Here is a 72,089-nt window from a genome sequence, read left to right on the forward strand (position 1 = left end):
CAGAACACTTTCTTGATCTGCTGCCCATGATCCTGGCCTTGTCACCAATAGTACTGTAATACTACTCTCCCATCCAGTCACATGGCTCTGATGTCACATTCTTGCTGTTCAGTGGGCCCTTTTGGGTCTGGAAAGACCAAAAACCACTCAAGAAGACATGTTAGATGCCCTGTATTTTTGAGATACAAAAGCCAAAGCATAGCCTTGAACATTAGCACATGAACAAGCTGGAATTGATACATCTTATTCCTAGATACAACCAGATGGGACTTTTAAATTAACTGGCCATCTGCAAGTGCGTAGGAAAACTACAGATTTTCTAGTGACACAATATCCCAAGAGAGGAAGAGAATCAAACTGATTGTACTTCAGTTTTCTTGACAACAAAGCCAGAACTATTGAAGGATTGATTGCAGCACAACCATAACAATCACTTTGCAATCAACCTTAAACAAACTGTTACCAATTGTCTTTTCTGTCACAGGAAATAGTATATCAAACAGCACTGCAACCGACACAGTAGATTTTTATTTGTGCAAGTCTCTTCCACAATCCTAAAAAAGTTTAATCAAGCCTCATCCACACTTTATAGAGGTATTGTTGACCTATATGTATTAGAAGGGAAAAAATGCAGTATCATTGCATGAGTGTATACCCTGCTCCAATTGTCTGTCATTTCAGACTATCAATACAGAAAGATTTTTTAAAATTAACCATTACTCAGAGCATTTTGTATATTATATGTTCATAAAATACAGTATCTTCCCTAGCCTTTGGATATTGTTTGAGTAATAATAAACCATGCCATAGTTTGCCTTTGACTTAGACTAAAAGCAGATTCCATGGTGTAAAAACAATGTATGCAGATAGCATGAGAACTGTAATAATGCAACAGGGCATCGGAAAAGATGGAAGGAAAGTATCAGACATGATATATCAAGTGATACAGAAAATGGAATTACGAACGCTGAAAACAATGCAGTAAGTAAGTAACAGGTTAAGTAAGAGCAGGATAATACAACAGATAGATAATATATTGCAGAATGGTATAGACTACTGTTCTCTTTGTAAAAGCACGTTCATGAACCATTCCATTATGCTGTTGCCCTACTACCTTGATAAAAATGGATTCCTCAACAACTGTTTTACATAGTTTGCAGAATGACAGGAGCATTGGAGCCTTTGTGTCCTCCTTAGACAAGCCATTCCAGAAGGTAACTGCAACAGAGAATGGACATGTTCAGGCAACTATCGATCATACCTAGTTGCAGGGTGGCATCTTCAGAAGGCTGCTCAGATGAGCAAAGTTGTTGTGATGCCTAACAGGGAAAGCAGTCCTGTAGATATGAGGTTCCAAGGCCACACAGGGCCTTATATGTGATAAAGAGAACTTTATCAGTTCCACATGGAGGTTTTGCTTTGATTTTGTGCCTAAACCAAAGTAGGTATTTTTGGAGCATCCAAATGACATCATCCCCTATTTCTCCACTTCCTGGGTCTCCCCCTGCCCTTTACTAAACTCTTGCTCAAATCTGGGTTGAGAAGATCTTTATGGAAATATCAGTGTGCACACCTTATGGGTGGGAAGGGGAGGATGTGAAGTTTGAAAGAGAACGAGCGCCACAGTTACCAACGCCACGTTGGGAAATTCCTGGAGATTTAGGGGGAGGAACCTGAGGAGAGGGCAAGATTTGGAGAAGGATGAGAGCTCAGTAGGGTAGAAGGACATAAAGTTCACTCTCCAAAGCAGCCATTTTCTCCTCTAGGCCTCTAGGACACACCTGGAGGTTGGCAGCCCTCAACAGGGAGAGAGCGAACATCTCGTGCACTGAGCGGAGAGATTTAATTGGCTGTGCTAGGGGGCCTGAACATCCGGGCGCTAGGATCTGGGGTAAACCTAAAGAGATCGGCTAGTGCGTGTATGCGCGCGCAATCTCTGGCGGGTACATGGGCGGGGGCGAGGAGGAGGGAAAAGATACTACGGCGCGCGGACGCTAGCTGCCTGTGCGCATGCGTGGTCGCGGGCGCTCGCGCCTTTCGTCTGTTGAACTGCTGTGAAGAGTTTCCCTGAGGCGGGTGGAGCCGTCGTGTGTGTCCCGCGGTAAACAACTGGCTGGAGGCGGCGCCGTTGCGCTGCCTTCACTACTCCGCTGGGACTCCCCCAGCTCTCCCTGACGTTGTGATTGGGCGGAAAATGGCGCTGCGCGGATGGAAATCCTAATGACAGTCTCCAAAATCGCCTCCATCTGTACCATGGTGAGCCTCTCTCTTCTCAGCCGCCCTACCACGCCGGCGTGTGGCGAGGCTGGGGCTGCGCCGTCGGAGGCGGCGGGTGCGTGGGTGGGTGTGTCTCACGCTTGGCTCCGAAGGAGCGTACGGAAAGGTAGGCAGGATAGGGGCAGTGGTGTCTCTGCCCCGGAGAGACATGTCTGAATGTAGCGATTACGTGTAAACAGCAGGGGTGGAAGCCCTGCAGCCTGAGCCAAGGCATGTAAAGTAAAAGCCCCATGTAAGGTCATTAGAGTTTGCTTCCTCAGGTATATTTGCAACCCCCAGATCGTCATTATTGTTGTTAGCAGTGCAAAAATCCATTGCTGATTGTTGCAAAAGATAAAAAAAAGCTCAGCGAATGAAGCGATGGGCTTGCGAGTGGTCGTCACATGGTTGTGGAGAAGGTGTATGTGAACAGATTGTGGCTTTTTAAAAAATCTTGAGAAGTATGTGGGTGGGAGAGATTTAGGAGATGAGCCTTGAGAAATGTATGCTCAAGGGGAAAACTGGAATGGTAAGTGTGTACGTGCTGTAGAGCAGCATAGAGTTTAGTGCAACGAAAGGGCTCCCTTTCTTTTGCAAGGATACACATTCCAGTGGGGTTACCTTTTTGGCCTATTGTAACAAAGCAACACAGAGTCCTGTGGTGCCCTGTTTTGGTACGCAGGAAAATCCAAAAACAAAAAAACATGTAATATTGTATTCATTGTGCTGTGTTATTTTGGTCTTGACTATGCCTCTTGTCTGTGTTAGCCTAAAGACCAATAACTATGTTGTGGTGTATGTGTTTTGTGGGTTAGGGCCTGTTTATTTGTTTATTTAGTTTATTGAGACTGAAGGCAAATTAAAAAGTGTAAATTAATGCAGTCAACAGGACAGGACATCCAATAAACATTGCAATTGGATTTGGATTGCAGAAATCTGAAACAAAGCATAAGTATTAACATGACGTGAACGATACAGAGATTGCACAGTGGGATCATTCCTACAGCTACAGACAGTATGTGTTATGCACAGCAGCACAGTCCCTATCTCATTACCTTTCTAAACTATTTCATTACTGTATAGCCCTATTACTTGTGTAAAAAAGCCATCCTGAATAATTCAGTTTTGTATAGTTTCCCAACAGCCAGGAGAGTGAGATTCTTTAGGGAGATTGGATATCATGTTCCCAACTTCTGCTATCCAGACTTATTTTCTATAAAAGTTGCTGTAATTACTTTGAAAGGACACACAAGTTCGTAACTGATGTTATCAACTTTAAAGGATGTATCTTTTATATGTCGCAAGGCACTTTGATTTATGGTTTAACAGTGTAAGAATCTAACAAATGAGATTCTTTAATACAGAAAGTCACTTGAGTAAAACAAAAAATGCCCCAGCAAGAAGGAGGTTCTTCTGAAATTTTTTCCATCTCATCTTACTGTTTTACTTAGCGTAAGGAAAAACTGGAGCTCAATGAAAACTACTTTCAAGGGCTCTTTCTTTGCTTTAAAAAACAAGCCATGGTTTTGCAGAAGACTGTGAATGTCTCCTTATTAAGTTGGTTTATGATGCATCTATCTTGTTGCCCTGCCAGTATGGAAAAACTGAGAGATCAAAAGTTATACTGATGTGTTTTTGACTGAGTGAAAGACTATCAGCCAGCAGCATCTCCTTTTTTCTCTTAAAGACACACAAACACACCTCAGTAATAACACATCACTCTCTTACTCAGTTTGCCATACCTATGATCATTTCCCACAAAATTTCCTTTCTTTTTTACCTCCACTTCTTTATTTTTTTCTTCTCTCTGCCTCTCAGAACACGACTGTCTCCTTCCCTTTTCCTTAGCTTCAGCTGTTTCTGTAGTTTACACACTGCCCATTTTCTTATTTTAAAGAGAGTGGGTTAGCAAGGAAGCCTTGAGGTTTCTATGCCCTCATTTCTTAGGAGATTTCTCAAGGCCCTTTTCAAGATGGACATATAAGAGTAATATGCTAGTAAGACACAGATGGTTTCTGATTTACTTTATCCCTGACAGACTCTTGATTTACACAGGTATGTTGTTTTATTCATTAACTGCATGGTTTGAGCACTGGAAATTATTCCCTTACGCATAAGATGCAATTGGTGATCTGTAAACCTCTGAAGGTCATTGACACCCTTGATTACCCTTTAAAGCAGCTTTAGATTCAGTATAATCACTTTAGTAGAATATAATGTACTTAATATGCTTACATCTGTTCATGTCCTAAGACATAAGTATTGCACTGTTGCTTCTCATCAGACATTAGCCTTAATTTATGAAGTTTAGGTAAACAAAATTATATCATTGTACTTTCCCGGTCTTCACTGGAAAAGAAGGGACCTTTGTGGGCATTTTCTCCTTTTACATTTAGAAATTAGGTTGTTTTTTTCAGTTATCCCTTTTGGGGATCAACAGGAATTACTTTCCCCTTAGCACCCTAGTAGACCTAGTCTGGTCAGACAGTAGTACATCATCATACAGATGTAATGGCATATTAGGAAACTTGATGCTTCCCAGCCTTACTGTAGTGGAGGAAAAGCTGTTGTTGCTTAAAGGAAGGTGTGTACTGTGTATGTAGAGGTGCAAACAAGATTCAAAGAAGAAAAAAGTTTGAAAGTCATTTAGAATGAGCATTTTGGAGGATTATTCTTACACAGACCAGAAAAGCTGCCTTTGACAAAGCAAAAGGAAATAACAGCTTCTATTCACTAGATGTTTTCTGAAATGATCAGTGGCTTGTAATATGAGAAACCATTAATCTTGTAAAGAATTTATGGATTAAATAGAGCTGTGAAACATAGAAGTAATTCTGAAGCAATCTTACTGAAACATCATCCCAGCAACAGTAAATAATTGTATTATTGCAGTGTCTACATGGTTCACAAAGTCTGCTTTCAGAGTTTTTAGGTGTGAATTGCCACTACAGATTTAGTTACCAGTTGGACCTAATGCGTCAGTAGAACCAAGAAAGACAACTAAACACATTTCCAGGAAAGATGGGTTTAAGAAAAGTGTGGTTTGTTGGAAACAGATTAATCTTTTCTTGTAATTTTTGAAACATCCTTCAGACACAGATTCAAGGCATTAGGATATAAAAGTAATCTGATTTTTTCTTGCGCTATGAAATTCTTTAGGATGGAATTCATTGGAATAGTTCAGTAAAACAATTATTGCTAATTGGTAAATAATCGGTATTGTTACTGCATTGAATGCTAGCAATATAACTTTCTTAGGAGCAGTTCAATAGTAGCGCACTGTTTATTTGGTCTTAATAATGGGATAATAACTTGGGTTCCATTACCTGGACACAACCACTTCTCTTAGCTGAGCATGAAACCTTCCTCTGAAAGAAAGTTCTTTGTGTCAGAGAAGGGAGCTGCACTTAGCTGAGCAGAGTGGTAGGATCTGACCCAATTACTTCTTTATTTTTAAAACAGCTTTCCTCTTCCTGTTTTAAAAAAAATTAACAGTACCAGAACGCTGCCCATTTCAGCACAAAATGTACTGGTATATTAAAAAGGTGGTTGTTTCAAGATTGAATAGGGCTTGTAAAGTGGCTGTAGTTACACTTGGGAACAACCATTTAATGTACAATTCATCTTTTTAAACATTTTTTTGAGCAACAGGAGAGCTCCAACTACTGACTTGTGCTCCAGTTTATTCCCCAAAAAGCTAACCTGCAGGATACCTAGGGGTCATATTGTCCTACATGTTTATCATGTACATGAAGCCCTTAGGAGAAGTTTTCATCTCACACTGATGGGTAGAGATGGGCACGAAATGAAACCATGGAACAAAATTCCATACGGAATGGCTGGTTCATTTGCACTGAATCACGTGTTCCGTGGGAACACGTGTTTACGGAACAAACAAATTTTTGCAGCCGTTCTGTGGCCGGGTTCGGAGTTTCACAGACCCTGTGCCCAGGGTGGATTTGATTTAAATTAAACTGATTTAAATCACTATTTAAATCACGATTTAAATCACTAGTCATTAAGGCTTGATTTAAATCATAGTTTTCTACATAAAGACTAATTCTTGCTGGTATAACTTTAATATGCAAGTAGATGCCTGCCTTACCGATAGGTAAAGGAACTTCATTAAAGTATTCCCAAACTGGGTCTCTTTTACGGCCTGCTGCCATTATAGGTTTTTTCCTCCAAGGAAAGAATGTGATAAACCTCAGGTCATACACACAAAAGATCCAAAGACTTGTGCAGTATTGTGCTCAAAAAGTTTCACTTTCATTTTGTACTGCTTGCCCCTCCCTCCTCACACTTAGTTTCTTCTTGTGCCGATCTATTTCACTCCAAACAATCAGAAAAATATTGTTTCTATTCACTGAACTTCTTGAAACTTAGCACTGAAGGGGTTGATTCTGTATTCATAGGTTTGTAGAACAATAGGATTACGGTCTTTTTCTCAACTCTGTTCATGTTATAACATTTTTGCTGTGAAGAAGAGGCATGTGATCTCTGCTGAGCTGACACAAATTCAGTTTTGAGAACTGCAAAACCAAGCATCTGTGATAATATCTTGTAGGCAGAGAAACTGCCCAATAATCTTACAAAAACCTCTGGAAGAGCATGACATTGTGAATGGATTAATGGAATTTATTTACCAAAAAAATTAAACATATACAGCCTTATTCTACATAATTAAAAACTAATCTTTATTTCATGATGGAATAACCTTTGGATGGTAATATATTTTCCTCAAAAAGCATTTTATTTATAAAAAATCTGATTTAAATAAAAAAAATCCGATTTAAATTAAAAAAAATCCGATTTTTTTTTAAAAAAATCATTGATTTTTATCCACTCTGCCTGTGCCAGTTTCAGCCCATCGGCTGAACCCAGCACGGGGTCTGTGAAACTGACAGCCCCTGCGCAGGAGAAAGGGGCTGTCAGTTTCACAGACCCTGTGCAGGGTTCAGCCAATGGGCTGAAACCGGCACGGGGGTCTGTGAAAGTGGCATCCCGTTTCTCCTGCTGCCCGGGCTGTCTTACAGACCCACAGCGTGGGGTCTGTGAAACGGACAGCCCGGACAGCAGGAGAAATGGGCTGTCATTTCACAGACCCCCTTGCTGGAACTGCTCTGGCAGTGGAAGAAAGAGGCTGTCATTTCACAGACCCCGCGCCAGTTCCAGCACATGGTCTGCGAAACTGGCAGCCCGTTTCTCCTGCTGCCCAGGCTGTCAGTTTCACAGACCCCGTGCTGGAAACGGCACGGGGTCTCTGAAACTGAAAGCCTCTTTCTCCTGCTGCCCAGGCTGTCAGTTTGTCAGTTTCACAGACCCCACGCTGGAACAGTCCGGGGTCTGTAAAACTGACAGCCCCGGCAGCAGAAGAAAAGGGCTCTGTTTCAAACGCCCCATACTGTTTTCAGCAGCCGGTGCAGGGTGATTGAAATGCCACAGAACAACGAACCATGAACTAGGAAAAGGTCGGAAGTTCGTGGTTCGATGTTCCGTGGAATGCTACGAATCGTGAATCATGTGGTTCGTTGTTGTTTTTTCGTTCCGTGCCCATCTCTACTGATGGGTCGTGTTGGTTTCTGAACATGTGCCTGGAGAAAATAATGGACTGGAGGAGAGCTAACAGTCAAGATAAAAGAGAATTTGATGAGCTGTCTGATACAGCTTTATGAAGGCTCAGATTCACTGTTTTGTAATATTTATGGATCGAGCTTTGTATGCCTAGTGATTATATGAAATGCCTTACTAACTTCTTAATACTAATTTTAGTTTGTACATTTTGGACCATACACTAAATTATGGCTCTAGAGACCATAGAATTGTTGAGAGAGCGCAGAAGAAGGTAGATGTGAGCATGCTCCATGTTCTTAATCACCAAGTGCTGTTTTGTTAATCCGATTTCAAGATAGGCTGAAACATCATTATTTAGCATTCAGTGTCCACTACCCTCCAGTTTTAATTAAGGAGATCTGAGATCTGCCATGTGCACAACATAATTGTTTAATGTTTGGCTGTCATATGTTGTGGTAACTATGGAAATAATTGATTTTTTTCCAGCAACCCCTTTTTGTTGGTGTGTTAGGAATACAGTACGATAACAGAGAGAACTATGGAGAGAAAACATGTGTTTTGAGCACATGATGAGTTCATGAAGAACTAATTCTCTGTACAAGCCTCAAATCTTATGCATTAAATTATTCCACTGTCATCCAAAAATTGCTTCTGAAAGTACCAAATGAAATACAATATCCAGTGGGGGGGGTTTGCCGGGGGGGGGCACTCAGATGGTTAAGAGATAATAATGTTTTGTCTTCCAGTATCCTAGTAGCTTAGACTATTTTGCAGAAATCAGTTATCCAATCATGTTAAATTAACCATCCCTAACCCAATGCAACAGTTCATACAATGCCACCAAGTAATTTTTTACACTATAAAGCTAAATAAAATGAAAATGTTTGGCTTTATCTGTAAGGGCAGTGGGTCTATGCCAGAGTCTTTCCTGGTAGCCTCTTATTTTATATAACTTGAGGCTGTCGCTGACTTAGGACATTACATTTTTCATCCCTTAAGTGATATATTCCCTAAGGTATTTTGTTGACTATCCATCACTCTTCCTCCCCCTTAAGTTTCCTCATAACATCTGATCATGTTTTATTAGACTTTTGGTTAAAGCTTCAAGCAAAATACCTGTTACAAGTGACTGACTTACATAAAGATGAACTGATGAATTACAATTAAATATATTTGCATTGTACCAACACTTCAAGATAGGTGCTTTTAAAACTTACAGCTTAATAAATAAGAGAGCCAGTGTGGTGTTGTGACGAGAGTGAAGGACTAGGATCTGAGCAACCCAGGTTTTATACCTTGCTCTGCCATGGAAGCTTGCTGGGTGACCTTGGGCTAATCACATACTCTCAGCCTAACCTACCTCACAGGATTGTTGTAAGGACAAAATGGAAGAGAGAAAAATGATGTAAGCTGTCTTGGGTCCCCACTGAAGAGAAAAGCAGGATATAAATGAAGTAAAATAAAAAATAAAATAAAAATAAAAACTGTTGCAAAATGTTAGAAGAAAAGACCATCTCCATTTTTTTTCTTTTTTATAATGTCAGACAAATTAACAGGTTAAATTTGTCTTCCAATTGAGTTGATTAAATATTTAGTTGATTAATATAACAAAAGTTAGGCGTACTAGAGAATAGTTTCAGGTGGGTAGCTGTGTGGTTTTGCAGCTGGACAGCAGCATTTGAGTCTGTTGGCTCCTTAGAGACCAGCAAGATTTTCAGAGTGTAACTTTTCAAGAGTCAGAGCTCTGAAGAAGGGACCTCTGACTCCGAAAAACTTATTCTGAAAATCTAGTTGGTCTCTAAGGTGCCACTGGTCTCCGTTGGTTATGCACCTGTTAAAAGCTATACATGCACCCTAGGCTTTTAGACCTTTGTTAGTTTGTACTGTCACCACCACTAAGCTACTTTCTCCCTTAATTGGTCAGATATACTTCAGCATCTGTCTTGAGAAAAAATAATTGACAGACTCTCTCAGAAATAAATAACAAATCTTTTAAAAAAGATTTTATCTGACATACACAAAACAAACTAGCAAGGAAATTTTATAATTGAAAAATACAAAATAGAGAGAATAACAATAAAAGCACAGTTTTCTTTCTACCTCTTTAGATGACTCCCTCCTGCAAATGGATCACCTTTTCCACAGCAGGCCAATGGAAGAAAGCATGGCAAAGGAGTGACAAAGGCTTGTTCTTTTTAAGAGCATATTTCAGGGAATCTCTCAGAAGCAGGGAGTTTCTCTGGGCCCAGCTAGAAAGTAGGGTGCTCATTTGAATGTCTCACCAAAGGAGAATTTGTCTAATAAACTATTTTCCCAGGAACATGGAGATCTTTGCCCTCAGGATCTCTACTGTGGTGAGCAAAGAAAGCAGGTGGGGTGCAGAGCAAATTAATGTGTAATTGATCAGAGGAAATTCTCCACAGATTCTCCTCCTGGGTTGACTTTTGCTAGGGCACTATGACTGAAGGACCAGCATGACAATGGTACATTGCTCTCAGTTCCATTTTAAAGATGCTCTTCCCAGTATAATAACTTGCGGTTCAGTTGAAGACAGCACTTAGCACATTTTCTTTCCAAAACACAGGGTTGTACCAAAGAATGGCTTATGTAGGAATACTGCTGTGATTCCACAGATTCAGTGCATTCAAGAGGGTGAACTGAAACCACAGTCTGGTATCCAGTTTTACATTGTCTAGTGTGCTGGATATTCTTGCTGGAACATTTGATAAAATATAATTTTATGGTATTACTCCAAAAAAAAGTGGTGTTATGAGCCATCAAACCTCAAAAATGCACTTTTCCCAAAAGGTTTCCACAATTTTGGCCACTAGTGTAGTTGGTCTTTAAGGTGCTATTGGACCCAAATCTTGCTCAGTGTATTAATGACTCTCAACACCAAAGCCTTGAATGATTTCTCCCAAGGGGTTTAATTAAACAGTATGAGGGGATAAAACTGATAAGTACCACACTGGTGGCAAATCTTTTGAGTCCAATTGGCTATTTGAGAGCTGTGATGTTCTCAAAGCAAATTCCTTTGTCTTAAAGGTAATTGCCAGGAGGAAAGACTTCCTTGCCATGGTCAACTTTGTGAGTGCTTGTATGGAACATGTGGGAGACTTTGGTCATGGTGAGACGGTTCTCTATTGAAGGCACAAGAGGTAATGTCATCTCCGCTTTGGTAACATGGGGGTCAGATTGCAGTGGTCATCCTCTGGAGACTTAATGGATCCAGTTGGTTTCCAGAATGCTGTTGTGGATTTGGAGAACCTCATTGTTTACTCTACTAAGGTCCTGGTTGGATCTTGGATTATAAAAATAATTAATGGTAGTTTCCCCTTGTTGTTCTGCTATGTATTAGAATCTCTGCTATTTGGTTTACTGAGCAAGTGATGGAGCTTAGGAGTGGGGACAGCTTGAGAATTGTTGGGGGAAATTTGTGTGAGAGACAAAGCATGACCTAGAGCTTAATTTGAAAGCCTATGAGGTGCACTTACAGTGGCAAAGAAGACTTTTTTCTCTGCTGCCTTTACATCTGTTGAATCTCATCCAAAGCTGCACTTAACTGAATACTGGAGTCTGTAGTGAAAGCAGCTGATTAAGAAATAAACTCATCTCCCGCCACTGAATGGTGTAAAGTTAACATCTAAACAAGAATTGACAAAAAGAAACATGTACTTGTATGCCATACAGCAAAATGTAGTCTGATGTAAAATGATAAGTAACTGTTGTACTTCTACTGACGCTTACTGAGAGATATTGCTGAAAATACTAGATGGCACAATGAATTTTCTCGATGCTGTGGCAACCTGGCACCTGGGATTTTCATGTCTTGATTGTTGATACAGTGCTAAGAGGAAATTGAAGTCCCTCTTGCCCAAGTAATAAATAGACCTTCAGCAAAGAATATACTTTTACTAAAGAAGTCTTATTTTTCAAAAGAATAAGCCAGTGAAATCTTTTCTGAGAAAAGATTGACTGAATGGTGGCGAAGCAGCTTCAGGTTGTCTTGAATCTGCCTTGAAATAGTTTCAATCTGGCTTTAGAGCTAGCTTTGGTACAGAGCTAGCATTAGTTGTTCTGGTGTATGATTTCCAGTTGGATGCAGAGAATGCTTCATTACGGAGTCCATTGGATCTTTCTGCAGTTTTTGAGACAGCAGACTACCTTGTTTTGCTGAACTGTTTAGAATAAGTATGAAGGATACAGTTCTCCAGTAATTTCCGTCATTCTTTTTTGGTTCGTCTCAACGTATCGGAGAGACCAAATTATTTTCTTGGGGGTTGAAATATAGGATGCCCCAGGTTTCTGTTATTTTTCCTATGTTGCTAAATGTTCATCAGATCACTTAATGATAGTCTGTAGTTGTCATGGGAATGGTTGAGAGACCATGCAGAGTCCCTGTTGAGGAGCCACCCCTTCTCCCACTTCCTCCAGCCCTGGAGCAGTCAAGGGACTGGGCTGGTTGATACTACTCTAGTTCAAGAGCTTGAACCCCAGGAAGCTCCCCAGGCAGCTCCCTCTTCACTCAGGTCATGCCCAGCTGTAAGGCCAAGTATAAGGCATGAAGGACCCCAGCAGGGTGAATAGAAAAAACTAAATGATTAACCAACTTCTGTAACAATTGACTTAAAAAGAAAAGTTATGAGAATGGAGACATAATACAGGGTAAGTTGGAAATACACAAGGACAATCTCCCACAGAATGATGCCAGCTGGAAAACAACAAAGTTCCCTAACACTGACGGAACACCTGCCCCCCTTTATGCCAGTTCATCCCTACTTTGGCATGTTGTCTACCCCTGACTGCAGTCTCACTGCAACCCAGCTTCAGGGAGTGAAAAAATACTTTCCTGTTCCGGATCTTTCAGTCTGTCTTGACTGCATTCTCAACAGCAATTGGCTCCCATTTTCCCCTCCATCTTCTCTGGTCTGCTCCTAAGATTTGGAGAATGCCTGGGAAATGTGTGCCTGTAGGCAAATTTGCAGCAAGGTCCATTGGTGAGGGCAAGGCTGTCTTTGAAGCCTACAAGTTATTCTACTCCTCAGCCTTGGGTCTAGGAAAGAGAAGGTAGTGTATGTCATAGGGACTCAGATTCATGACAGTTGCTTTGGAGTTGGCTGTCATCATAAATACTCTGATGATACCCAGCTCTGTATTAATTGACCTCCCAGAAGCAACTCTCTCCATTCTAGGCAGTTGCTTGGGTGTCATAGTCAGGTGGCTAAGAAGAAATAAACTGAAGCTGAATCCAGACAAAGAGGTAACGTTGGTAAAAAAAAGACTGATAGTTTGGAGGAAGCTGCTCTGCAGTCTTCAGATGGAATAGCTCTGTTCTTAGTGGCTTGTATGAAGAACTATGGGGTGCTTTTAGACCAGGCACTGTTGAGGCATAGCCAGAACAATGCTGTTACTAAAAGTGCCTTCCTTCAACTATGTCTGGCTCTGAGTATATAAGCTCCCCTTCTGATATTAACTATCTGGTGACACTGATCCCATGCTACTGTAACCCAGAGGATGGCTTACTACACTGTACTTTACATGGGGCTGCCCTTGGAAACAACCTGGTGATTGGTTCAGATACAGTTCAGTTTTATACGCTACATTATAAATTATGCATTTTATGTAGTTAAAGCACAAATAAAGTTGAGGTACTTCAGTTTTTCCACAAAATTTTGGTAGTTTTTTTTCCAGGAAGTTTTTTTTAATGGCTTCTGAATTTCCAGTCACAGATGGCACAACAACATTACTATTTTTTATATTGGTGATCAAGGTTCTGAACTGGCATGGGAACATTTGTATCACTAGCCTTATTTTTTAATGTCTTTATTTGATTTGGAGCAAGCTGCTTTGACCAATCTGCCTGCTTACTCAAACTGTGGTTATAGAATAGCTCTTAGCAAATGCTTGTAAATGCTGGACTTTATTTCTTTTTTTTCCAGGGCGCTAATGCCTCAGCTTTGGAGAAAGAGATTGGTCCAGAACAGTTTCCAGTCAATGAGCACTATTTTGGCTTAGTAAATGTAAGTTGTAAGTTATATATTATGCCTGCATTTAAATATTACGGGGAAGGGATTGGGCTGAATAGTTTATAGGAGAGAATTTGTTGAAATATTGCTTGCATGTGCCTATAGCTTTTCTGGTCCAGACATGAGGAAAAGTATAGTTACAGTCCTCAATTAAATATACTTTATGTTTAAACTAGTATGCACACTGTCAAGTTACCTAGCATTAAGGCACCAAAGTGCTTTCCAAACTCTGTTCCAGGGAACCCTGGGGTTCATCTGGAATTCAGCAGGGTCCTCAGAACACCAGTAATGGCAGGCTAGCTTTCCTGAAATATAGCTTGCCCATCTCAGTCTTCCCCTGCAATGAGCAACCACAGATGAGTGCTGGATATTTTTTAATCAAAAAGAGTCCAGTAGCACCTTTAAGACTAACCAATTTTATTTTATCTTAAAGGTGCTACTGGACTCTTTTTGATTTTGCTACTACAAACTAACACGGCTAACTCCTCTGGATATTTTTTAAGACATACTTGATGTTTATGTGAGACAATTGTGAGGCTGCATGACCGGCATGGAATTGATCACATTTTTATTCTGCCCTTCCAACATGCCCTTTCTTCCTTTTATTTACATGCAAACCATCATGAAGTTTGTTTGGGCTGAGAATGGCTGGGCTGAGGTCCCCCAGTGAGCTTTATAGCAGTGTGGGATTGTAAGCTTGTGTTTCCCATCCTATTCTCATATTCTAAACCACTTTTCCCCCACTTCCTTCAGTGTAAACTTTAGAGCATTCCTAGAGTTTTGTTACAATGTCCTGGGTTTTTGTGCTCATCTGCCAATGTGGGAAAGATTTCATGGTAGTATAAAATGTTGGAAAATCTCTGCTCTGCAGTTCAGCAACAACTAAAAGTAGAGTGACTATTTTTTAGCTGGAATGACTGTGGTTTGTTCTCTTGATGGCACTTGTGGCTTTAACAAAAGAGGCATTAAATCAATTGAAGTCCTAGCAAATGCATTGGTGTAGTTCACTGGAAACTAGATAGATTTTTAAATGCTTCGGGTGTTTATAGCTTAAGAAACTGATATTGAAATCCTGAGCAGAGTTACTCCAGTTTAAGCCCATTGAAATGAATGGGCTCTGCTTAGGATTTCACTGTTGAATAATGTTTTTGCCAAATATATTACTTCTGTATTCTTGGAATGATGTAAATGCGGTGTTTCAGCTCTCTTAAACATACTTAAGGTAATGGGTTTGTATGTTGAAAATCTCTTCCCCAGCAAGAATTTCCCATGTCAGCCTTAACCATAGGTTCAGGTTTACTTCTAACAAGCACCTGACCTAATCACAGGTCACATCTAAACCAGGATTGAATTTAGCCTTAGAAACCCTGCTTAAATGGGAACTTTGTTAGTATTAACCATGGTGAGCATTTATGTAGGTGAAGTATCATAGTGACATCTGACAGAGGAGCAAAGGGTTGCTGTCAAGGGTCGTCCCCCTCCTGCCCACCGTTCTAAGTGCTGATCACAGCCGCTCAGACTCCTAGGCGGGTGGACTACCCTTGTTGCTTGAGACTCAACAGTCTCTGGGTTCTTTTCTCTGGGGAATTTCGCACACAGTTGGTCAGATACTCAAGACACAAGACTTGTATATATTAGTTGGCTTATTAACTTAGAAGAGTGTATGCAAGGTGCAGCAACCACTCTATTAAGGCACAAGCAAATGGCATTAAAATAACAAACAGCTTGTCTAATCCTTACTAAGGCTTAACTGACTAAAAACATAAGCTTGCTAACTTGCATTTCTCTGAAGAGGCTTGTGGCTCATACAAACAAAGTCCATAAACCATGCCAGGCAGGTACATGCATCTCAGGCCTGACATGGAGCAAAGTCTCTCACGTGCTGATAGACTAAGGTAGCATAAGATGATCCAACCAAGTCCCAGTGAGAGTGTGAAGCGTGGTGGTTGGAGCAGATAGGAGCCATCTTTTCTATGATTGTCAGCCAATCAAAGGCACACTTGCAATCAGCGTTACTAGCCTGAGAACTGAGAAGGAGTACATGTGGAGCCAAGACTCCCTCGTCTCTCAAGGACACCTTCCCTAGGCAACAGCTCACAGGTGCAAATAATTAACTGAGATGCACATTCCACTCCCAGGGTGTCAGGCCAAAACTGGGCCTGTAAGAACTTAGGAGCCTGAACCAATGTAGGCAAATGGGCTTACTGTGGCTCTGCTAGACTGCTGCACTAAAGAGATCAGCAGCATTATATCTTCAGTGGACCTTTGTGTTATGTATTACAAACTGGAATATTCAGTGGAAGTAGTATGATATGATAAAGCGTTTTTCTGGTGTGTTTTCAAAAATAATGATGATGGTTTTGCTGATGCATAGTTATGCATCATGGAAAGAAACCCAATGGTTACCGGATGCTTCTAAATATAAAAAGTGTACAACAAAGAAGCCAGATGGCAGTAAATATGTGCCTGTACTGCTGTTTAATCTGCCACTAGTTGATGGGTAAGTTACACTTCAGTACTTCAAAAAATCAATAATAAATGTCTTTCAGCAAATTTCCTTTTGTGTTGTGCCAGTTGCTTAGTGGACAACATTTTCTTTTCAATCTGAGCTAATAGACCATTTCCTTATGTTCTAGTTTGGAAATACTTGCTACTGCAATTCAGTTCTTCAGGCACTCTATTTCTGTCGTCCCTTTCGAGAGAAAGTCTTGGCGTACAAGAGTCAGCCTAGGAAGAAAGAGAATCTACTTACCTGCTTAGCTGATCTCTTTCATAGCATAGCCACTCAGAAGAAAAAAGTTGGAGTGATACCTCCCAAAAAGTTCATCACAAGATTGCGGAAAGAGAATGGTAATGCTTTATTTTGCTATTTATTCTAATTAAATATTTGCATCTCTTAGTTTTACATGCTCAGAAGGGTTATACATGCATGTCTTCCCCTTCCCCTTTGTTCAGAAAAAGGGGTTCTTGGTAGTGTTGATGATTTTCACCTACCAGCTCTTAATCAGCAGTTAATTCTGTCTGTCAGTATGCCATCCCTGTTTGTCATAAATGAAAATAATTTCTTGATTTTTTTCTAATGGCTTAGATTTGTTTTATCATAGGAAGGGCCTTTATCTGAATGATGATCTGGTCTGGAAGGTGAGGTAATGGTGTTTATGTTAAATATTTTTAACTAGGCGCTCGGTTTCCTTGCCCACCCCATAGCTCACTACAATTGCAATATTATTTTATAAAAGCCGTGCCCCTGTGCATTCTGCAGGCTAATGCCACAAGCGGCATCTGGCCATATTTTTCTCCTATAGAAAGTATTTTCAGTGTATACCAGTTCTTTAAAAGAAATCATTAGGACATCTGAATGTAAAAACATGCAGCATTTGGATTTTTGTTAGTTTAAGAATCCAGCAAGTTGTACCCATATACTTTCCCTTGAGCAGCAATTTTGAAACTATTCCAAATATCTGATGATTTGATGCAGGCCTGCAACTCCCTCATCTGTAGTTCCCCCAGCTAATACAATGGGTGACTTCTTCTCCCAAGAAGCTATTTATTTTGCAAATCCTGCAATGTGTGATCTAAATCTTCAAATGCAGCTTTTGAGGCATGGTACACTCATCCCATACTCAGAATCTGTACTCTTGCTGCAGTTCAGCTTTACATGGTCCTCTACTAGTATTACTGGTTTGTTGATCAGCAGTTATTATCTGTGCTTATCCATTAGACAGACTAGTGCCACACTCAAGAGTGGCGAACAAAGTCCATGTTATTAATATCCCCACAGTACAGCTGGGGATGAAGGGAGTGGCTTACCCAAGGCCATCTGCTGAGCTCATAGCAGTACTGAGGTTTGAACCAGCAGAGAACTGATTGGCAGCCCAGCCACTTAACCACTATGCTACAGCCGCTCTTGTGTTTGACATACTTGATAGCAGTTGCAGCTGCCATCCACCATTTTTGCCTTCTGTGTAGCTGTGGCTTCACTAGACTTTGGTCTTTGCAAGCGCCTGTAAAACAGAAGCCTGGAAGAGTTTCAGTGGTTGTCAGGGCAACCATTGATTAAGGAAGTACACAGTCACACAGAAAGGAGTGATTTTTGAAGCCTTGCTCAGAGAAGGTAGGGTAACCGCCTTTGATTTTTAAAGGAGGGGGTATTTTCCACTTTCCCTGTCATTGCTGTCTCTACCTTCCTGGCTTCTAGCGAGTAAACCATGCAAATAGCAGAGATGTTCTGGAAATAACCTGGCCCGGGATGTTCCAATTCCCTTCATTTTTGGCACTGCAACTTCCATGGTCATCGTGAAGCTGGTGGCTACTTTTGAGATACCTGGCTTACTAAGTTGCAGAAAAAGTCATTTGGACTTTTAATCACCTTTTAGTTTCCAAACAAGGCAAATGGCTACTCCAGAAATGAAATCCGAAGAGCAATCAAACCCAGGATGAATCAAACAACCAAGGAAAAACAGTCACCTACAGGAAAAGTGTTTTTGCCATATATCAAAGGAATTACTGATCAGATGGGAAAGCTTATGGAAAAGCATAACCTTCAAGCAGTATTCAGACCCACCCGAAAAATACAACAGATGCTACGATCAGCAAAAGACAGCAGAGACCCCCTCACCTCTGCAGGAGTATACCGTATACCCTGCAGCTGTGGACAAGTTTACATCGGGACCACAAAGCGTAGCATCCAGACAAGAATAAAAGAACATGAAAGACACTGCAGACTTGGACAGCCTGAAAAATCAGCAGTGGCTGAACATAGCCTAACTCAAACAGGGCACAGTATCTTATTCCAGGACACCAAAATACTGGACAACACTTCCAACTACTTTGTCAGACTGCACAGGGAAGCCATTGAAATTCACAAGCATAAGCAAAACTTCAACAGGAAAGAAGAAACCTTAAGAATGAACAGAGCATGGGCTCCAGTTCTGAAAAACACCAGGCCAGCAAAACACTCCACACCCGACAATAGCCCTGCAGAGAAGATTAGCACATCAAGCACCAATCCATATGCAAAAGAACCTCCTCAGGATACAGTGAAGCCTCCCGCCATTAGCATTCCACACCCTGGGAAACTCTTACAGAATGACTCAGCTCAACCCCACCCCTCCTGAGTAGATACAAATGACCTACATCTTTTCCACACTGTGACACTGAGAGATCTCTGTCTTTTGGTGCTACACCTCTGAAGATGCCAGCCACAGCTGCTGGCGAAACGTCAGGAACTACAATGCCAAGACCACGGCAATACAGCCCGGAAAACCCCCAACAACCATCGTTCTCCGGCCGTGAAAGCCTTCGACAATACAATGCTTTGCATTATTATGGGATTGGTGGCCTAGTGTAGGGATCCGCAGCATGGTGCCTGGGGGATCCATGACACCTACAGACACCTTTCCTGGCACCCACCAAGCATTTTTAGAAAGCAGGCGGGAGCCAAGTGGGGCCTTTTGCCCAGCGGGGCTTCTGGTTGGCCAGTGGACATCTGGTTGGCTGTGCAAATTTTTAAAAATTTGTTTTGGCAGAAGCTGTCACCACAGCACAAGGATCTTCACTGTGTAACTGAAGGTGTATACAAGAAAATATTTTTAAACATGTTCATTTTGAAAAAGCATCCTGTTAAACAGTTTCTGCCTGAAATTTTGAAGTGTTAGTGTTATAGTTATGCATGTCCTCACTCCCTGACATTTTGTGGTTAGCTCTGACTCTTGTGCTTGTGCGCACCTTATTATGTCAGAATTCCAAAGGTGCTTCCAGGCTTAAAAAGGTTAGGGACCCCTGGCTTAGTGCAGTTGTGCTCCGCTAATTAAATCACATCTGATAGAGGTTGTGGTACGTGAGAGTTGGCACTTTTACTTCTGCTTAAGATACTTCGTCTTATTTAACAGACATTTGATTCCAGCCTTTCAAGATCAAAACTTCCATACTTGTTTTGCTTTCTTTTGTTAATACCCCAGTGGTTGGCAGATGATTTCTGCTTGTCTCAGTGTATTCTGCAGACAAGTTGTGTGTTTTCTGTCTGTAACACCTTAAACCAGAATAGCAGAGTGTCAGTTACTGAGGGCAATTGCTGCAGTAAAAGGATTTATATATTGAAAGAACACAGCAGTGGGGGAACGTGATGCCGATTTGTGTACAAACACATGCACTTGATTTCAAGAGTTCTTCCAGTAAGGCCAAACCATCCAGCATCAGGTTTTGCCCCCACTGCAGTTGATATTCTTTATACATTTGTTCCTTGTAGGAATGGATGGCAGGCTGTAACTTGCATGCAAAAATATAAATGACTGTGACGCAGGAGACCACTGAAGTGACAGATAAAGTTTCTCCATGCCCCAGTTATAAAGAACCAAGCCTGCTGCTCTTTGCATTTTTCCTGCAGGGGGAGGCATGGTGTCACGCTAAAGTGTGACAAATGTCGGGAGACTGAAGTGGATTATTGGAAACTGTCTTCTATTTAGATAGTTAACATGGCCCAAAAGATTACGCACTTTATCATATCATTGTAGAGCTTTTTGACAACTACATGCAGCAAGATGCACATGAATTCTTGAACTATCTGCTCAATACAATTGCTGATATTTTGCAAGAAGAGAGAAAGCAGGAGAAACAAAATGGTCGTCTACCTAATGGCAACATTGACTGTGAAAACAATAACTGCCCCCCAGACCCAACGTGGGTTCATGAAATCTTTCAGGGAACATTAACCAATGAAACAAGATGTCTGACTTGTGAAACAGTAAGTCTCATGTATACATCACCCTTATTTCACACCATTTTGCTTAAAATAACAATTATGGTTTATCACTTTTGGCTAAGACACGGGGAAAAACCACAAAACTGCTCATTTTACAGTGTAGCTTAATGGAACTGTTTTGTGGCTATTTATTTGCTTTTCTCGCATGTTTTTCCAGTTAAAGGCCCAAACAAACAACAGTCATATCTAATTTGTAAGAGGTTCCCACATGTGGATGCTTATAATTGAGAATCGGGTCCACTTATACGGGGTTAAGGGTTTACTTGGGGGATCCCCCAGGGTTGCAGAAAAACCTTAAACCTGCAAATAATCCCAAGTGGGCAGGACTGGGAAAAACTGCCTACACAGCAGCTATTCAAGATTTTCTGCAGTCTTTCCTGAAACTTCACAGAGAAAAAACAGCAAAACTATGAAGGTGCATGGAAGCACCACAGCCCTGTTGGGAAGTGGGGGGGGGGCAATTTCCCAATAGCATTGAGGCCAGACCAGATAACCTGTATGGGAAAAGGACCATTTTTTAATCAGGAACAATTGACATACTATGAATTCACCTGCAAGTGCCCTCCTAGTCACAGCAAGGCTTCTATTCTATTTGTTTTTATTTTGTGCTTTTGTTATTATTTACATATGGGAGGAAACTATTATTGGTGCTGTTAGCCTAAACTCAGATTATACAGTTCACATACTGGTTTGCTATCTGTTGCAGAATCCAGCTGATTTCCAAACAACTATTTAAACAAGCCTTTATTTATACTGTGCAAGACTAGTTGATGCTTTTCTCCCCAGTTAACATATTTCCATTGCAAAACTCAAAAGAAAATCCAGAAAAGTGACTACATTTGTTCAGTGTGTGTGAGAATAGTGGGAAAGAAACCACTCTCTTCATTTTTGATCCTAGTTGTAAAATAGTATCAGGGAGAAGATTATATTCCATCAATTTCTTTCCATACCAACAAAACCTGCTTTCAAGATTAATTGCCATGACTATCTTTATAACTAGCACATTTGTGGATTTCTTTGAGATTTTTATTGTACTCTGTGAAAGGAGAAATGGATAAAAACTCCCCCCCCCTCAATTTGCAGATAAGCAGCAAAGATGAAGATTTTTTAGATCTCTCTGTTGATGTGGAACAAAATACTTCAATTACTCACTGTTTAAGGTATGGAGGTGACTCTTCTGTGTTTTCATACATGAGTATGCAAGTTCATTTAAGAGATGAAGTAGGTAAAATTGCATGCTTTGTTAGACCAGTCTAGTTTGATAGTAGCTGTAGCTAACTCTTGCATTCCGCAGACTTGATGCTAACCAAACCTGGTCCATTAAATACCACATTTGTATTTCCTCTCCTTTAAGACCAATGAATCAATCACTATCTATTGAATTTAAGAATGGAATGTTCTTATTGCTATGCCCATCTAATTTGTTTTGTGATGGGTATAAGTTTCTTGCGTTTTGATGGATGTCTTTTGTGTTCTAGGGGTTTCAGCAATACAGAAACCCTGTGCAGTGAATATAAATATTATTGTGAAGAATGTCGCAGTAAACAAGAAGCACATAAAAGGTATCCAAATGTATATAATGAGTGTTTGGCTAGGTTGCTAACAAACTCTTAACAGCTCTGCCTATTTCATGTTATCAGCAACAATAAAATATTTCTGTAGTGTAATGAGATTGCTCATTATATGTGGTCCCTGCCTCTTACCCATATAAGTGGGTAAGTGTCTTCTCTTTGTCTCCTTCTTCCTTGTTATCCCTTCATTTGGAACGTTTTACCTTGACACTGGCTTAGCTATCAATATACTGAATTCTGACCAAATAAAAATCACATACACTAGTGGCCAAAATTGTGGAAACCTTTTGGAAAAAGTTTATTTTTGAGGTTTGATGGCTCATAACACCACTTTTTTGGAGTAATACCATAAAATTATATATCAATGGAAAGATAATTTAATCAAGAATGTAATGCAATAACTTTTATGAAGGAAATTTTTTTAGAACAGTAGTTATAAAGAAGAAAATTGAAACACATAGAAAAAATGAGTTATGCAACAATTCTCACCATGTCAGTTACTTAAAACGCCTTCCCATGGAGTGAACCAAGTTTTTTAGTTCTGCAGCTGTTACAATGTGAAACCACGATTGAGTTATTGCTTCTATTAATTGCGTTTTATTGCTGGGTTGCTTCTCACTAACCAGTTTCTTTAGTCGGCTCCATAGATTTTCGATGGGGTTAAGATCTGGGCTATTCCCAGGCCATTCCAACAGTGGAATATTATCTTGAAACCACTTTTTGCACACAGCAGCAACATGACACGGAGCTGAATCTTGTTGAAATATAAATGCTTCATTATCTTGGAAAAGATCACGTGTAGAAGGCTTCAGTTTGGGGCATTTATATTGCCATTTATCACGCAAATTCTGCCCACACCTTTTGATGTCATACAACCCCATATCATAACACTAACTGGGTGTTTCACAGTAGGTGTAATGCAATCAGGATGCAAATCTCCGATTCTTCTCACGTATTTTATGACATCACTACCAAACAGGGAGATTTTGGTCTTATCCCTCCAAATAACACTGTCTCATTGTTCCGCTGTCCAGTTAACATGGGTTTTAGCCCAGTTTAATCTTTTCAACCTTTGTTTGAGAGATAACAATGGGGTTTTTTGTGGAATTCTAGCATTAAGACCAAATTCCTCCAGTCTGCACCGAACAGACATTGAATTGCGCCATTTTGTTTTGTATACACCCCGATGATTTTCTTCTGTCACCTAGGCTCAGTCTCTCAATTCTTCTATCATCCCTTGCTTGTGTGCACCTTTTCCTGCCTTCACCAGTCTGGTTTTGTAGTGACTGAGTTGCCTTATACCTCTTCAAAAATTAAGAAATGCTTTATAATTAATAAAAGTTGTTTATTAAAAAAAAAATTAGAAATGCCACCTTTGGTTAAGTTTCCAACAATTTTTCTTCTAATTTCTTCATAACTGTGGCCTTGTTCTCTTAATAGTACTATTTTACATTGCTTTCTGGGTGACCAGTCAATTCTTTGTGCCATTTCTTTAATTTTATTACATTTTACAAGCTCACTAAATGAAAGAACACTAAACCAACCAACCAACTTGATAGCAGTCACACATAACACACTGACAAATGACCTCCTCTCAGCTCCAATACATGACATCAATAGCTGAATCCTACTGTGACCTGATTGGCTCATTGCCCAAACAAGATGACACCTGATTGGCTCTCTAAAGACTCGTGCTGATTGGCTACATCCAAATGAAGGAAAGCTACTTCATATAAACCTAAGCAAGTTGTGCTTCCTTTTCCTGGTTATTTGGCTATAACATTTGATAGAATACAGATAATTGAACAAAATTTGTTGCATTACATTCTTGATTAAATTATCTTCCCATTGATATATAATTTTATGGTATTACTCCCAAATAAAGTGGTGTTATGAGCCATCAAACCTCAAAAATGCACTTTTTCCAAAAGGTTTCCACAATTTTGGCCGCTAGTGTGCCTGAGCAAAGCATTTTGGGAAGTAATCAGAACATGGTCTGCTAGTGGGAAAAAATTCTGATCTACCCCAGACAAAAGTGGGACCTCCCTGAAGGACCTCACTTTCTGATTCTGATTGAATGAACTTTGAATGGGTTCATCAGCTGTCAGTCAGGGTAGTGGCCCCTAATTCTAAGTGTCAGGTTTTTTTGTAGTCCATCAGTCTTCAGCTGGTCATCTGTGACCCACAGTAAGGTCATTTAGTATTACCATTTTCTTAAGTACTTAAGGAAAAATCAGAGAAGGAGAACAGAGAGCAGGAAATGTGAGGCAAGGGAAAAGTGAAAAAAAGATGAGGGAGAGGAGAGTTGGGAATGTTAAAATAAATTAAAATTTTGTCTTGCTTTTCAAGTTGAAGTCAAGTGAGTTCTACATTTTGTGTCTTTTTCATGCATGTTGCAGCCCTGGTATATTACTACAGTTTCAGTGCCATTTTGTAGTTTGTTCACTGCATGCCCCACCCCCATAGTGAGCATGATGATGTCATGGTGGCATGTGCCCAGTCAGAATTTAATCATCTGGTGGCATGATTGAAAGCATGGAAGCCTTTATTGTGACTGGGGTGTGTTTCTTGGAATGCATCACAGTTGCCCCATAAAACACTGGCACTTTCTTCTGTGCCTCGCTGTCAGTTTTATTGTCTACCAGAGCTGCACTGCAGAACTTTTACTCCAATTCAAGACTAGTTGGAGCAAAATGTGAGTGGGGATATGCATCCAAAGGCACATTTCACTGAAAACAACTGCAGATGAACAACATCTGAATCTTTTGTCTAGATAATTTATTTAAGACAATTTCTATTTTACTTCTCTCCCCAGAGGACCTAAGGTGATATACAGTAAAACAAAAAAGATAAGTTAAAAATAAAGCAGAATTAAAAACTTAACTGCATATAGATGTTGTTCATTTGTTACGTTATTTTCAAAGGCTGTGTCCTTCGAAGTGTCTCCCCTCTGCATTCTGCCCTTGCTAAACTACTGTGTGAGACTGGATCACAGTGGGGAAAGCATTATTCTTCCCCCTTGGGTACATTGTATCACCCTTCTGTAAAGGGGGTGTATAAAGTTGTCAGAAAGAATGGGTGCTTTTCAAAGGGGAGGAAAATACTAGCCACGTAATAAACCCACCATTTCAGCTCAGGACTACTTTCAAGTAATAACACACTTGAATTTGGGAGGGAGTTTATCCTTCAGAAGCACTGTCGCAGGCCCTCAAGCAGCTTTTTAATCATAGTGCATAATAAAGGCGGGGTACAAAATTTGTGAATAAATAACGTTTATTAGGTTGTCAGTTTCCAGCAGTCAGTGGTTGTAATGGCTGAGAATTTGTTAATAATGGAGGCTTTGCATAATGTAACAAAACATTCGTGAACGGTAACTGCGTTTTGTATTAATAGTGTATTGATCTACTTTAATATTTTTTCAGAATGAAAGTGAAAAAACTACCGATGATTCTAGCTCTCCATCTGAAGCGATTTAAATACATGGATCAGCTACATCGATACACAAAATTGTCTTACAGGGTAGTGTTTCCCTTAGAGCTTCGACTATTTAATACATCGGGAGATGCAACGAATCCTGATAGAATGTATGATCTTGTGGCTGTAGTAGTTCATTGTGGAAGGTAATAAAATCTGTGTTATATATATGGGTAATATGGTACGCTACTGCTGTCAGCTTATAGAATGGCATACTTTAAAACTCCCTTGATCTCATGAAATATATAGAATTACATGGCACACTGGTATTGGCATTATAACTGAGATGAAGAAATGCAACTGCATGGCTGTGTAACTATGAGCCAATTCTTAATTTACTTATGTGGTGTAGTTTCTGCTTCTATGAGGTCATTACCACAGCGATGTACGAACGCTGACATCATATGGAATGGGCAGTATGGCATAAGATCCAGCAATCCACTGCTAATATAAATCATGTAGGTTGAATAGTATAGGAAACAGCTCTGATATAGTATAGTCATCAATAAATATATGGTAAAAGCGTTCATGTCCTTTTCCCAGCAACATTTATAAAATGAAAGTATGCACTTTGGTGTGTGAGCATACTGTAATTCTTTTGCTTTAGTAGAGTGGGGGCGGGGGAGTTGGTAGTTGGCACGTTCCAGTAAATTGTTTTGGACGTAAGTAAACTTCTCTCTTTAGCTAGAAAACATACACCTGTGGTTAGATACAAATCTATATAAATTGTATCCTGTATTTCTGGCTCACAGATAGTTTCAGAATTCCTAAAATCATCACTGCAACATATAAAATGTGTTGCCTAGCAAAGGCTGGTAGTATTCTGTTAGTAAGAGCAGCAAGAAGGCTGGCTGCTGCTTGCATTTTACTTGCATTTCACATTGGCTGCAAGTGTTCTTCTGGAGCAAATGCCAAGTACGTAAAGGAAATTGTTACATATGTCAATTAATTCTTGCCAGTGAATTAATAGTAATGCCCTGAGACTAGCAGGTGATCAGGTCATTGTCTTTGAGAGAGCAGATCATTGGAGAAGGGACCCAGAGATCACAGCACTTTACTAATTAAAGAAAATTTTATTTGTAACTCAACAGGATAATGCTAAGTTTTGTTGATGAGAGGAAAACAGAAAGTAAATTTACAGGGATCCTCCCCTTCTATAGCCTCTTGGAAGCTTGAGTAGGTCAATTTCCCCATTTCTTCCCACTCTGTTTTTTCCTTTCCTTTTTCTTTGACTAATAATAATAATTAAAAAAATAACATTTGATTTATATACCGCCCTTCTGGGCAACTTAACACCCACTCAGAGTAGTTTACAAAGTATGTTATTATCCCCATAACAATCACCCTGTGAGGTGGGTGGAGCTGAGAGAGCTCCGTAGAGCTGTGACTGACCCAAGGTCACCCAGCTGGCTTCTAGTTGAGGAGTGGGGAATCAAACCCAGTTCTCCAGATTAGAGTCCTGTCGCTCTTAACCACTACACCAAACTGGTTCTAAGCGATCCATATACAGTGAATATGCTCATAAATTGGGGATGGGGTTTCCTGCACCATTAAGAAGTCCTCCCAAGTATGCAGAAACCCAGCATTTTACGTGAGTATGTCACTGTCTTCATGCTAGGTTCTCAACTGTAAAATCTCCTAGTATAGGAAACAAGTTGAGGTGAATGGGAAAGAAGCGGAAAAACTGGAAATTCATCCCCACCCACCCCAAGATTCAAACTCCTATTCCGTGTATCTGGGAATTCAGTCCGGTTCATCATATATAAACTCCTACAAACTTGACTGCTAAGCTACAGTGACAATGATATCCATTATGTGTGTTTATACATCTCAGTAGTCACAGGCCAAAGTACTGATGATTAAATATGTTAATAAAAATCTTCGAAGTATTTTGTTCAAAAATTACTTACTACAAGCCAGTATACTTGTGCACAAGTTTTTCTTGTTTAAGGAAGGCATGAAGGTCCTGTATCTTTCATTAATGCCTTGCTATGACATTCGACTCTGTATTGAATATTATCTGGGAAAACTACATTTGTCAATATTTTTGTGAGCTGCTGTGTTTCCCCCCACATCGGTGCTTCCCTCTGCTGTCATGTGGATAGCCCAACCTCCCTTGGCCTCAGTTATAGGGAGGGGAGGGGGTTGCGCCACCCAAATCTTCCTCCTAGCTTGCTGCACGTTGACTCTCATGCTCAGTTCCCATCTCTCTTGACTTCCTTTGTCACACCAGCCTGCTCCTCCTTAGCTTCATTAGGAGTGCCCCTTTTATGACATGGGGCTCCCCCTTCCTTCCTTGGGCAGCCAGTCCCCCAAGGCACCTTGTTCCCTTCCCCCCCAAACCCCTATTGGGAGGACCCTGTGATAGGGCTGTGACTTGTTGCGTACCCCCCTCAAGCCCCTCCCCTGGGCCTGCCACCCAATGGGCATCCCACCAGGCCAGCTGTACTTTGCCCTATCGGGGCCCTCTGCTTCCCACCCTCCTTCCCAGCTGCTTCCGGCCTGATGGCTTCTGAAGGGACTCCTCCCCATCCCACTCACCAGCCCCTGGGGCCAGGAATGCCTGGGAGCTCTGTTGCTGGTGGTTGGGCCCAGCAGCTGGGTAAGCTGAGGGCATCAGATGTGTTGGTGGCCCTGGCCTTCCTGATGGCAGCATCAGAGACAGCTTTGCTGCTGCTGCTGGCCTCTGCTTGTCCCGGGCATCCTCCTGCCTCTTCTGGCTCCTCCCCAGTGGCCTCGCTGGTGGTATTGGCGGCCACCACACTGTGGTGGGCCACTGCTGGCTGCCAGGGTCCTGCCTCGCCCAGCCCCCTCTGCCACTTGTAGCTATTGCGGGGCTCAGAGGACCTGGTGAGTAGGCCTGAGTGGGTTAGGCTGTGGGGGCTGAGGACTCCCTCAGGTTGTTTCCCAGCCAGGAGGTTGGCCATGAGGGAGAGTCCGAAGCGAGGTACACCAGACAATTTTTATAAAGTCAGCCAGTTTTCTGAGGGTTTTTCAATGTATGTATTGCAATGTATATATTGTGTGTCTTTTTGTTTAGTTACTCCTGCAGCTTCATTATTTATATAAAATTTTGAACACATTGATGGGAAGATGAAGATTTCTTTTTCATATGAGCATATTTTGTCAAAAAAAAGTAATTGGCATCAAAGCGTTTCAGCATTTCCATATGACAAAGACCTGACAGTGAGCATAAAGTTAATCGTTTCCTTTTTTACAGTGGACCTAACAGAGGACACTACATTGCAATAGTGAAGAGTCATGACTTTTGGTTGCTCTTTGATGATGATATTGTAGAGGTAAGGATGTCTATAAATCTAGATTTGTTTTGAAATTTAAGTACAAACTATCTTCACTGAATGGTCTTTCTGTTTCTGAAAACAGTAACCTTTGTATTTTCTTACAGAAAATAGATGCACAAGCTATTGAAGAATTCTACGGGTTGACAACGGATTCCTCTAAAAACTCTGAGTCTGGTTATATCCTCTTCTATCAGTCTCGAGATTGAATGAGATCTGGGTGAAGAGTGACTTCCTGCCTGATTTCTTTTTTGGCTGTTGTGGAAAGGAGAAAGCACTGGGTTTTTTAAAATAAAAAAAAGGAATGCAGGGAGTCAGAGGGGTGGTAGCACAGTTTGCACAGAACAAAGCAAAGGTTTCAGAGGCTTTTTAAAACTCTTCATGTCATGTTCATTTAATTTGCTCAGGTGTCATGGTGACAATAGGATTCTCCACAATAGCCCAATGGGAACAAAGGACAGCCATTCCTGTAAGGGTTTGCCATCAGTCAGCTGAACTGTATCTAGAAGATTTGATCTGAAGTCCAAGTCAGTAGAAATACCTTCAAAATCTTCAGTATATTTTGAATTTTGGCCAGGGTTGCACTAAGAGGAAGTGCAACAAAAGCAATATAAATCTGGCATATTAATTCTCATACTTATTTTTTATTACAAGTGCAATTTTGTTTTGTTTTTTTTTGCTTATACTTGGTTCTAAAAATACAATTTTTCTAATTTTCTTGCATGCCTAATTAGAGCGAGTTAGCCTAACAATTGCCTTCCTGGCCAGAATCAATTAATAGAATGTGATATTTAAACTAGAATCAAGAAGGCAAGTATGTTTTGCTTCCTTTAAGAAGCTTACATTACAGTAATTTGTACCTCTGTGATTGGGAACAGTTTGGGCTTTTAAACTTCCTATGGGGAAGAACTATAGCTTATTTTATTTATGCATTACTTTAACTTCTGGAGGTTGTGTATTTTGTATTCTCAATTTCAGGTTTTGGAATCTAGTTTTGTATATTAGATTTATTCAGATTTAAATCTTATTTCATTGTTCATTTAAGATAATTATTTCAACTCTTTATAAGATACTTTCAGAATCTGGGAAAGATTTTGTCTCTTCTACAATGAACTGATGAGTTTGACTATATTGACACAGTTCATACTGTGAGTTTGAAATGAAAACGTTCTTCTGAGACTATAAAAAGTTGACTTGTTTTGTTACAATTTGATGCTCAAATATTGGTGATGAGCCAGTCATTTTCTTAACAGTAGGTCAGACTGGCATTTGATTAAGTTCCAGTAGAACTGAGGAGTCTAAGATGGTTGCATTCCTGGGCTTCATTGCAGCATTAATATTAAGAATTAACATGATATTCTGAAGGTATATTACAATCTTCAGTTTGTAGCTGGAACAGATATGAAATGCTCAGGTCTTTCCTCCTGGATTGTTTCATTTAAAATAGGCGAATAGCTGGAAGACTCCTTGCAGTCCTGTGATAGCTATGCCAGCAGATTCTAAATATTTCTAAAATTGCCTCTGAGAGTTGATCAGTTTATTACAGCAAAAGTGATAATGGAGCTCAACTCCTCTGATGGATACTTCCAGTCATCATTACGCTGGCTGACAGTGGCTGAATATAACTTCTTGGGTGCAAAAAGGCTGAGCATACAGTCCCAATGTGTAACCATACCTGGTAATTTGGTGTCTTTTCAGAACATGTTTTTTTCCCTTGTAGTTTGTGTTTTGTTTAAAATGTAAAAAAAAATTCTGTTTGCTGCTATAATTAATACATTTACTTTACACATCTTTTAGCTCAGGAAAATGACTTTCACCACTCCATGTAACTTAACAGACTTTTTAAAAATAGGGGCACTAAGTGAGCTATTTAACAAATGTGAAAAGGTCATATCAAATTGTAAAGAATTTTTTTTATAAAATGTTTTGAAGTTTTGTCTTGAACATTCTTTTGTATGAAATTATGTTGTTTGGCTTCAATATGAGGATTGCAAAAACTGATTTTTCAAGAACAGTTGATCATCACTCTGCAGCCTGCTTTTACGAGGAGACCTTTAAGTCTTAAACATTTCTTCAGCTGTCAGAAAGAAAAGTGTGAGGTCAGTCAGTCATACTGGGGAAAATGACCATCCTTTCCACATGTTATAAAGCAGTGTCAGTAAAAGATATCAGTTCAACAACAGTAACATCACATTTGATCAAGAATGGCATTAAGATCAAGATGAATGGCTAGGTAACTTTTTGTTAACCGTAAATCCCATGATACATTGCAACTTTGATCCAGTACTTCATAGGACATAAAATTTGTGTGCTCTGAAAAGTATCCAGAATAGTAGACACACACAACATTTAGTATAACCTAGTCCACATATTGGTTTTTCTGGCATATTTTGTATTGTTCAGTACCTGATGTGAGGCAACCTGGGAAACTCCAATTTGCTACTATGAGCCCCATGGAGGAAGGATGGGATTTAAGTCAAAGATCATGGCTTATGGATCTTAGTCGCTTGCCATGTGCAGCAAAGCATGCTCAGTTTGTATATCTCTTGACGATTTACTTCTGCAATGCATTTTAACAGATGGCTTGATTTCAGTGCGCTGTGTTCTAGACACTGTTTAAGGTTGTAAAGATTTTCTGAGACTTGTGTAACAACTTTAACGTACCCTTGGTCAAAAAAGATTAGATTGGAGTTGATGGTTTCCAACCCAGTTTTTTCACTCCCTTCTTTGAACACTTCATGCCATATCACATCTGTCTTGGGAACTCCCAACTATTCCAAGAGTAACTTCCCTTGCAGGAAAGGAAATGACTCTTTAAGAAGATCACATTTGAAGCCCTGTCAGGCTCACCAAAAAGGTTGCACATCAAGAATTACATGCGTCAAACTACAGCTGAATTTAAGAGTGAATGTTCTGTTCACAGTTGAACCATTTTTATAAAAGGACATTGAAACATAACAGTGAATGCCGTATAGAACAATAACACCTGAGAACCTCAGTTTGGCCCTTGACCTCATGAATCCATAAATTTCTTCCTAACAGTAAAAGCATAAATTGGTCATTTGCTAAATGGTAAGCAATTTGAGGATATGGGGATGAAATTTTTCAGTGATAAATGAAGCAGATATCCCTGTGCCTGTGTAAATGACTATTGGAATTGTAGTTCTTGGTAGTTTGTTAAAAAATATTTTAAAATATTTGAGTGAGAACTCAATGTTTTCAGAGAAAAATTCAGTATTCTGTAAAGAACCTTTTTGATCTCTCAGCTTCATGTCCTCAAACTTTAGAAATACATTTTTGTTTTTGTTTTGCTTCATGTAATAAATGTAGTGTAGAAAACTTAGGTCTGGTGATTGTCATAGAACACTTTCTGATTGGTAAGCACTACAAATGTTGCTGGCTTTGTACTCTATTTTATAATGCTTTGGTTTCATTAAGCTGTTGTCCATTTGTGTGTTTCCCTTCTATCATTTATCAAATGACATGGAAGTGTTTTGTAACTTAGAACGTAAAAACACAATTGGGATTCATCTGAAGGCTCTAGCTACATTTTGTTCTTTAATACCAGCTGACCAAATGGCAAACTTACACAGAATAGCATGTTGAAATAAATGTCCTCTTTTAATCACATCTGGGGATGTCACTTTGGTTCTTGTATCAAGAAAACTATGGATGGTGTATACTAGCTGTACTTGAGTATGGGGTGGTGGAATATATACAGGTTGTAGGGCAAAAGTTCACTTCAGATATGGATGGCACAAAGCTGTCTTGAACCAGTGTTCCTTGGGACTGGAATGTGGGAATATTGGAACATAAGAGTGAGATTACTTTTAAGACTTCAATAATACAGTAGTCTTCTGACAACTTTTTGTCACTGTAAAATGCAAACATCCAATATGACTAATTTGAAATCACTACAGGTTTTATTGTATATCTTAAAAGATTGCTCAGTCTTAGGCACCTTTTTTTTTAACCTTTCATTTTGAATAAAGGACAGAGCAGGGTCCCCCAGAGTGGTGCCCGCTGGGTGTTTTTTTAGGAAACAGGTAGGACTTTTGCCCGGTAGGGCTTCTGACTGGCCGCTAGAGATCTGATTGGCTGTGCAGATTTTTAAAAGCATTATTTTGGCAGCAGTTGCCACCACAGCACATGAATTCTATATGCAAGAAACTGTATGTTCATTTAAACTGTATGTTCATTTAAAAAGGCATACTGTTAAATAGAGCTTTTTGCCTGAAATGTCTTGAGAGTTAAGCATAATTTCACTCCCAGACATTTTATGGTTGGCTCTACCTCCCATGGCAGCCATTTTGTGGTTGCTCCCACTACCCTGTGGCAGAATTCCACAGGTGCCCACAGACTCCAAAGGGCCTATGATCCTTTTCCTCTATTAGCAGAGCCTTACTCTGTGTTATGACCTGTACTTTCTTTGGGGTAGATTTTTCTTTTAATCTTCCCCTTACACCCTCTGGGTAGTTTGCTGCCACCAGGAATATATTATTCCAAAATATTTTATTCAAATGTCCCCTTTGGTAACGTTTTTAAGCGTCAGGCTACTTCGTGGTCCTATGTGGCCCTGAGTAGGGGTGTGCAATTCGGGTATATGATACCCGAAAAAAACCTGAAACAACCTGTTTCGGGTTGTTTCGGGTTTTCCCGAAACGTTTCAGAAAACCCGAAACGTTTCGGGTAATCGAAACAGCAATTTCCGAAATGTTTCGGTATTTCAGCTTGTTTTAGTAATGCATTTCAATGGGGAAAAGCCTCCCCCAGGCTTCCCGGAAGCCTGGGGGAGGCATTTTCCCACCAAATCAATCCAAAGTTGGTAGGGACCTTCTTCTAACTCCCCTCTAACAACCCCCCAAGTTTGAGAAAGATTGGACTTTGGGGGGGCCAAGTTATGCCCCCCCCAAACAGGTCCCCCTATCCTCGCCTAAAAGGGAAAGGTTTTTGCTTGCTGCTGCTGATCTCTTATGTTGTGGATGCTGCGGCTGATCTCCATGTTTCCTATGGGGGAAAAATGAAGAGGCAGGCTTGTCTTGCCAGGGGTGGCATTTTGCATGCAAAATGCCCCCAACCCTCAGGGGCCCTTCTCCTACCTTTCCTCCCACCCCCCACCAAGGCTCAGCCTGCTCCCACTTGGGGGGCCTCCCAAAGTAGGTGCTCTTCCTCCCCTTCCCTCCACTATTTCTAGCTGGGAAATAACAGAGGCTTGTCTTGCCACGGGTGGCATTTTGCATGCAAAATGCCTCCAACCCTCAGGGGCCCTTCTACCTTTCCTCCCACCCCCCACCAAGGCTCAGCCCCAAGGCTCAGTCTGCTCCCACTTCGGGGGGGGGGCATTTCATGGCCTCCCAAAGTAGGTGCTCTCAGCCCCCAAAGTCCACCCCCTACAGCCCCACACATACCCAATTCTCCCCCAGCTGCCACACACAGATCCAAATCCCCACAGTAGCTCCTCACAGGCCCAAATCCACCCCCAGCAGCCCCACACAATCCCAGGAACAAGCTGGCCAGCCTTCTCCCTTTGTTTCCTATGCTGTGAACTATAACACTCTGTTTTCCAGAGCAAATGTGCACAGCCCAGGGATGCCACAATGGTGGACACACTTCTGAGTGCCAGCTTGTCCCTGTGAAAGAGCACCTGAACCACAGACACCCTCCCTCAAATTCCCCCACCACCTACAGAGATGGCTGGCCAGCCACCCCATTGTTCTCTATGATGGGAACCAACTGGATAACAAAGAATAAAACATGAACAACACAAAGTTTTTTAAAAAACGTTTCTCACTTTCAAAGTACAAGTAGGCAAAGCATTATGACACATTACACCAGCAGTCCCCCACACAGAAAAATAACATGACTCACTTAACATCAGAGAATCACAAAAACACAATTCCTATCAAAAACACTTTATTTCTTGAACAGCTTTATGTTACACAGCAGGGGGGCACACCAGAGGACATTCCAGCATTCCACCTCACAAAAATAACACAACTCACTTCACATCAGAGAATCACTCAAACACAATTGCTGTCAAAAAAGGTGGCGTGGGCTGTATTATTTTGTGTAGTATGCTGCTTTCATGCCCTGTTGTGCCCTCCTACTGCGTAACCTAAAACAGTTAAAGAAATAAAGTGTTTTTGAAAGCAATTGTGTTTTCGGGTGATTCTTTAATGTGAAGTGAGTTGTGTTATTTTTGTGTAAGATACTTCTGTCATACCCTTTGGTGTGCCCCCCTGCTGTTTAACCTAAAGCTGTTCAAGAAATAAAGTGTTTTTGACAGGAATTGTGTTTTTGTGATTCTCTGATGTTAAGTGAGTCGTGTTATTTTTCTGTGTGGGGGACTGCTGGTGTAATGTGTTGTAATGCTTTGCCTACTTGTACTTTGAAAGAGAAAATAATTTTTTAAAAAATTTATTTTGTGTTGTTCGTGTTTTATTCTTTGATGTGCAGTTGGTTCCCATCATAGGAAACAGTACAGCAGGCTAGCCGGGCTTCTCTGTAGGTGGTGGGGGTGTCAGGGGGTTGTTGTCTGTGTGTCAGGTCAGGTGCTCTTTCCCAGGGACAAGTTGGCACTCAGAAGTTTGCCCACCATTGTGGCACCCCTGGGCTGTGCGGAATTGCCCTGGGAAAGGGAGTTTAGAAGTTCCCAGCATAGGGAACAAAGGGGGAGGGCTGGCCTTTGCCAGCCTGTTCCTGGGGTTATGGGTGTGGGGCTGCTGGGGGTGGATTTGGGTCTGTGAGGGGCTAATGTGGGGAATTGGGATTTGAGTCTGTGTGTGGCTGCTGGGGAGGATTGGGTTTGTGTGGGGCTGTGGGGGGTGGACTTTGGGGGCTGAGAGCACCTACTTGGGGAGGCCATGAAATGCCCCCCCAAGTGGCAGCAGGCTGAGCCTTGGTGGGGAGTGGGAGTAGAGGTGGGAGAAGGGCCCCAGAGGGTTGGGGGGCATTTTGCATGCAAAATACCACCCCTGGCAAGACAAGCCTCCCCCAGCTGTAAGTAGTAGAGAAAAGAGCACCTACTTAGGGAGGCCATGAAATGCCCCCCCCAAGTGGGAGCAGGCTGTGCCTTGGTGGGGGGTGGGAGGAAAGGTGGGAGAAGGGCCCCTGAGGGTTGGGGGGCATTTTGCATGCAAAATGCCACCCCTGGCAAGACAAGCCTGCCTCTTCATTTTTTCCCCATAGGAAATAATGAAGATTGGCAGCAGCAAGCTAAATATACGTTCACGTTTCCCTTTTTTAGGCGAGGATAGGGGGACCTGGTTTGGGGGGCCATAACATGGCCCCCCAAAGTCCAATCGGCCTGAAACTTGGGGGGTTGTTAGAGAGGAGTTAGAGGAAGGTCCCCACCAATTTTGGCGTGATTCGGTGGGAAAATGCCTCCCCCAGGCGTCCGGGAAGACGGAGGCATTTTCCCATCGAAAAGAAACCCGAAACGATACCCGAACCGCTAAACCCGAAATGGCTTGCTGTTTCGGATTTAGCTGTTGTCGAAACAGATTCTCGTTTCAGGTATACCCGAAACGAGAATCCCGAAGCAGTGTTCCTTTGCACACCCCTAGCCCTGAGGATATGAATGGGATATAGCAATGACAGCTACACTGGGATATAACAAAACAAAATAAATATTTATTTTTCAAGAAGTGTATTGGTTTCATAAAAGTAGTTCTTAGTTCTTAAAGTTACTTCCTATAAACTCATTCACACAGATCTCTTCTAAGGCTTCACACACAGTTAGCCTCCTTCACTAGACTCAATAGTTCTCTCACAAATACTTCAAATATAGGCAGCACACAGCTGGCCTCTCTTTCTCTGACTGAGTGTCCTTTCACAAACATGCTCAGTTCAGGTTCCACACAGGTTATATTTCTGTCATAAATACTTCAGTATACTCAGGCAGCACACAGCTAGCTTGCTTTCTTCTGACTGAAACCTTTCTCCCTGCACTGTCAGTCTAAACTGCATTCACTCCGCCCACACACTCAGTCATCAACCAATCACATCACTCACTCTTCCCTCTCTCACCCCCACTCTTCACCTAGCTCAAACCAAGCATTTAAAGACACATGCACACATTTACTTGGAATCATTACACGGACATTTTATGGTTGGCTCTACCTCCCATGGCAGCCATTTTGTGGTTGCTCCCACTACCCTGTGGCAGAATTCCACAGGTGCCCACAGACTCCAAAGGGCCTATGATTCTTTTCCTCTATTAGCAGAGCCTTACTCTGACACAAAGCCTTCCTTGAGTGGCGCGCACACAGTTAGAATCCAACCCTAAGACACTATGAATCTCTTTGCTTGCTGTTGCTTCAGATTGTGATCCACAGTTTGAGAAGAACTGCAGTTGGCCACAAGAGATTTTGGTTGGTATGAAAAAAAGCAATATTTGGGTGTTATGTATTGAACATGTGAAAATCCTGTTTATCAATTATGGCCAGCATGTCCATGCTGAACGGAGAAACTGGCCCAATGTCCATAGACTCAACATAAACTTGGCAACTTGGCAGAGACCATTACTGAGTTTAACCTTGCAGCATAGTTGTAGATCTCTTCTCCAGCAAACAAAAGAGCAATTTAGTTAGAAAATGTACAGTAGATGATGTTAAACAATGAGAGCTAGAACTACTTGTTCTTAACATCAAACACACAAATCAACTTATTTCCCATCCTTAGTCTTGAATTTTATTTTAAAAAATGCTCTGATTTTACGTACCGTAAATGCTCAAGAACTGGAACTTGCAAACCAAACTTGTTAGGTAGTTAAAAATCACCAGCTGAGTGCAAGCTAATTGACAGAAGTGCAGCAACACTACAGAGATCCTGGCATCTTTTTAAATCAAGAACAACTTGCCCAAGTGGAAGAGTTTAGCTCGTTGCAGGGTAATGTTATTTTTGTTTTGATTCAAGCTCAGATGACTCAGTGGTAAATTATAAGCCAGTATGAAAACAGCCAGCTATTGTGAATTGGTTGTAAGTTATTCTTGTGCCCAACACTTGAAACTTAAGCATGACATTTGCTTCCAACCAGAAGCCAGCGTGCCAGCACAAAAGGAAGCCAAGCTGCCTGTGGGATGTGTAAGATGATTTCAAGATCATAACTATTACATTCAAAGCCCTTCATGGCCTAGGCCCCACATATCTGCATAACTGCCTCTTTCCTATGTTCTGCCATGTCAGCTTCGCCCACCTGAGCAGGACCTTCAGCAAATATCACCCTGCAGTTGGGCTAAATCAACATGTCTGCACACACACACATTCTTTGTGGTGGTCCCCACCTTGCGGAATGGCCTGCCTGAGGTTAGGAAAGCTCCCATTTGTCTAGCTTTCCACAAACCATGTAAGAGAACTTTCTATTCAGATTATATGTCTGTGTAATAAAAAATAGCTCAGAGATACCTTGGTAAGGGACAGGAATCATAAACTAGACTATTGGTACTGTCTGCTGATACAAATACATTCCTACTGGGTAGTTCAACATTGCTAAAGATGTCATGTTACTTACGTTTTAATTCAGAAAGGTTCTATATATTCAGCTTATGCTAGTTTCCAGTTTGCGATTACCATACCCAGTTGTGTTTGTTTTTATTGAATGTCCTAACAATTGAATTTTGGTCTGTGAATCTAACTATTGATTATGTTGTACTGCAGTATGTAATCCACCTTGGATCTCAGTGAAAAAGGTGACTATAAATAAACAATAACAATAAAATATATTGTTGAAGCCTTTCACGGTTGGAGAACGATGGTTGTTGTGGATTTTCCAGGCTGTATCACCGTGGTCTTGGCATTGTAGTTCCTGACACTGCGCCAGCAGCTGTGACTGGCATCTTCAGAGGTGTAGCACCGAAAGAGATCTCTCAGTGTCAAACTGTGGAGAACTTCTGGCAGAGTTGCTAGAGCTTAATTATGCTTGCTCCTGGCTACCAATAGCCCCAATAGGCAGTGAACCACCAGAAATTTCCATGAAAGTGAAATATCCAGTCCGCCCCAGTGATGACTTAATGTAATCTGTTTCTTTACCAAATGTTACCAGGAGCTGTGTGTGTGCATGTGCAGATTAGCAGCTCTGAAGTCTGGGTTTAGGATTTCAGAGGCAGCAAGTGGGGATGCAGTGGTGGCCCTCCTCTGATCCCATTATTGCAATAGTTATTCATTTTCTCTCCAGATGTGAGCTGCAACTGGAATTCTGCTTCCTACTATGAACTAGTAAGAAATGAGAACAATGTGTGTGGGGGAAACAATTTGAGTTGCATAATTTGAGTTCCAATCTGCGTCCCATCCCAAGATATACTTGTGGGGCTAGGATATTAAACCACTCTCCAACATTGGCGCTGTGCAATGCCAGGTCCATAATAAGACCAAAATGCTGCAAGATTATCTTGCAGCATTGAATGTGGACCTGGCTTGCGTGACCGAGACATGGGTGAGGGAGGGCGAGACGGTCGCTTTGAAAGAACTAGCCCCCCCCCAGGTTATACGGTCCTCCACCAATCCCAGACAAGTGATCGGGGGGGGGAGGCATGGCTTTGCTCATTCGGGAGTCTTTCTTCTTCAGACCACTCCCCACCCCAAAAATTACTGGCATTGATTGTGTGGGCCTAGCATTGGACGCCGAGGACAGGTTGGCAATATGCGTGGTGTCACCAATATGTGGATGACACCCAGCTTTATCTGTTGTTGGACGGACGGCCTGGATCGACCCCTGATGTCCTGGAGCGTGTTTTTGAGGCTGTGGCTGGTTGGTTGAGACAAAGTCGGCTGAAATTGAATCCCACGAAGATGGAGATCCTGTACCTGAGTCGTGAGGGGGGGTGGCTGCAGGACCCTGGCTTCCTATACTTGATGAGGCAGTACTTACACTGGCCCGAGAGTTAGGAGCCTGGGAGTGATTCTGGATTCCTCCTTGAAGATGGAGGACCAGATCGCTGCAGTTGCCAGGTCTTCCTTTTATTATCTTCGACAGACCAGGCAGCTTGACCCTTATTTGTCCCCCCGCGACCTAACTACAGTGGTCCAAGCAATGGTCACCTCTAGGCTGGACTACTGTAACGCGCTCTACGCTGAGCTTCCCATGGGCCTGATCCGGCGGTTACAGCTGGTACAGAATGCAGCGGCGTGGGTTATTACTGGAGCACCTGTGTGGGAGCATATTACGGCGGTGTTATGCCAGCTGCATTGGTTACCAGTGGAGTACCGAATCAGGTTCAAGGTTTTGGTGTTAACCTATAAAGCCCTACGTGGACTGGGACCGACGTATCTGCGGGACCGTCTCTCACCGTATGAGCCCCAGAGGACTCTTTGATCAGGTAGAAAACATCTTTTAAGGGTCCCTGGCCCTAGGGAGGCCTGCCTGACGTCGACCAGGGCCAGGGCCTTTTCGGTCCTGGCCCTGGCCTGGTGGAATGCTCTGCCTTACGAGATTAGGGCCCGGCAAGATTTGCTTGCATTTCACCGGGCCTGTAAGACGGAGCTATTCCGCCAGGCATATGGCTGACGCTGGGCGGTGCATTCCCCCCCTCGTGGAGGGGGGGTTAATCCGTTGCCCCTATGCGAATTCAGATACTGTTGCCCACACCTATTCCACACTACTACATGTATTTGCTCTGGAAGAACTGCTGTGTGGAATATCAAATTTATATTATGTGTTGTTTTTAATTATTTATATGTAAATATATGATATTTTTATTTTTGCATAGTTGTAAGTTAATTGATTAGATGTAGTGTTTTTAAATGTTTTAAATAGTATGCGATGTTTGTATTTCTGTTATCCGCCCTGAGCCTGCGAAAGCAGGGAGGGGGGAATACAAATGTAATAAATTAAATTAAATTAAATTGTACCAACCGCCTACTGCACCTGCATCTTCCCTGTCTGGTCTGTTGGAGGCGGTGGCCGGCTGGGCCTTGGAATTCCCAAGACTTTTGGTTCTCAGGGATTTCAACGTCCATGCTGGCGACGATGCCTCCACGCAGGCCATGGACCTGGTGTCCTCCATGGTGGCCCTAGGAGCCAAAACACACGTTAAGAAATACCTAGGTTCAGCACGTGTTCTCTTACCTCAAGGTTTGCCGGGATCTGTAGGCGTCCTGGAAGCTTAAAGTTTAGCATTTACAGAGCAGCAAAAAGGGGAAGGGAAATACAGGCGCCTGTATTTTAAGCTTTAAGCTTCCAGGACGCCTTTAAGCTTCCAGGACGCCTACAGATCCTTTAAGCTTCCAGGACTTTAAGCTTCCAGGATGCCTACAGATCTTTAAGTTTCCAGGACGCCTACTTTAAGCTTCCAGGACGCCTACAGATCCCGGCAAACCTTGAGGTAAGAGAACACGTGCTGAACCTAGGTATTTCTTAACGTGTGTTTTGGCTCTAGGACTCTCTCACTTTGTTCTGAAGGCTCGTCTGAGCATGCTGCTCCTTTCCCGGGTGGGCAGTGAGTGGATTTACACTAGCCTGCGGAGACTTATGGATCCAATTGGTTTCCAGGCGGCTCTGCAGGATCCAGTGCCCCCTGGCAATACATTAGATGAGCTGGTGGATGATTGGCATGGCCAACTTTCCGAAGCCATCGTTATTGCCCCCTGCCCATCCTGGCTGGTGAAGGCCAGCTCGGAGGGGCTACGGGACCATTTGGAGGCCATTGTTAACATCTCCCTGAGCTCTGGTTTTTTTTCAGGAGTGTTAAAGGAGGCAGTGGTGCGGCCCCTCCTGAAAAAACCATCTTTGGACCCCACCAATCCGTCCAGTTACCACCCAGTGTCGAACCTCCCGTTCCTGGGCAAGGTGATTGAGCGGGCGGTGGCAATACAACTGCAGGAATTCCTGAATGATGCTGTAGTCCTGGACCCATTCCAGTCTGGCTTCCGTCCTGGCCATGGGATGGAGATGGCCTTGGTTGCCCTCGCCAACGTGGGGATTAGGGGGACAGCCTTACACTGGCTGGTCTCCTTTCTCCAGGGTCAGGGACAGAGGGTGGCGCTCGGGGGAGATCTATTGCCCCGTCACCCTTTGGTGTGCGGGGTTCCGCAAGGGGCGATACTCTCCCCGATGTTATTTAACATCTACATGCACCCCCTCACCCAGTTGGTGCAGAGGTTTGGGCTGGGCTGTCATCAATACGCAGATGACACCCAGCTTTTTCTGTGGATGGACGGCCGGCCGGCCAGACGCGGCCCCAGACAATCTGGCCAGAGCTCTGGAGGCTGTGACGGCATGGTTGAAACAAAGCAGGCTGAAACTGAACCCAGTGAAGACGGAGGTCCTGCAGCTGGGACGGGCGCTGCCAGATGTTGGGATCCAGCTCCCTGCCCTGGATGGGCAGAGTCTGGGCGTGCTCCTGGATGCCTCCCTGTCGATGGAGGCCCAGGTCACGGCAGTTGCCAAGTCTGCATTTTTCCATCTTCGTCAGATCAGGCAACTTGCCCCCTACCTGACACCCCAGGACCTGGCTACAGTGATCCATGCAACAGTCACCTCCAGGCTAGATTACTGTAACTCACTCTAGCTGGGCTACCCCTGGGCCTGATCCGGAAACTACAACTGGTCCAGAATGCGGCGGCGCGGGTCCTGACTGGTATATCCTACCAGTCACATATCACAGCTGTCCTGCGCCAGCTGCACTGGCTTCCGGTTGAATTCCGAATCAGGTTCAAGGTATTGGTTCTTACCTTTAAAGCCTTGAGCAGGTTGAGACCAGCATATCTTCGGGACCGCCTCTCCCTGTATGTTCCCGGAGACCGCTTCGATCAGCGGATGTTTACTGGTGGTCCCCAGCCCTAAGGAAGGCTGCCTTGCTTCAACCAGGGCCAGGGCCTTTTCAGTCCTGGCCCCAGCCTGGCGGAACGCTCTTGTCAATGGAGACCCGGGCCCAGCGGGACATATTATCATTCCGTCGGGCCTGTAAGACAGAGCTGTTCCGCCAGGCGTTCGGTGGTTGAAGTGAGTGGTTAATTTATTTCATTATTGTTTTGTATGTTGATTTTAGTATTGTTGTTTTCTTGTTTTTATTGATTTTAACTTGTTCACCACCCAGAGCCCCTGAGGATGGGTGGTATATAAATTGAAATATAAATAAATAAATAAAAATAAAATAACAGGAGACAACGTTGGTGCATACTTGCTCTCTTCTTTTGAACTCTTAAAACAGTAAAAGAAACGTTTACTCAGAAGCAAAGCCCACTGCATTCAATGGGACTGACGTCTGAGTAAGTGTGCATTGGATGGGATTTCACCCTTAAATGAAATCCAGGCAGATTGGGATTTGGCACCTCACATGCTCTGTACCAAATGGTTTCCTTCTTAGGCACTCTCCCCTGAAAATAATATCATGAACAACGGAGGAAAAACTATATATTGTTGAAGGCTTTCATGGCCGGAGAATGATGGTTGTTGTGGGTTTTCCACCAAAAGACAGAGATCTCTCTGTGTCAAACTGTGGAGAACTTCTCCACAGTTTGACACAGAGATCTCTGTCTTTTGGTGCTACACCTCTGAAGATGCTAGTCACAGCTGCTGGTGAAATGTCAGGAACTACAATGCCAAGACCACAGCGATACAGCCCAGAAAATCCACAACAACCATCAATAATAAAATAATAATTTCTCTTCCTGCTTGGGTTTGGAGCATAGATAGGTGCTTACAGTTCCAGCAAGGAATATGCTTGCAAAATGGGTTTCTGAGAACTTTACAGTTCTTCAACATCCCTGAGCCCATTTGTGGGGAGGGCAGGGTATAAATCAAACTAAATAAATAAATAAAATGTGTTTATCCTTGCAGTAGAGCACCAGGGCCAGGGGTGCGGGTTAGTTAAGGCAGAGAGTGAATTCTGTCATGGATCTTTTGAGTGTAGACTTTGTGTGGAGGAAAAAATGGTAGGAAGGTTAGGTGTGTATCTTGCCAGGAAATTTCAATGTGTGAATTCCTCTGACTCTGAAGCTGAATTAACAGTTACAAATAATGGATGTTGAGAGATGCTAGAGGTTTGCCCAGATAAGCAAGGTGATAAGTAACAGATGCTGGTACAAGGTTATAGTCTGGTAAAACATTAAGAACAGCCGATCAGAATTTCTATAAAAAGCCATTAGAGGTTGTAATGAGTGAGGAAAGCCAAGTCTCTGTTTAAGCTAGGATGGCATATAGTGAGTTCTAATTCAACATATTTCACGTTGTATATTCTTTTGAAAGTTTTTCCTGTAGAACAGTGACTTTCAGGTCTTTAATATTATGTCCAATGAGATTTAAAAGTGCTCCCATTGGTTTCTGGATGTTTCTTGTATCTGATTTGTGTTCGTTGATTTTCTTACCAGAGAATGACCTGTTTGTCCAGTGAACGTAGTTGAAGGGCACATGATGTGTATGTTGATGATTCCAGGATGGTGTAACTGATACATCCCATAACAGTATTACAGAGTGTTTATGGGTCCAAGTTGGCATCTAGGTCTGTTGCAGTGTTTGGTTCCTGGGTTTGTGTGTCTATTACATAGTCTATGAGAAGCTGGTGAGAAGCTGTTTTAAGTTGGTTGGTTGGTTGATTAACTTCCTCCTCTGCCCCCCAGGTACTTTGAGGTTGCTGCTCGCTGCTTTGTGTGCTTAATGGAAGATAGTGACTTCAAGCAGTCCTGCCCTTTCCTGCATACGTTGGGGCAGATATAGCAGAAACAGCTAGATGGGAGGGAGAGATGTACTGGATCCATCTCTGGTGGTGGGCAAAGTAGAGTTTGTGGGGCTGACTTTATTTATGCCACCACTCCGTAGGAGATGACTTACAATATTAAAGCTTTTAAATTATCGTTCACTACAGTGTAATGGTGCTAGGGCTTTTTTTTTTAAGCAAACAAATAGAATTGCAATGGCAACATGAGTAATTAAAGGGATGATTTGCTGCAAGGAACAGGAAGTATCTTAATGAAAGGGATGTTTTCAAAGCTGCCAGACGCATGAGCCAAAAAGGAAAATCTTCGCTGATTGATAATTGACAACTGCAGTCCTAAGCACACGTTCTAGGACAAAATTGGACTTACAGTCTTGTCCATGACAGTGGACATTGACTGTAATACCAAAGTTAACCATAGTTTTAATTGTGCTCCTATCTGATTATAGAAGGCAAAGACCTTCATAATAGCACAAAAGGGTTCTAGGATGGAAAGGATCTCTGTCTCTTGTGCCTCCTGCATGAACATATGCCAGCAACAGCTGCCATCAAGGTGGATCCTAGTTCCTTACGTGATAAGTTTAGATTTTGTAGTGGTGAGGATGTTTGTGAAGTTTACACAGACTTCTTATAAAAACACAGTTGTGAAAGGGGGAGGTACAAGTTTCCAAATGGTGAAGAAACATGCCCGAGATTGATTTACTTACAGCTTTCCAGAGCATGTTTATGTTTCTCACAAGAAACATGGCTGTAACTGCAACAAATCTGTTGTGGATCAGAGGTTGGGGTTGGTGTGCTTAGGCTGAGAGCACATGGCTTGCTTTGGATATCTTATGAGGTCATGACTAGAGATGGGCACGGAACAAAAAAACCCAAACAAACCAGGAGGTTTGTGATTCGTGGGGTTTAAATGCCCCTTTCCGGCCTTAACAGTGGCAGGGAAAGGGGCATATAACAGTTTAAAGGGCCCTTTCCTGCCTAGCAAGTGGCAGGTCCCTTTAAACTATCTGCTGGCAGGAGGCAGGGGGAATCCCCCCCTCACCGCCTGCCAGCTGATAGTTTAAAGGGACCTACTGGTGGCAGGGCCCTTTAAACTGCCCAAATCTCAGCCCCCTTTACCCCCCCCCCCCAGCCCCTAGCCCCACACTTATCTTTCCCTGCGGCACGACGTCCTTCCTCTTCTCCTGGGAGTGGCGGGAAGGCCGTTTTTGGCCTCTTCTGCTGCCCTAGAAGAGGCTGAAAACGGCCTTCCTGCCCCTCCCAGGAGGAGAGGAAGAACACCATGCCGCAGGGGAAGGTAAGTGTGGGGTAGGGGGGCTGGGGTTTAGGCAGTTTAAAGGGATCTGCCCTTGCAAGTCACTTAAAGGGGCAGTTTAAATGGCCGTTTCCCTGGGGAAATGGCCATTTAAACTGCTCCTGTAAATATGACCCAACAAACCAGTATACAGTTAGTGGAAGTTCTGTGAAAAGGAGCTTCCACAAACCCTGGTTCGTGAACCCCGAACTGGCCTGGTTTGTGGAGTTTTTTGGATCGTATTTAGGTTCGTGCCCATCTCTCGTCATGACTGTGGTGACAGTACAAATAATTACTACTCTGTATGACGTTTCTTTGAGTTCCTGCACACAGGATACCTCAAAAGGTGCGTCAAGGTAGACTTGCCCACAAGAATAAATCCAAACATAATAGAACTGAAGAGCAAACTGACAGGATAGTAGCCAGTTTGCACATGAAGAAAAAAAGGAAAGTACCTGTATAACTTAGGCAGGATGCAATTTTTTCCAGTTGCCATCCATTTGTCATGCAAGTTTAAACTGCAATCAACTTGTTAAGATACAGATATTTGTTCCGAAACAATTGTCTTGATTGTGGAGATTGCAAATGGACAGATGGTTTAGCAGGTTTTGTGTACAATGATATTCTGTTTAAAACAAATTAAGTATTATATTCATGTATGGTTACCGTGATATTCATATGGCTTCCACCTTGCTGACTAGACATCCAGATTTTAGAGAGAAAAAGATTGGCTATCTTTTTTTTTCTTTTCCATCCCCTTTTATCAGGGTGGGCAGAAGTTCTCTCAGGATGGACAAGACACCTTCCAAGCCATTAAAAATAGCTCTCACCCTCTTCTTGTGCTACTGTAATAATTATTCTCCTCCTTAAATCTATCACACGCAACAGCTTCTCTCCTCTTTCTCTTTCATGTAGAGGAGGAGGAGGAGGCGGCAGCTTAGGCACGCACCTTTCCTCTAAATGAGGGAATGACAGCCCCAGCACCCTTTCCCATCTGCCTCTCCTTCACATGTGCGCACCCTTGTTTTGGATGGGGAAGGAACATGCTATTGACACTCTCCCAGCATCAAGGCTGCTTTTTATCTCTTCCAGAGAAAACATAGAGGTAAGTGTATGTTTGTTTGTCAGGTTCTTATACTGTGATATTTTAGCAGTTGCAAATTATCATTATTGGCTGGAGGGCAGAGCCACCTCTGTCAAAGGAGGCTGAGAGAAACGCAACTGAAGATAAACCTCTCACCTTATTCATTGATTTTGGTTCTCCAAACTAATCTTCAGCTCAAGCTCAGATCAGTCGTGGGGGAAGGGGAGTATGTAAAATGACTCAGATGATACCGAAATCTACATCATCTCTCAAATACAGCCAAACAACTTCCTCCCATATAATGGATCTGTTTTCTCCCAGCCCACATGTTGCAACCAGCATCCTGGCTGGTTATTGGTTGTGTTTTTGTCTTTCCCACAACTTTCAAAGGCAAATCTCTTTTGGGCTAAGAAAAGACAGACTTCTTGAGAACCTGATTAGAGTTCCCAGTGAAGGACAGTATTGCAGCCTAGTTGCAGTCCAAGCAGACCAGGAAACCGAAATCATTGCATGGCTCCCTCAGAGTTCCCTGGCCTGGGTTTGATCTGCATATAGATCTGCCTCAGCCTGGCAGAGTTTTGGAGCCCATTCCCCTGTCCTGTACTGCATCCTGGCATAGTCAGACCTGTACTGCCACCTGCATGGAAGATACTAAAATCATTGTCCTATGAGTGCTTCTGCATTTCATTTGTTTTTGTTATCCGAGGATGGCTCTGAGAAGGGAAGTGATAGCGGAGAGGGGCAATTTCGTACTCCACTACTTGAAATTTGTCCGAAAATGGCAGTCTCTTGCCCTGCAGACAACAAACATGGGGGTGGTTTCTTCAGGGTGCTAAGCAAGGCCCTGGCTTTGCAACTTACTTTGTATTGCCCTGTTTCCTTATTGTTGGTGAATGTTGAAAATGAAAATTGTGAGTTCACTGTTGTGTCTTCTGTGCAGTCCTACATGGACTCTGTGCGTGTGCAGGCCAGCTGCAGACGTTCCAAAGCTCCTAGAGGTGGGAGACGCTTATCTAATCTTTTTGTACACTTTTCTACCAGCATGGCTATAAATGGCGGAGTGAGTGGTTTCCTCCCTCGGTTCTTTTGCCGCCACTGAAGGAGGACGTGACCTCTCTCTGCTCCTTGGCTCTATCACTCTATATGCAAGTGAGGGCCTTCGGTTCTATGGCATCAAAGGCCCTCTTTAAGAAGTGTTCCAATTGGGGGACAAAGATGGCCCGAGCGGATGGGCACGACAAATGACTTCTTTGTCAGGGTAAAGGCCATGACACCTTGCAATGTGCAGTCTGCAAGCAATTCACGCCCAAAGCACGCCATGACTGGTGCACTAATTTCTACCGCATCACCAGCCACTGGTTTGAGCACACCATGGGGTCTTGTGAGGGGCCCATGGGGTCTTGTGAGCCAAATCCTGAAACATTCTATGAACATATTTTATTTGTTAAAAGAGATTTAACTATCTTCAATCATTACCTCATGACATTCTCTATACTCATTAGTCCTTCAAAAAAGGCCATACTTTTTCTAAGTGCTATTAATTCATATTGGGAAAGAAATGTATAGAGCTTACCCAATACTACAGAGAGGTATCATTTAGTTTATAAAACTGGTATGTGGCCATGCTGCCTCAGATACTTCTTGAAAGTATATGCTCCATACATAACCCCCATAGTACTTCTAATTAAAATACAGAACAGTTCAGCTGACCTCTGTACCTTGTGTGAAAATGATACAAACTTCTGAGTTATGCAGAGTTCATCAGGTAGAAAGGAAAGGTGGTGGAGAATAAAATCAGGTGAGTTTAATTTTGTTTTGGTGTCCATGGGGTTTCTTGGTATTGGTGCACAGAAAAACAGATAGTTAGCAAAATTTAATATCCTGTTTATGGCTATATTTAGTTTTAGTAGTCAAGAGTTTGTTTTATAAGTGTCATAAATGTTACAGAAGAATTCTGAACACTGCTATTTAGATGACTCTTTATGATTCCTTAATCCTATTTTGTTATTTCAATGGTATATTTATAGAAAGAGAGTTTATAAAAGTCAGCAGCGAACCCTGCAATCAATTTCATTCAGCAGGTTAGTGTGTTGCTCCCTGGGTATAAATTTACATAAGACCAACCAGGCTGCATTAGACCACCCATCCAGCTTGTGCAACATCCTGTTTCACAGAGTGGCCAATCAGTTATTCATGGAAGATTTACAAGCAGAGCAGTCAGGGACCTCCTCAGCTGTTCCTCCCCAGCACTGGCATTTAAAAAGTTGCTCCTCTCAAGGGTTAATGGCTGGGGGTGCAGGCCCAATTTGTATTAGGACCACAGTGTACGGGGAAAGGAGCCTCATTTATTTATGTTAAAAGGAGAGTGATGATATGGGGGGTACAGAAAAGAAAAAAAGGGATTATAGGACATAATTATGTAAATCAGAAATACTTATATATAACAAAGTATATAAAACAGACAATTTTCTCCCCAACGTCCCCTTCATTAAATTTTTAAGACACGACCTATGAAATATGATAATTTGCTTTCATCATTGCTACATGTTCTGTATTACTTTTGCCACATTCTACATGCCCACTATAACTTTTAACAAATCATTAATATATCAGAGTACAAAAAGAAAGTCTATTATCTATCTCATCATAAGAAAGCAGGGGATCATTCTGCTCAGGACCTTTATCCATTTATATTCATAATGGTACATTTAAACTTATTCCCTTCTACACTGCAATACATTTATATACAATTTTAAACTTTCTCATTCTAAATGTATCTCTTGCTTGCATAATACACATTCCATCTCCTCAAATTTCGTGATTGATCTGTTTCTCAAATAAGCTGTTAATTTCTCCATTGCTGCGTATTCGGCAGGTTTATTTTCCCATTCTTCTAAGCTTGGACAAATGTCTGATTTCCATTTTGCTGCGTAAATGATTCTGGTTGCTGTCATCATACATTCAAATAGCTCTTCTAAAACTTTTGGTAATTTATTAGGCAGTATTTGTAATAACATAGTCTTATCTTGCACAGGAAATCTTAATTTTAATATATTCTGCATTGTATTGTCGAAGGCTTTCACGGCCGGAGAACGATGGTTGTTGGGGGTTTTCCGGGCTGTATTGCCGTGGTCTTGGCATTGTAGTTCCTGACGTTTCGCCAGCGGCTGTGGCTGGCATCTTCAGAGGTGTAGCACCAAAAGACAGAGATCTCTCAGTGTCACAGTGTGGAAAAGATGTGGGTCATTTGTATCTACTCAGGAGGGGTGGGGTTGAGCTGAGTCATCCTGTAAGAGTTTCCCAGGGTGTGGAATGCTAATGGCGGGAGGCTTCACTGTATCCTGAGGAGGTTCTTTTGCATATGGATTGGTACTTGATGTGCTAATCTTCTCTGCAGGGCTATTGTCAGGGATAGAATGTTTTGTTAGCCTGGTGTTTTTCAGAACTGGCAACCATGCTCGGTTCATTCTTAAGGTTTCTTCTTTCCTGTTGAAGTTTTGCTTATGCTTGTGAATTTCAATGGCTTCCCTGTGCAGTCTGACAAAGTAGTTGGAAGTGTTGTCCAGTATTTTGGTGTCCTGGAATAAGATACTGTGCCCTGTTTGAGTTAGGCTATGTTCAGCCACTGCTGATTTTTCAGGTTGTCCAAGTCTGCAGTGTCTTTCATGTTCTTTTATTCTTGTCTGGATGCTACGCTTTGTGGTCCCGATGTAAACTTGTCCACAGCTGCAGGGTATACGGTATACTCCTGCAGAGGTTAGGGGGTCTCTACTGTCTTTTGCTGATCGTAGCATCTGTTGTATTTTTCGGGTGGGTCTGAATACTGCTTGAAGGTTATGTTTTTTCATAAGCTTTCCCATCTGATCAGTAATTCCTTTGATATATGGCAAAAACACTTTTCCTGTGGGAGACTGTTTTTCTTTGGTTGTTTGATTCATCCTGGGTTTGATTGCTCTTCGGATTTCATTTCTGGAGTAGCCATTTGCCTGAAGTGCGTGGTTTAGATGATTAATTTCCTCATTGAGAAAGTGCGGCTCACATATCCGTCTTGCACGATCCACTAATGTTTTCATTATGCCTCTTTTTTGTCGGGGGTGGTGATTGGAGTTTTTGTGTAGGTACCGATCAGTGTGAGTTGGTTTCCTGTAGACCTTGTGACCTAACTGAAAGTTTGCTTTGCGGATGACCCAGGTATCCAGGAATGGGAGTTTTCCCTCGATTTCTTTCTCCATGGTGAATTGTATGTTCAGGTGGATGTTGTTGAGATGATTCAAAAACCCCATCAATTCTTCCTCCCCATGGCTCCAAATGATAAATGTATCATCCACAAACCGGAACCATACACTAGGTTTGTGGGGTGCTGATTCTAGAGCTGTTTTTTCAAAATGTTCCATGTAGAAGTTTGCTATAACTGGGCTGAGGGGGCTCCCCATGGCCACCCCATCCATCTGTTCATAGAATTCGTTGTCCCATTGGAAGTAACTGGTTGTCAGGCAATGGTGGAATAAGGCTGTTACATCCTCTGGGAAAATCTGATTAATAAGTGCAATAGTGTCTTTTACTGGAACCTTGGTAAACAGGGATACAACATCAAAACTGACAAGTATGTCTTGTGGATTGAGTTTCAGAGAACTGATTTTGTTGATGAAATCTGCTGAATCTTTGATGTAAGCCGAGGTTTTCCCGATGTGGTCCTGCAGGAGATCTGCCAGATGTCTAGCTAATTCATATGTCGGTGAACCAATGGCACTCACAATGGGTCGGAGTGGGACTGAATCCTTATGTATTTTGGGGAGTCCATATAGTCTAGGTGGCTGTGCTTCAGTCTTGCATAGTTTTCTGTGCGTGTCGGGATGTAGTGAGGAATTCTTGATCAGCGCATTTGTTAGCCTGGTGATTTTGCAAGTGGGATCTCGTTTTAGTTTTTTGTAGGTGGAGGGGTCCAGGAGTTCCTTAATCTTCTTTTTGTATTCCTCTGTTTTCATGATCACTGTAGCATTGCCTTTATCAGCTGGTAGAATGATGATGTCTGGATCTGCATTGAGGGTCTTGATGGCATTTTTCTCTTTGCGTGTTATATTGCTGGTGGGAAGCTTTGCCTTTCGTAGAATCCTGGCTGTCTCTCCTCTTATTTCCTCAGCTTCCTCTTCAGGTAGATGACGAATGGCAGCTTCTACATTTGCAATGATGTCTTCCACAGGAATTCTGGTGGGGGTGACTGCAAAGTTTCCTCCCTTTGCCAAGATGGAGGTTTCTTCTGGTGAGAGTTGACGGTCTGTCAGATTGATGACAATGCGTGCATTGTCGAGCATGGGGCTTGTCTGTCTTTTTTCCTGTAGTTTGTTAAACTTCTGCTTCTGTCTGGATGTGTGGTTGGTAAAAACTTGTTCCATCTTCCTGTAGGTGAGATTATCGACCTTGACCCAATCCTGACTTCTCATTTTATGGCTGGTGTTGATATGCAAGCAAAATAGCTCCTTGTCTGTGGCAGCAAGTTCTCTGCGGGTAGTGTGGATTCTCTCACGTAAGAGGGCCTGTTCTAGACGGTCATAAATGCGGTTCGCCTGTGTGGTTTTGAAGATTCTTTTAGTTGTGAGAAAAGCTGGAATAGTTCTTGTGTCCCTGCAGCGTAGAAGAAAGGTTAAAGAACAGAGTAGATGTGCTTTCTTGTTCCGAAGTGTTTCCAATCTCCGGGTCTGTTGGAATGTTTCCTCCCCGTAGAGGTGTTCGATGTATTGTCGAAGGCTTTCACGGCCGGAGAACGATGGTTGTTGTGGGTTTTCCGGGCTGTATTGCCGTGGTCTTGGCATGGAACAACTTCTACATGGAACATTTTGAAAAAACAGCTCTAGAATCAGCACCCCACAAACCTAGTGTATGGTTCCGGTTTGTGGATGATACATTTATCATTTGGAGCCATGGGGAGGAAGAATTGATGGGGTTTTTGAATCATCTCAACAACATCCACCTGAACATACAATTCACCATGGAGAAAGAAATCGAGGGAAAACTCCCATTCCTGGATACCTGGGTCATCCGCAAAGCAAACTTTCAGTTAGGTCACAAGGTCTACAGGAAACCAACTCACACTGATCGGTACCTACACAAAAACTCCAATCACCACCCCCGACAAAAAAGAGGCATAATGAAAACATTAGTGGATCGTGCAAGACGGATATGTGAGCCGCACTTTCTCAATGAGGAAATTAATCATCTAAACCACGCACTTCAGGCAAATGGCTACTCCAGAAATGAAATCCGAAGAGCAATCAAACCCAGGATGAATCAAACAACCAAAGAAAAACAGTCTCCCACAGGAAAAGTGTTTTTGCCATATATCAAAGGAATTACTGATCAGATGGGAAAGCTTATGAAAAAACATAACCTTCAAGCAGTATTCAGACCCACCCGAAAAATACAACAGATGCTACGATCAGCAAAAGACAGTAGAGACCCCCTAACCTCTGCAGGAGTATACCGTATACCCTGCAGCTGTGGACAAGTTTACATCGGGACCACAAAGCGTAGCATCCAGACAAGAATAAAAGAACATGAAAGACACTGCAGACTTGGACAACCTGAAAAATCAGCAGTGGCTGAACATAGCCTAACTCAAACAGGGCACAGTATCTTATTCCAGGACACCAAAATACTGGACAACACTTCCAACTACTTTGTCAGACTGCACAGGGAAGCCATTGAAATTCACAAGCATAAGCAAAACTTCAACAGGAAAGAAGAAACCTTAAGAATGAACCGAGCATGGTTGCCAGTTCTGAAAAACACCAGGCTAACAAAACACTCTATCCCTGACAATAGCCCTGCAGAGAAGATTAGCACATCAAGTACCAATCCATATGCAAAAGAACCTCCTCAGGATACAGTGAAGCCTCCCGCCATTAGCATTCCACACCCTGGGAAACTCTTACAGGATGACTCAGCTCAACCCCACCCCTCCTGAGTAGATACAAATGACCCACATCTTTTCCACACTGTGACACTGAGAGATCTCTGTCTTTTGGTGCTACACCTCTGAAGATGCCAGCCACAGCCGCTGGCGAAACGTCAGGAACTACAATGCCAAGACCACGGCAATACAGCCCGGAAAACCCACAACAACCATCAATATTCTGCATTATTTCCATGTATTCCTTTCCAATATCTTTTTGCTTTTTTGCAAGTCCTCCACATAAAATAAAAGATACCATCTACATCTTGACATTTCCAACATTTTCCTTTGTAATTTTTATCTACTTTCTCAATATCTCTCTAAAAAACATTTTATGCCATTTTTTCTTAATGCCTGACTGGCTGTGATCTTAATTTCTTTTTCCCATTAACCGTTCCCATTGGTGCATAGGCATTTGCTGTCTAAAGTCCTACATCCATTTAATCATACATTTTTTCACTTGTTCTTCTGTTTCCAACTGAAGTAATAATTTATATAGCCATCATAATAAATGATCTTTTTGTTTTGTAATCAGCTGTTTGAATTTAGTCATCTCTTTTAGACCTCTACCTTTAATGTTGATAATCTTCTTTAATCGTGAGACTGATTTGTAATATGATAACCATTGAATGTTAATTCCTTCATCTCTTATATCTTGCCAGGACTTGAGTTTCCCTTGGGCACTTACCATATTTCCATATGGTTAAAAAAAAAACACTTTCCCCCATCATATTCTTGTTGTAATAAGTTTCTGTCAGGGACATGAGCAGAGAGTTTGGGGAACTCAATAAGTTCCAACATTTAAACTATATTCTCAAGAGTCCACGTCTAATTATATGACTCCTTTCTTGTATTATGCTTGTTTGGGGTGATTTCTTTATCCATAAATAGTTATATAAACCATCTAGGTCTGCTGATTCCAGTTTGACTGTTCTTGGTCTTTGGGTTTTTAATCCAGTCCACAATCCAGACCAGACCTGCCGCTTGATAATATAGTTTTATGTTTGGAACTGCTAACACTCCTCTTTTTTTCTCATCTTGGAGTATTTTAAAACTTGTTCTTGGTTGCCATAGGGGAAAGGGGGCCTTATGAAGCTTTCCTCCTGCTGTGGCATTTTCCCAATCTGAAAAGGTACTGGGGCAGCTTCTGTTTGCTTTGCAGGTAAAATTTAAAAGTAGCTCATCAGTACATACAAATGTCCCCAATGGGGCAAATGACAGCTCCTCGGGGCTGCTTCAGGGAAGGAAAATGGGGTGGAATGAAAATCTTAAGGCCCCCCACCTGCCTTACATGTTGCCTTCCCACTTCCCATAGGTATTTTCTAGATAAATCCAAATCAGGCCTTCATATACCTATAATCTATAGCAGGGCTTTTTTTCGGGGAAAAGAGGTGGTGGAACTCAGTGGGTTGCCCTCAGAGAAAATGGTCACATGGCTGGTGGCCCCGCCCCCTGATCTCCAGACAGGGGAGTTGAGATGGCCCTTCACGCCACTAAGTGGCGCAGAGGGCAATCGAAACTCCCCTCTGTCTGGAGATCAGGGGGCGGGGCCACCAGCCATGTGACCATTTTCAAGAGGTTCCGGAACTCTGTTCCCCCGCGTTCCTGCTGAAAAAAAGCCCTGATCTATAGTCTGAGCACAGAAGTCCCAGAGCACATCTTGTCATCCCTGTGGGGGATATGAGGATTTTGTAACGTGATTAGGCCTCTGGATTCTAGATCATTTCTTGAGACTCAGAACTTTCCAATTTACCCCTGAAGGACTGTGACCCATCTAATGTTAAATGTACTTCCATTGATAACGGCTGGTGAATGTGGACTTTCTCTTCCTTAACAATTGATCTATGCCTGTAGTAGGACTGATTGTATAGAAAGTCAGGAAGAGAAACTAACCACAACTTCAGAGCAACGAACACAGCAGACCATCGTGCTGGTCTTGCTCATGGAAAAAGAATAGCTTTAGAAAGAAGGATTTTGAGCCGAAGAGGGGCGTATGCATGTCCAGTTGTGCTTATGTTTAGCCCCTTCCTTGTCCACCATTTCTCAGCTCAAATTTGCACACCCAGTGACTTTTCCTCTGTGAACTTAAAAATGCAAGTAAACATAAGAGTCGAATTGCAGAGTGGGGACCTTCCGGGTGGGAGGCGGCCGCTGTAGACACTGTCCTGAAGCGCTGAGGTTTTAAAGATTTTTTAATTATTTTAGTGACCTCTAAATTAAGCCTGAACTTTTAGCAATTTTTCACTTACCATATTTTAAGTCTAAGTTGAGGCATTTCCCAGGAACTGTCAGTTTTCTGCTTGCTGCATATTCCGACCCCACCCACCCTCAGTACCGTCTGCAATAGCAAGCTAATTAAGAGTTAAGAGAACATTTTAACTTCATTTACTCCATGAAGTCTGTCAACTGCCTGGACCTGCAAACTAAATACCTTCCTAAGGGGACAAGGAAAGGGAAAGAAAAGTTTTATTTTGGTCTTTTGTAATGGTCGGCTTTAGAAGGGCTCGTGGCGTGGAGGATTTTTCCCCTCCACCAGCATGCAAGCAGACAAAAATTGATGATTACTTTCCCTCAGATTTACACCCCCACACTTTTTACTATCCCTACTTCACCTTTGGCTAACCATCTGCCCGACTCTAATGAAGTAGACAAACGGGGAGAAGCACCTATCTTTTGCCAAGAAGATAAAAATGGCAACACAGACCATAAAGACACCAGTGCCAGAGTCACTGCTAATAACCCAGGGGACCTCGTACAGTTAATTGCTAAAACTGTTGCTATTATTTTTGAAAGAATCAATCTAATTGAAACTAAAATCGATCAGCTTACCCAAATGATTACAAACTATTCTAGCGTGAGATCGGTCTCAGGCAGCTTCCAAATAGGAAATCATCCAATTCTAAATTCTTTGACATAGAGACCACAGAGAGAAAAGGCAAGCACCTGGAGGCATCAAGCAGCTGTGGACCCATTTCAGCTAAAATTGCAGCCTCGTAAAATATGTATAACTGTTTGCAAACATAAAAGTCAAACCCCATTGTGGAACTCAACATGGCAAGCTGCCCACCACTGGCAAAACAGTGCCTTCACTAGACTTAATTCAGGCAGTGCTTCTTTATAATCTGAAACAAATAATGCTTACTTTTGGCAGCCCGAGAGGTCCCAGAATAATGATGCAACAGAACAGATTTTTGCATACCAAGGGGGTCTTTCCAGCCTGAGTTTTTGACAATCTAATTGTAAAGTTTCTTTTTTCTAACTTACAAAAACCTGGTTCTGTAAAGGAGGTAAAGGACGTAAAGATTGCTGACGATCTTCCCAATGACCACCTGATGGATGTTGTTCACCAGGCCCAGAATTGAGGTCCAACTCTCCTATTCCCCATAATTCATCATTATCGCATTTTTCTCCTGAAAATTCAATTGAAGAGAATTTACTGAATTCATTCTCAGCCCTTATATCAATAGAGCAATTGTTGATTACCATCAGACTGGAACATCTGAGACTAAAACTCTTGAGCACAACAAGTGACCTGTCTCAACAGGTTCCAGTGTCAGCTGTTCCTCTACTTATCCGCACACCGGAGTGCTCTCCATCCAAGGCGTCTTCTCAGTCCACTACCTCCTTCAAAGTTGGCAGACTCAAGAATTTCAAAAGACATCCCTATCCGTCCCCAACAAGAGAACCTTGGAAATAAAACACCTAGTTGCCCAAGATTCCAACATGAGCAATTGCAAAATCCTGGAAGTAGTTTCCTCACATAAAAACTGTTGCATCTTGTTAGATACTGAGGGTGACCTAAATAAGATCCTGACTGTGGACTGACAGTTAAAGATTTTATCATGAACCTGGGAGGCTGGAGCAACAAGCTGTATGACTGACTTTTTAACATTTCTTTCCTGTCGTGACATACTCTTGTCTCCAGGAAACCTGGATCCAGATTCTCTGTCCATGCAGAGTTTTAGGGCCTTCTCTGTGCCTATGACCAAAGTCCATTTGAAGGAATGTGGTAGCGGAGGACTTTTATTACTGTCGACCTGAATGTTGATGTGCGAGTTTTAGAGAACAGCTGCCTTAATAACATCCAGACTACTTGTAAAGGGTTCCTTCTTTGGGCCTCTGCTGTGCATCAATGTGTACATTCCTCCTAGGGGTGCTGCTGGTACCCAGCTAGGGAGCTGCCTTTGGGACTCCTTATTATCCACGCTGGAAGTGCTGATCTCCTGATACTCCATAGATAATATTATTTTATGTGGTGATTTCAGTGTGACAATAAAAGCAGGTCTGAATGCACAGATTGCAGTTCTTGCCCACTTTCTAGACCGCTCAGCGAAGGATGTGGTCATAAGTAAGTTTGGTCTAAAATTTTTGGAACTCCTCTCACTGCTCAGTTTACATATTCTTCATGGTACTTCCTTCGATTCATCCAGAGGGACTTTCACCTTCTTGTCCACTCGCAAGGCCAGCACGATAGATTACGTAGCCATCTCTTCTACTTTAATGAATTCTGTGGTTAGGTTTGAGGTTGTAGATTCTGCCCTGAGTGACCATCATAGTACTGATGTCATAAAGACTTTTGTTGACATCAATGCAGAACTTAAGCCATATTTTATAAATAATAGGCCTATGAAAGTTCACTCAGTCGCAAAGAACGGATGGTATGATCACAAGTGTAAAGAGCTTAAAAAGGTGTTAGTTCACACCATGAGACAATCCAGACATAACACTGATGGAACGCTAATGTCACGCATTCTACAATTAAGATGTCAATACAAAAACCTAATTAAGCAAAAGAAAACTAATTATGCTAAATTTCTCTGGAATTAGCTGGACCATGCAGTAATCAAAAAGAATAATCCCCGCTTTTGGAAATTAATGTCTGACAGAAGAAGCGACTCTCCCTGTCAATCTGATACATTCATATCAGGTAAAGAATGGGTTACATACTTTAGCTCCATCTTTGGATCCCAACCCTCTACTTCTTCTGTTGACATATCCAGTCTTCCAAAGTGGGACTCTGTTTCAGAATCTGAGATCAGAGGCTTAATAGCCACTTTAACCTCTGGAAAATCTCCTGGGGAAGACCTTGATCCCTCCAGATGCAGACAAAGCTTTCCCTGATGGGCAGTCCCCTGTGCTGGGCAGAGTCTTTTCACAAATCAATGACACAGGTTCGATTCTCTCAATACGGAAACTAAGTATTACTGTCCCTATACACAAAAAGGGGATTAAATCCGCCCCACAAAACTACAGGCTAATAAGCTTGCTTGATATAGCGACTAAGCCATACGGTAAATTCCTGCTGTCCAAACTAGAAGACTGGGTAGATGAGAATCAAATCATTCACCCAGTCCAAGAAGGATTTAGGAAGGGATTAAGTTCCGTTGATCATTGCATAATACTTCATCAATTGGCTCATTCAGGTAGTCAAGTCCCCTTGAAAATTCTATATGTGCCTTTGTTGATCTGGCCACTGCCTTTGACTCGATCGATAGGACCTGACAATCGCCTACTATTTTTGCTTCAAGAGCTACGTAAAGATATGCCCAGGTCAGAGTAGGAATTTCTGCCTCACTAACTGACAGAATCCAGATCTGAAAGGGCATGAAGGAGGGTTGTGTGCTTGCCCCCCTACTATGTAATCTGTATATCAACAACATAGTTGGGAGCCTTTCAGGTCCTCGCTTCACTCCCCCCTCACTGGGCCATCAAAAAATTTCAATCTTACTATTCTAAAGGTGGACGCCTCATAGATCCTGTTCCAAGGTTATACCCCATCTCCTCTATGAAGTTGAAGTCTGGGGATGGAATGATGTCAACTTGGCTAGCCTTGAGGTAGTCCAGAATCAATTCTTAAGACATATTCTACCACTCCCCAAGGGGTCTCCAGTTGCTCCAATGAGAGCTGAAACTGGTATTCCTTCTCTCAAGGCTCGAGCCCATTTAAGAATCCTTAGATACTAGAAAACAGTTGAAAATTCGAGATCTAATCCCACTAGACATCAATCTTTTAACTTGTTGTTATCTAAAGATCTGCAACGTCTTGTGTTTCTGAATGTCAAACTTGCAAAATATTCCATTCCGAATGATCTTCTAGGAACATCAAGTGATAACTCCCAGCTTAGAAATTGGATATATGACTTTGATGTCCAGCTAGATTGTTCCTCAGTTTTAAAATCCAAAGCAGCTCCATGATTTGAATTAATTAAACTGGATCATACTAGAACTCCCTACCTAGTTAATATCTCCAACTTCGCACTCAGAGTGACCTTCACTTCATTACGATTCCAATTGCTTTAATCAAATTCCAAAGGCTCAATGCCTATGTTTCTGTGGTTCCCAAGTACCTGAGGACTTACCTCATTATATCCTTTTCTGACAGCTTTACTCTAGCCCGAGGGCCTAATTTTTGGCAGGAATTTTATCCACACTAAGGTCATACCCAGATGGGGAGAAAATCTCATTCTTGTTATCTGACACAGATGCCTGTGTGTCCTATAGAGTTTCATTATTTGCCCTTGCTGCAAAGAATATGCACTCCAAGATGGCAATGCGAAGGGAGGTTTCCTAGATAATTGTTCTTTCTATTACCCCTACTGTACTGAATTTTAAAACTGATCTCCGGTTCTATATCCTATTTTTTGTGTATCTGCTGATCTATAGTTTGTATATAATCTGTATCCTTCAGCGCTGAGGGCATTGTAAACTTGTAACAGCCAATGGCTATAGACAATAACATTGAACATAAGAGTTACGCTGCATCAGACCAGGGGTCTATTGAGCACAGCATCATGTTTTACACAGTGGCCAACCAGTTGCCATAGAGTGAATCTGTACCCCATTGGGGTACATATGTGCACGCACACGCGCACACACATGTGCGCACCCATTTTATAATAGCAAGTCATCTGGCATTGGGGTTCACAGATCTGTGCCCATGAATAATCAGCCTCCGAGGAATGCCATTAGGGTGAGGTAGGAAACCTTGCTAATAACATTCAAAATGCTACTGGCAACATGTCTATAAGGGCGGGGGGAGGAAATCTCCATTTGTCCTCTTTGCTGCTGATGTGAGTCACCTACAGAGAAGTCTCTATGACCTACTTTAGCTTAATGGCTTTACAAGGTACAGACATCGCTCAACTATTCAGACATCACACAAGCTATTGCAGTACACAATTTACAGGATGAGCCAGCGGAGTTTTCCTGTGTGAACTATAAACTATATTGTCATTTATAGAAGAGAACTCAGCTGACCTTTCGTTAATGCAGGTCAACTGACATTTCTTAAAGGTATACTATAAAAGGGTGAACCTTTCTACTTTGCTCCTTTTAGACATTATGTGGCAGATTCCTAGAAGTCACATTATGAGATTCCTTAGGGCCTTTCCAGGCAATTTTTAAATTTACTGTAAGTTAAGGCTTAGCAACTAGATCATTTTTGTCTAGGGGTGGTTTTTTAAATAGTGGGCAGATAACCACCTCTTTGAGTGGCCAGAGGGACAGTCCCTGAGTTAGTGACTGATTTACACTCATTTATGCAGTCTTTACAGGATTTCGGCAGCCAAGATGGGCAAGAGTCCAGTGCACAAAAATTGGCCTTCACAGATGCCAGGATCCTGTCAAAATCCATCACTGTAACTGGGTAAAAATGGTCTATAAGCAAACCAGATGGAGTATTAAGCTTCACCAATATTACAGGAAGCATCCAGGCCAGAGTGTATTCATGCTATTTTATCCCCCAAAAAACTTTTCAAAGATGTCACAGTTAATTGTCTGTTCCTGAGCCCATAAAGGTTCAGATTTAGAGGTCAGCAGATGTCAAGATACCTTAAGCAGTTGGTAAGGTCACGAAACAGCTGATGCAATGGTTGCAGAGGAATGTTTCTTTGCCGCTATCACTACTGCTTCATAGGTCTTCCAGTGGGCTCTATAAAATTCCATATTAATGCTGATTGGGAAGGTGGAGATATTGCTCCCAACTTTCAGTAGGGTTCAGCTGACCTTTGCAGACTCATTTAAGAGTCTAGAGTAGAGATGGGCACAAACCACAAAAAACCGAACCATGAGGTTCGTGGTTCGTGAGTTTTCACAAATCAGGAACCACAAATGGGGGCAAGTTTACGAACCAGTCCATGGTTCGTGGGGTTTAAATGCCCCTTTCCGTCTGCTTAGCAGCAGCAGGGAAAGGGGCATTTGACAGTTTAAAGGGCCCTTTCCTGCCTTGCAAGTGGCAGGTCCCTTTAAACTATCAGGTGGCAGGGGGGATACCCTGCCGCTTGCAAGTGGCAGGGCCCTTTAAACTGCCCAAGCCCCCCCCAACCTCCCAGCCCCAGCCCCACACTTACCTTACCTTGCAGACCCATGATGTCCTCCCCCTCCTCCTGCGAGGGGCGGGAAGGCCATTTTTGGCCTCTGCCGCTGTCGTGCAGGGCCCACAGTGGCAGCCATTTGATGTGTGGGAAGCCCGTTTTTGGCTTCCTCCGCCACCCTGCAGGCCCACACAGTGGCGGAAAAGGCCAAAAACGGCTTTCCTGCCCCTCATAGGAGGAGGAGGAGGATGCCACGGGCTCGCAGGGCAAGGTAAGTGTGGGGCTGGGGCTGGGGTTTGGGCAGTTTAAAGGGCCCTGCTGCTTGCAAGCAGCAGGAAAAGTTTATATGGCCATTCCCCTGGGGAAATGGCCATTTAAACTGCCCCTTTAATACGACCCAAACGAACCAGTAGACCAGTTTGTGGAAGTTTGTGGAAATGAGCTTCCACGAACTGGCCTGGTTCGTGCGTTTTTTTGGGGTCGTAATTCAATTCATGCCCATCTCTAGTCTAGAGGTTGGTTATACAGGATCTAGCACTGCTGCTGGATAAACAAATTAATGCAGTGTAAAACATGCCTTTTCCAAACTTAGTTTAGCCCAGAAGATAGCCTCCTGCCTTGACACAGCTGATCTGGCCACCTGAATCCATGCCACAGTAGCATCAAGACTAGACTACTGTAATGCATTCTGCATAGGTTTGTCAAAGTCAGCTCGGAGGCTCCAGTTGATGCAGAATGCCACAGCTCAATTATAATCAGGAGCTAGGCAAAGCATGCATGTTACTCCCTCTCTGCAGTCGCTCTATTGGCTTCCTATCCGTTGACAAGCACAATTCAAAGCCCTTCATGGTCTTGGTCTCTCATATCTACAGGACCACCTCTCTCCCTGTGCCCCACCACAGCAGCTTTGCTCATCTGAACATGCCACCCTTCACATGGGGAAAATCAACAACTGCCCATACATGCGCATCCTCTGTAGTGGCCCCCACCTTATGGAATGGCCTACCTGGAGGTCAGGAAAGTGCTCTCTGTCCTGGCTTTCTGCAAACTATGCAAAACTGAATTATTCAGGAGGGCTTTTTTACACATTAATGAGTCTGTGCTGGAGGAAATGGTTCAGAGAAATGTGTTGGACAGGGACTGTAGACTATACTGATGTGTACTGCTCAGTATGCTCCTACTGGATAGTTCCATTTCATGTAATATGTCAATCTGCTTATTTTTTCAGCATTGTTTTCAGTTCTGTATCAGATTTATGCTTGTTTTCAAATTTCCTTGTTGCATTGTTTATTGAATGTCCAAGCCATTGATCATATTGACCTGTACTGTGTAATCCACTTGAGTCTCAGCAAGAAAGACAGGCTATAAATAGCAAAATAACAAAAATAAAATATTGCATCCCTGCAGAGTGTCACTTGGCCTGATTACCAACCTGGAGGCAAAAGAGTTTTTTGGAAAGTGGCACCATAGCATCTTCCAGAGAGCACTGCTGGTCGGTGTTTTTCTCTCCTCCAGGGTGCCTCTGACCTTGGTGTGTGATTCAGATCTGCAGGTTGTTATATGTACCTTCCCTGTTCATTTTGCTGTGGTTCCCCCCCCCATTTTTGTGCATGCAATGATGCACTTTATCAAACACAATTTGTTTGTGTATGCATTGCATCACTTAATCCATTACCTCCCCCAAAGCCCACCAGTGAATCGTTCCATGCATACACGTCTGGCCTTTGGTTACTTGCTTTCCCAAGCTTCACTGGTTGTTTTCATTGGCAGCAGCTAAAGAATTTGGCATAGCTATGATCATGGCTGATCCCAGGACTAAGATGATATTGCTTTCGAAGACTATGCTTGAGGTTCTTCAAAGCACCCTTACATTGCTTTGTTGTCCTGTTCATCTTTCTTTCCAGGATACCCCCATGTACTCCCACAAGACTGCATTTCTTTTAAGACTCCATGTTGAAATGGAACCTGGCATGCAGTGCAGACAGAGCTTGAAAATGGTGCCTTTACACAGAGCTCGGTGCGCTCTTAATGTTTCACGTGGCAGCAAGGAGAAGATTGGCCTGCTTGCTTCCAGTGTTCTCATTGGCCACTGCTAGTTCATTTAACACGTGCAGTATATTCTCATTTCGATATATTGCTAGCATGCAAATTAAAAACATGCACTGTCCACCACACCTCAAAACAAAATGGTGAGGTGTAAAAAAGGGACTGAAACCAGGACATTAAGGCTGTCTGGAGGACGCCCTTTCCAGAAGGATTTGCTAATAGGCCACTTGTTAGCTATAGTGAAACTGTAATGCAATATCCAGTGCTATGGGGATGCAGCCCATTGAAACTCAAGGCATATGGCACAGACAAGATGCTTTTCAACAAAGAGCCAGCATCAAGACGGGAGTGGCCATTTTTATTCAGGAAAGAAAAGATACCCAGCAAGTGGCACACTTGGAATGTGTCTCTTTGAAATGTATAGAAAGGAAAAGGATGAGCCCACCCATTCAGTGATCATGAAGATAATTGTTTATTCATGTCTTGGGAATCCTGTGGACTGTTCCATTATTTAATAATTACGCATGTCACTTCCACGCCAGGGCTGCATCACCTGCATCAAGGGAAACAATAGGAAAACTTCAGGGCACAGACAGCAGAAGGGAGAGATGATTCCTCACTGGAGCACAGCACTGAGAAAATTAAGAGCTTCACAAGCAGTAAGTGACCTGGATCCAACTACATTAAGGACACTTAAACACCCACAAGTTTTCGTAAAGGGTGATGATTTGTTGCCAATTCACGCACACGCTCTGTTGTTCCTGAAGATCTGCTGACCTCCCCTGGAACAAAATTTCAGGAGGCTAAGGGGCTCCCGTGGAATGGAGGAATCTGCAAAATGTGCTGCTCTTTAAGTTCCTTTTTTAAAAAAGCTATGTGGTTAGATCCAGGCCAGTATTTCCCTCTTTATTCCTTAGGCACTTTCAAGAGAGAGAGAGAGCCTATAAATAAACGTTAACAAAAAAGTTTCCTCTTGCTTTGATGAAGTCCTGGATGGCTTGATAGAGAGCAGTTAGTCCGGAAGCTTGAGCTGAGCTGGGTCTCAACTGTGGGGAGGGCCCACTGGCAAGATGCCCTCCGGTGCTATCCCCCTACTAAACGTACTGCTGCCAACTCGTTTCTCTCCACTCCAATCAGCCTGTTTTATGCACATGTGTGCACACGCCCCTGCTCACCTACCTCTCCCAGATTGGAGGCAGCAGGGAAAATGGGACTCAGGGAGAACCATTGCTCTACTCCTCCTACTATCTCTCTGCCCAGGAAATGAGAGATTGCTCTAGAGGGTGGGGCATCTGGGTCAGTCTCCCATTTCCAGTTTGGCCAAGTAGCCCATTAGAAATCATCTCTGTACCAAGCTGTAGGCCTCAGCTGGACCCCGACTATATCTCTCCCTGATGCTGGCTCTGAGTTCGAAAAGCTAACATTGAGTTTGGGGATAATATGGTCCATCTTTTAAATTCTGTAAGTTGGGGTGTTCAGCTTGTATAATACCCACATGGCAATTGCTTCTTCATTCCTTGGGTTAAGAGGAAAATATGCTGGAATCAGAATGACAGTAAGAGATTGTGGCTGCCAGTTAAGAGTCCTCCTGTGCCTCTAACCTTATTGTTCCTCACAGAAACTGAGTTATAGATGGAGTTCTTGCGGTCTTGCTTTTCAGTCCCTCTCCTGGAAGGAGCAAGAAGTCAGGAAGGTAAAGAAGGAAGGAAGTGATAAATCGACCAAAGAGGAAAATAATCAAATTTTGTATCAATTATACCTATCAGTGTCTAGATCTCTATAAAACAGCCAGGTTTTGTAAACATAATTAAAACTCTTCCAGAAAGATTGAAGTAAATTGCTAATAATATTTAATAAGCCATAGGACAGTCACAGCACACTGCTAATTGAGCATTTAAAATCTGAGTACGTTTGACATCAGCTTCCTATTAAGTAGTAATTCCAAACCTGATATTCTACCCCTGCTGAAATCCCCTTGGTGAATGAGGAAGCAATTTGCTTGTAATCATCCTAACTCCGTTTGCTGTAAACCTTCATAAATGTAATCGCAGCTCCTTCAATCATCTGGCTTCCACACCAGTAATGCAATATGTTTGGGGTTGGAAAGGGTTCCTTTTTTTTTCTTCCCAGAGAGAGGCAGATACCGAAAAACGATTGCTGAAAAATTACACTCATCATTTCCCCCCCACCATTGATGTCACCAGCAGCGTTTCCTAGCTTGGATGAGTTCCACAACTACCCGGCACACAGTCTGCACGCAATAGCTTGTATGGGAAATCAGCTAAGGAGCTGTAATTTATCTTTCCAGCTGGGGCCTGTTCAGCTGCCCCAGCGAAAGGTGCTAATTGGCTGGTATTCATTCCAGAAATGGTGAGCAGGATGCCCTTTCTGACTGCTAGGTAATTTGAGGGTCTGTTGGGGATTTGATCTTAGGGAGGGGAAACTTCTTTGTATTTGCATTAAGAGTAGAGCAAATGGCTATCTTAATTTGCCAGGTTGGATTGACCGCTAGGCTATGTAAACAACACAGCCAGCCTGAGCATACTCAAAACCATTTAATGAAAGTTAGTTATTCTTGATTGCTTATTAAGATGCTATCAGCTGTAATAGTTAAGTGGAACCTCACTGTATGGAGGCAGAAGAAAAACACATATTTGACTCTCTCTTAATGAAATTGATGGGACTACAAAAGGCTTGAGGCTGAATCAGGCCTGCGAAGCCATCGACTTCAGCTGAGCGGAATGGTTATCTGCTGCATCTGGGCAACAGGTGGAGTAGGCCATATTCCAGTCCCCCCCCCATCTGATTTTTCCAGTTTGCATATTATGCAAATTGCTAATCATGCCAATCAAGTATTTGAATTGTTTCATTGTCTAGCAGATGCTTCATGTCTGCTCTTGGCAAACCTTATGCCAAAGAATCTAATCTTCCCCCCAAAGGGCAAAATGGACCAGCTCATCCCTGCCAATCCCTGGGGTCCAAAGTGAGTCCATCCCATGCCACCAAGTAGTGGAAATCAGGGCCCGTGGGGGGTGCCAAGGCTCAAGCAGCCTGCTTGCCCCACCTCCTCCTGCTTCCAAGAGCCCCAGAACAGAAAAGAGCCTTCTTAGCTGCCACTGCTCTTGTCTCAGTGAACGTGGGCCCAGAACACCACCTCCCCCTACCCTGCCCTGCCCTGCCCTGCCCTTCCAAGCAGCACTCCTCTAGCAGGGGGCACTCCAAGTGTAAGGGCAAGGTTGAGACAGGAGGACCTGAGCAGGATAAAGCAATTGGCTTATTAAACAGAATGTAATAGTAGCCAAACAGATGGTGGCAGAAGGTCCAGCACAGCATATTCCCAACAAAGAGGAAAAAACTGGCAGGCAAAGGAGCCAGCAAGAAAACCACAAAGCCTCCCTTACACAGCTACGTCATTGATTCCCAGCTATACCTCAGCACTTGCCACTCCCAGGGCCACCCCACTGTCCTTTGGCGAGGGACCGTCTCCTGCTGATAGCATCCTCTTTGCCCCCCAGCTCCTTGGAGAGAGCAATGCCCTTCCTCAGGAGATTTTATATCAACTTTTCCCCAGGCCCTCCCTCCTCTGCAATGATTGGCTTATCTTTTCTCTCCCCTTCTACCAGGCCCAATCCTGGGCTTAGAGGGTATCTGGGAAATTAGGCCCAGAGGGAAAGTTTACATCAAAGTCCCAGGCCTTTGCGAAGCAGACCAGCTGTTCATAAGCATAAGAACATAAGCAAAGCCATGTTGGATCAGGCCAGTGGCCCATCCAGTCCAACATTCTGTCACACACAGTGGCTAGAAATCCAGTGCCATCTAAAGGACTGTCAGTGAGGCCAGGACACCAGAAGCCCTCCCACTGCCTTCCTTCCAGCACCAAGACAACAGAGCACCACCTCCCCACAAAGAGAATACCATCTATCTCCTGTGGCTAATAGCCACTGATGGACCTCTGCTCCATATATTTGTCCAGTCCCATAAGAACATAAGCAAACATACGGCCAAGGCTGGTTCCATTAACCAGCCTTGGCCGTATGCAAGGGAAAGCAGCGTCTCAGTGGTGGCAAAGGGGACCCAACTTCATGACATCTGGAAATCAGGATAAGGCAAGGATGCATCCTTTATCCATTTGAATATGCATCCCCCCATCCTTGGACTCAAGGTGTGATTACAAATATGGAACCTCAGTCTCTTTTCTCCTCCTTCCTAACTGATTGCGAAGGTATCTAATTTTTATGTTCATTTTGATCCTGGAAACATCTTTTCTATTGATCTTTCACAAATATCATACAGAGTTATAATGCTAGCAGGCCATTGCATCTTTTTTTAGAGCTGACAATGAATAAATAGGCAGGAAATTGAGACTAAATTCTGCAAAGGTCATCTTCTTTGATCTTAAATATATCACTCATCCTTTGGCAAACAGACAACTATTTTGCAGCAAGAGGTGCCTGGGGTTTCCACTAGTAAATCTTTTCTCATTTTCAAAAAAAAGATTCATTTTGTGAATGATGTGCAACAGCAGCTTTGGCTGCTCTGAACTGTTTCCATCCACTTCAGCAACAAACAAAAAAAAGCCAGACTATGACACAAACCCAAATCATTACAAAGTCTTGTTTACAATATGCCTAAAGTGGGTGGGCCCTATGATTGCCAGCTGGCCAGGAGCAAAATGTTCTGTCGCTTTAATAGAGGCTTAATGGGAAGTTATTTACCTCAGTTTGGAGGTTGGAAAACTCCGCACTGTCCCGTCTCCGCTTGCCACTCAACTCACCAAAGTTTAAAGCTTTCCTTCAGCCTCAGGAGCCTTCTTCCAGCTTAATCTTTCTCCTGCTAAGGAGCTACTTAAGTGGAAGGAAGGCTCTTTAATACTGGAGGAAGACTTCCAGTTTTGGTGAGCAGAATGCTAGGGTGCAGGCCAATACTGTATGCTGTCCAGTTCCGAGATGGAAGAAAGACAGGATATAAATTACATAAGTAAAAATAAACATTCTGTTTTGTGGGTGGTTGCCAGGTACTTGGCAGATCATATTACTCAGTTGGCAGACAGTGTTGGCTCAAGGCCTGCTCTAGGCCACACATCAAGGAAGCAAATAGCTTTATAGCACTAGAGATTGGTTGGAGACAATAATCATAACTGTGCTTATATACTGCTCTTCTGGACAGATTAGTGCCCCACTCAGAGAGGTGAACAAAGTTATTAGCCCCCCCCCCTACAGCTGGGAACTGTCACTAAGAGGAGTGGCTTACCCAAGGCCACCTACTGAGTTCATGACAATAGTGAGATTCGAACCAGCAGAGTGCTGATTTGCAACCCAACCACTTAACCACTATACCACAGCCGAGCCCAGCTAGGACCACAGGCTGTCCTGCTCCTCCCATATAGACCATGTTATAAGGACCACTGAGAGAATTTGTTTTAAATATTCATATCCCCATCTAGAACCAATGTTCCTCATCTTGTCCAATGAAGCCATTCTGCCAAAGTGGATCCGTTGACTCTCTTCCACTGAGGATCCTACTTGCACATTACTTTTTGCCTGGCCCTCCCCTTGTCCATTTCCCTGATGTTCCCTGCTGGAGTGGGAACTCAGTTCCCAGGTACCCTGAGGCTCAATTCAGATCAAGTCCAAGGTATGCAAGAAGGGGTTCAGCCTCCCCCAACACAGAGACATCTTTTTACCCCTGATATGAAAGGGATCTGGGGCCTCTTCACCCCACTGGGGGAATCTAGGTGTGCCCTCTCTGTACATGAAGAGGCACCGAGGATGCAAATAGCACCCCAAAGGCCATTTCAGGTCAGGAAAATGCCGTGGGGGGAGGGAGGCTGAAGCCTTCTCCTTGTGCTGATGCACAAGGTCCCAATCCAAATCAGCCCCATGCATGCTGAGGAACTGAGTTTCTAGCATGGACTCACAATTCACACCTGATTGTGTAGATGTTGGGAAAAGCACAATGCGTGTCGTTAGGCTGCCTAGGAAACGTAACAGGGAGAGAATCATTAGATGTAGTTAGGTGGAAGGGAGGTGATGGATCCAACCCCCAGTTTCCAAAGTGACTCAGAAACAAATTTAAAAATGGATCAACAACAACAGTAACAATGCTGTGGAGGAGAGAGTGCAGGAGAAGCTCTCCAAAGGCTCTGTAAAAACGTGAAGTATTACTGTTGATTGGCAGTCACAAAACGCTGCAGAAGTATTTGCACATTTTCCCCTTGATGTTTTCTGAAAGTCATCAGGCGAATAGCAAGTGGGATGGCCTTAGAATAAGCTGCCAACTTGTCTTAACAGTTACTTCTACCCGGCTTGTCTGTTTTGGCCAGCAGCTTCTGCACAAAAACTGGCACTCAGCGGGAAACGCAAACTGTTTAGCAAGTGGTACCTTCGTGCAATTGGCTGTAGGCATTCTAACAGATTGGCTCTGCAGCTCACAATGACCATATCTGGAAGCGCTGACTTTTCCTTGTAGTGTTCAAATCCATTTGCCCAATTTGTTGAGTACCAGCTTGAAGAAGGACTAAATGAGTGGAGATAGAACCCAGGTGCTCCCGAACACCCCCATTCCATCAGAGGTACATCTTATTCCCTCTGATATGTTCAAACATATCCCGCAAGAAATGCTTCAAGATTGCCTATGGGCAAGTTCTCTTCAGCACGAAGACACTTCGTTAGCGTGAAATTAACTGTCTCGGTGGCAGAACACGAAATAGTGTTTACATCTTGCAGCAGCCTCACTGGCTGTGGATGATGCCTCAAAAGCTTCAAGCGAAAGTGAGGTGAAGAGGGCTGTCGATGACCATCTCATCTCAAAACACCATCTGGAAACAAGGTTGCATAACAGAACACATGGGCTGTGCCTTCTTTCCCCCCTCTGAAGTAAATATGAAATGTATTCCCAGGGCTTTTTTTCAGGGGGAACACGGGGGAACGGAATTCGGAACCTCTTGAAAATGGTCACATGGCTGGTGGCCCCGCCCCCTGATCTCCAGACAGAGGGGAGGTTAGATTGACCTCCGTGCCGCTGAGGTCAATCTAAACTCCCCTCTGTCGAGAGATCAGGGGGCGGGGCCACCAGCCATGTGACCATTTTCTCTGAGGGAAACCCACTGAGTTCTACCACCTCTTTTCCCAGAAAAAAAGCCCTGTGTATTCCTCTCTGCATTCCCCCCCCGCCCCCGCCCCCGATGATGTCTTCCTCCTTAAGTCACAGCTATTCCCGGCACAAAAAGAAGCAATCCTCGTTCACCCACACCATCAATTAATCAAAGACTTTATCTGAAAAGGCAAAGGCAATGAGTGTTTTCAAAAAAATGTCCTCCACAATAGTTACACGATAGATCCTTTCCTAAGGGCTCGCTCGGGATGAGATCAGGTCTCTAATTCCTATACTGGGAGGGCTGTGCTTTCTTTGTGATGGTGCTAATGGCGCTTTTTTCAGGGCTCTCCCATGGGGGAATTGAGAGGGGAATTGGTGGAAATTGGTGCAGTCTTATGTATGAGTACTGGCAACATTTTTAACCAAAAAAAGTACTGTGGAAGGGTCAATAGGAGTGGCCTCATTGCATAATAAATCTGGGAAAATATCATCTTTTTGTAATGTATTTCAGTGGATTTTCCTCTTAATTTTGCTTCTAGAAAGTGGCATGACCCTAGGGTTGAAAAAAGTAGGGGCAATAATACATCATCTTGCCCTGTGAAAGTCTGGCTCAGCCCCAACAGCTGGGCTTGAACCAGGACTGCCTGGGCACTTCAGCAGTCATCAAAGGCATTGCTTCACCAAGCAGCCTCTGTGCTC

The 72,089-nt window shown here is 42.7% G+C and overlaps 1 protein-coding gene across 1 annotated transcript; it reads left to right on the forward strand.

Moving 5' to 3' along the window:
* Nucleotides 1–2,048: 2,048 nt before the first annotated feature.
* Nucleotides 2,049–30,904, forward strand: USP12 (ubiquitin specific peptidase 12). Its single transcript, XM_054974349.1, has 9 exons — nucleotides 2,049–2,256; nucleotides 13,770–13,850; nucleotides 16,493–16,706; nucleotides 20,369–20,598; nucleotides 21,700–21,776; nucleotides 22,095–22,178; nucleotides 25,610–25,807; nucleotides 28,882–28,960; nucleotides 29,068–30,904. Exons 1-9 carry the CDS (start codon nucleotides 2,209–2,211, stop codon nucleotides 29,167–29,169), a joined length of 1,113 nt encoding a protein of 370 aa, XP_054830324.1. The 5' UTR covers nucleotides 2,049–2,208; the 3' UTR covers nucleotides 29,170–30,904.
* Nucleotides 30,905–72,089: the final 41,185 nt, after the last annotated feature.

The sequence above is a fragment of the Eublepharis macularius genome, chromosome 3, assembly GCF_028583425.1.
Source record: "Eublepharis macularius isolate TG4126 chromosome 3, MPM_Emac_v1.0, whole genome shotgun sequence".
NCBI classification, from domain to species: Eukaryota; Metazoa; Chordata; class Lepidosauria; order Squamata; family Eublepharidae; genus Eublepharis; species Eublepharis macularius.

Excerpts from the sequence above, each read along its gene's own strand:
- USP12 (XM_054974349.1), top strand. The coding sequence starts at position 2,209 with ATGGAAATCCTAATGACAGTCTCCAAAATCGCCTCCATCTGTACCATG. Across the intron at positions 2,257-13,769 it reads TCGCCTCCATCTGTACCATG|GGCGCTAATGCCTCAGCTTT; the intron begins GTGAGCCTCTCT and ends TTTTTTTTCCAG. Across the intron at positions 28,961-29,067 it reads TTGATGATGATATTGTAGAG|AAAATAGATGCACAAGCTAT; the intron begins GTAAGGATGTCT and ends ATTTTCTTACAG.